The sequence below is a fragment of the Urtica dioica genome, chromosome 9 (genome assembly GCF_054948205.1).
Source record: "Urtica dioica subsp. dioica isolate 48M chromosome 9, U.dioica_male_clone48M_v1_H2, whole genome shotgun sequence".
Lineage (NCBI taxonomy): Eukaryota > Viridiplantae > Streptophyta > Magnoliopsida > Rosales > Urticaceae > Urtica > Urtica dioica.
This window is the reverse complement of record NC_142764.1, coordinates 6,824,854-6,880,815: the sequence shown is the minus strand read 5'-3', so window position 1 is coordinate 6,880,815 and position 55,962 is coordinate 6,824,854. Positions and strand designations below refer to the sequence as shown.

The window sequence follows — 55,962 nt, the reverse complement described above, 5'->3', positions numbered from 1 at the left end:
TTAAGGATTGAATTTCATTTCGTGGAATTTTATGTGAAAATTATAAATGGGCTTTTCTTATGTTGCCATGAACAAATAAAGAAACATCTAGAAGCATGTTCTAGAAGGTCCAAACCGTCCAACCCAAGAGAGAAAAAGAGAGTTTATTTTGTGCATTGATGTATGAAGATACTTGCTAAAAGGAAAAGAGGAAATAAATTTCCTATATGAGGAAACAATATAGGCGGCCAAGAGAGAAGCAAAGCAAATGAGGAAACAAATCCAAGTGCCTTGGTGGCATGTTGGACGTGCAAGGGTAGGAAAAGAGGAAACAAGTATTTGCTCATGAATATGTGATATTCAATGGAAAAGAGGAAACTACATTTTCAAGGCAAAACCTCCTCCTATAAATACCCCGCCTCATTCACAATTCACAACACACAATTTTAGAGATTGAGAGCTTCTCTCTCTAGCTTTGTTAGCCGCCCTCTCTCTCTCTAGATCTCTTCTTGTTCTTTTGTTTTGGCACCTAGGTATCCATTAGACCTAGCGTTTTGTTTTAGCTCTTTGGCTCCAAGACAAGTTCTTGAGTCATAGTGTTTAAAAGTGCCCACACACTTAATCCAACCAAAACTCTAAAGATTCTAGTGGTAGAAACTTTCGTGGTTACTCACAGGTTCAAGAAGACTAGTGGGAGGCGAGCTGAAAGGGGAGACGAGCGTTTCAACCTTCCTAAGGCTTCTCAACGTTCAAGCTCCATTCAAGGTTGGTACCGAGTGAAAACTCAAAGTAGTTTTAAAATTCTAAATTATACGCTCATGCACTTTGTCTAGGTGGTAAAAACGTTTTACGAGTTCTTAAAGAAATTTTTATATTCCGCCGCTTGTTAGAAGCGATAATCTTTTCTTAGACCCTAGATCTATTCCAACACGGTTTCCTACATTTTTGTCGGCTTCCTCTACGGTAAGCAGTTTCCTACCGGTACCGGTTTCCTTTTTTTGTCTGAATCCCCATCGGTTCCCACTCCGGTAAGCGGTTTCCCCTTAAAATTGAAGTCCCGGTACGGTAACGGTAACGGTAAGGCGATTCTTGATCAAGGTTTGGCTTTCCGAGGAACCGATCGGATTCCTGCTGGGATTCGCCGAACCGGAGCTCACATGGACGAAACATGAAGAAACAGCTGCCGTGTCGTGAACCCGGTAGGAATCCGGCCGTTTTTTGTGAATTCCGTCAACTTGACTGCACTTCCCCGGCAGATTTCATTCGTCACTGCCTTCGTTTGGCAAAAAATCGAGGTTTTCGAGAGGTACGAGTCTAGGGTTTCGGAGACTTGGGGATTTTTTCAATTTTTTCAAAAATTTGTGTCTTTCCTAGAATATGATGATGAATCGGTTAATTTGATGAGAAATTCATGATTATTTTCATGATTATGTTGAATTTAAATTAATTTGGTGATAATTGTGATGTTGATCATGTTTATGTTGAATTAAACTTAATTTGATGATGAATTGATGATTGTGATCATGTTTATGTTGAATTAAACTTAATTTGATGATGAATTGATGACTGTGATCATGTTTATGTTGAATTAAAATTAATTTGATGATGAATTATGGCGTTCGGTTCTTCATTCACGAGTGACGAGAGACACTTCACGTATAATTAATTACTAAGTAGTGTGTTTTATATTTTGTCGTACGTGTTGTAATCAAGATTTGACTTTATGTTACTTTCTGTTTAATTTTATCTTAGTTTGAACTTTGTGTTTTATATTTTGTCGTACGTGTTTTAATCAAGGTTTGATTTTACGGCACTTTATGTTAAATTTTATCTTGGTTTGAATTTTGTGTTTTATGTTTTATCGTACGTGTTTGTAATCTAAGTAATTTAGTTTTGCAAAATATGAAAAAGTGTTTATTATTACAAAATATTTGTCTAAATATCTCTAGATTTCTTATATTTTTTGTCGGTTTCCTTTACGGTAAGCGGTTTATCCCTAAAATTGAAGTCCCGGTACGATAACGGTAACGGTAAGACGATACTTGTTCTAGATCGAATTCAAATCATATGCCCTCTCCGCTGAGATGTCTCTCTTTTCTCTCAAATTTAATTATTAAACGTGAAAAAAATGACTGATGTTATGATGAAATTGGAGAGACACACACAAAAGTGACAAGGTCCGAGTTCTTCATCTGATTTTATTAAAGAAGAATAAAAAAATAATAGAAAGGAATATATGGGTCATTGACTCGTTAGATTCCTAAACCCCTCTCCTCTGTCACTCTCTAAAACCCTACGCTCTCTTTAACCTCCAACAATGGCGGAACCGACCGAGCTTACTCGCTGCATCGAATCATACGTCGACACTTCTCGCTCTGCTTCCGAACAGGTTCTTCATCCCAAATTTCCGTGAAATTATTATCTGTCCAAATATAAATATTATTGGCGATAATCTAAATTCCCCTTGCTAGGGGCGTCAGAGAAAGAACCTGGATTGATCTAATTTAGTGATTATCAATGGCGATTGAGAATTTGAACTCTTAACTGGGACTTGAAGTGCTTGCATTTCTTCCTCCAAATTTTTGTTTTTTTTATTATAAAGATTTAATTTCACAATTGAGTTATGTTCCGCAAATGTCAGAAACGAAGAAAGAAACGTGTATAGTTATCTGCTACATTAGGTCGTTGATACACAAGGCATTATTTTCTTCAGTACCAACACCAACTAGAATCATAAATAGTCTGGAGTCTGGTCTAAGCCTCTTACTTATAGCTCGTCATTAGATTTTTTATTTTTTTATTTTTTAAAGTTAACATTTAATATATTCAGGAACTTCTTCTCTCAAATGTGAAATTCATTTGTAATTGCAGGCTACAAGCTTTGAGTCTATCGCTTCTCTTGTAAAGAATGGCTTATTAACTATTGAAACGCTGGTAATTACAGTTGAACTCTTTCTCTCACTCTCTGGGTGGTCTACTTAATTTATGTTTATGATAAAAAGTTTTTTTTGGGTATTTAGGTCAGAGAGTTGGAAGTGTATCTTACTACGACAGATAATGTAATCCGTGCAAGAGGTATAAATCATTCATTTTTCTATCTTGTTGATATGATTCTATACTTTTTGGAAGTGGATTTGAAACTATCAGTTATTCAGCTGAAATTGTAGTTGCCCCATTTGATTCTGTATGCAGTTGAATTTTGAAGAACATTTATATTTCTATATACCCTTATTTTTGTGAATATTTGCGTAAGGTATACTTATATCATATCTATATTTTCGCTTGTTCTGTCATAAGAAGGAGAGTGCTTTATCTTCTTTAGGTACTCTTCTTCTTGCGGAATTGCTTACGAGTCTTGCATCGAAGCCTCTGGACACTGCGACGATTCATAGCTTAATCGGGTTCTTCACAGATAGGCTGGTAAGTTTGTGCTATGTGACCTGTCAGCCAAATATCCCTTTTGCTGAGCATGGGTTTTTCTGATTTTATCTTCTTCTTCTTTTTTTTTTTTTCTTTTTTTTTTTTTTTTTTTTTAAAAAAAAAAACAGTTTGTAGTGTTGTTGTGTAGCCCTGTTGAGTGAAAACTGTGGAAACTATTTGAATTATGGATCTTGACAAACTATTAAGATCTGCGTTTAATGACTGATTCTTTCTTTGAATTCTATCATAAGTGTAATGCAAATAATTTACCATGATATCAGGCAGATTGGAGGGCTTTACGCGGCGCTCTTGTTGGGTGTTTAGCGCTGCTGAAGAGAAAAGGCAATGTTGGTATGGTCTCTCCAAGTGATGCAAAAAATGTTGCAGTGTCTCACTTAAAGAACCTACAGGTCCAAGCTCTGGGCCAGCATGATAGGAAGGTAAATTATCAAGATTTGGAAACCATACAGATTAACAAATTAGAGGGAAAAAAATGTCACGTTTTTATTCATAGCCGTTGTCCATAAAGAAAGGAAAGATAAAAAAAAAAAAAATTAAAAAACAACGAGAAATCGTACTGAGCTTCACATTTTCTTCTTGCAGCTTTGTTTTGAGCTTTTGGAGTGCCTGTTGGAAAGATATCCTCGCGAAGTTACTTCTATGGTATTATTTTCTAACCCACCTTCTTAATAAGGTGTTAATTTATCCACGTTTTTATCAGTGTTAGCGATTGGAAATTGATTTACGACTTGGATTCACACACACACAACACACATGAATACAAAGATTTGATACTTGGCTATATTAGCTATTGGTTCTTTTAAATATTTTTTATATTCCTTTTTTCTTGTCCTAATCACTTATTTTTGGTGCTTTCAAGGATGCAGAGCTTTTATATGGCATATGTGATGCCTTTGATGAAGAGAAGGATCCTCATTGCTTGATGTTAGTATTCCGCATCATTTCGTCTCTGGTTCAACAATTTCCTAGTTCATCTGTGTCGCTTGCAAGTTTTTCTGGAAGCCTTTTCGAGACTTTGAGCTGTTACTTTCCAATTCATTTTACTCATGTAAGTAAACTGTTGCCTCTCTTATTTGTTTTCTTTTCCGAATAACTTTTTCTTGGTGTATTTTCTGTTCTCATTAGAAGCATGCTATGTTACATCATTTAGAACTTCTTGCTCTGCATTGAGTTCCTTCAATCATTTCAGTAATTTTCCATATGATCGTATATCAGCTCTGTTAAATGTATTATATCATCCGTTGACTTATGCTATGAGGTCTTTATTGGTTTCATGATCCAGAAAAAAGTAGAGGACACTGGTGTAACAAGAGAAGACCTATCAAGGGCACTAATGGTATGATGAAATTAACACCAAATTATGTTCTACAGTGTTTTGTAGTTTTGATTTGTTTGTGCAATATGTTTCACATCCTATGAGGTTTTGTGAAGATCATCTGCCAGGTGTACCATTAATCATTCAAACAAAATTTAATGTTGACTGTTTAGAAAGTTGAGTGAACATCGTAACTACAATGCACATAAGTAAGATGGAACATCACATTGTTTGACTTAATTTTCATAATAGAGCTCTAAGATCACAACAATTTTTTTTTTATTTTTTATTTTTATTTGTTTTATAGAAGAGTATCCCTATGTAGGAGGGCATTATTGGGTTCGTTATTATTATTGTAGTGGTGTTCGAGTCTTTTGGCGGTAACAAATGATTAGGTTCTCCCAAGTCAGAATACTTGCTACTACAATCTCGTCCACATGTTATGGCAACTGAACTGACTCACAGAATATGAAGTATTTGGCTTAAAACAGGAAAAAATTAGGGCACGGCCTGTACAAATAATGCAGCTACTACGTAAAGCTGAATTATAAAGTATAATATTCTGCAGATAGCGTTCTCTTCAACTCCTCTTTTCGAGCCACATGTTATTCCACTGCTTCTCGAAAAACTTTCTTCTTCACTGCAATCAGCAAAGGTTGGTGGAGGCTCTATGATCCATCTTGATCTTATAACTCAAGAAACATTACAGCATGGATTGTTACAAAACCAAATCTCGACTTTGTGTTTGCAGGTTGATTCTTTGAAGTATCTAAGCTATTGTTCTGTAAAATATGGAGCGTCTAGGATGGAGAAACACATTGATGCTATCTGGAGCTTATTAAAATCCGTGATAAGTGATTCATTAATAAAAGACCATGGTAATGTTCCTTCCGAGTCTCTACACGGTCTTGGTTTCCAGGAGAATGAGATTGGAGTAGAAGCTCTAGTGCTCCTGGAAACAATTGTGAAGGAAAATCACGATTCAGTTATTAGTTTGATCGTGGACGATGAAGATATAAGTACGGTATTTAACACCATAACAAGTTATGGAAGTTACAGAGAGTTGTCCAGTGAAGGAAAACAAAGGTTGCGCGTGATCAGTTGCATCCTATCTATAACTTCAAAGACTTCTGTGGCTTCTTGCAATAGAGTGCTCGATATATTCTTTCCCAGCTTGGTGAATATTCTGCTGCAGCCGATGAGTGATTTGTCCAAAGATTTAAACTTTGGTGCTTTATATCTCTGCACAGAACTTCTTGAAGCATGCATGGATTTGATTTTAGGGTCTCGGGAACTTTACCCTTCATCTGTTTTAGCCAGTGAGGCATTTTGTTCCATTCTTCATAACTCATGTGTCCCGTTAATTAACGCCCTTTGTTCAACCCTAGCAACGACTTCTAATCAGGCTCATGACGTGGATATCTACTTCAGAGGTAAATTCTTTAGTTTCTTCTTCATTCAAGCTGTGGTTTATATTTTAGCTTTAGTAACCACTGTGTAAGTGTTAAAACAGCACTGTTTTGCAGTCAAGAGCTTGCAGATTTTGGCTACGTTCCCCGAAGAGATTTTACCAATACCGGAGAATGTATTCAATAGCATTTTGAGCACATTCACGTCAATTATTATCGAAGATTTCAACCATACGTATTTGTGGAAGGTTTCCTTGAAGGCATTAGTACACATAGGCTCATTTGTGAGTGGGTGTACCGAGCCTGAGAAGGCACTAAGTTATTCTTCTATTGTCGTCGAGAAAATCAATTCCTCGGTGTCTGTTGATAGTGTTGCTTTGCCATTTCCTCTCAAACTTGAAGCGATGTGTGAAATCGGTGCAAGTGGGCGGAATTATATGCTGAAGATTGTTCAAGGGTTGGAAGGGACCATATTCGCCAAAATGTCTGATTTCTATGTACGTCAATTCTTTTTTCCTCATCATAAAAAACATAATCTTGACATTGGCACAATCTAGAAACTGCCCCTATAAAATGTTTGGAATGTTCTTAACATGAAAGTCGGGCTGTGCTCTTTCATTTTCCTGAGGAGATTTCAGGGAAAAAAAAGAAAAAAAAAAAGAATCTAAGTGCCACTTGAATTTGCAATCTGTTTGTCTAGGTCAATGGAAATACACTGAGTGCTGCAATGGCAGTACAACTTTTGCAATGCTTTTCCAATAAGGTTATCCCATGGTATGTACTTCATCCACTTTCCCTATTCGTACTTTACTTGTAGCTAAATCTTTCCACCCAACTGAACATTTATTTCTGATACTATTCATTTGTCTCATATTTTAATGGAATGTCTACCATATAGTCATAGCTTGCTGTTATGTAAATACGCAATCCCTTTGTTTGTATGGATCCAGGGCATGTGAAACTGAAGGTCTCGAGGAAATTCTGTTGCATTTTGCTACCAGCATATGGGACCATGTTCAGAGCTGGGTATCGAATGATGTTCAGGTCCAGGAAGAAGTGCGTTAATCTTGAACTTTCATATTCATTATATATTTTACTAGTCATGTTTGGTTTTGCTTCTACATCACTGGCAGTCGTAAAGTATTTTGAGTTTACATTTTCTTTATAGGGGCTCTTTGATGGAATTGTTAAAGTAATGAAGCTTACTGTTGGAAGTTGTTCAGTGGAAAACCAGAATACCATACTAAAGAAGGCATATCTTGTGCTTTCAACTAGTATTCCTCTTCCCATGAATTCCGTTCCTGCTCAACTTAACGGGTCACCGCTTAGTCGCCATATGGACATTGTTTCTGTAAGAGATGGATTAGTTCTCTCTCTATTTGTTTCGGTCGTAATCGCGGCAAAGCCAAAAGCAAATATTCCAAGTGCAAGAGAAACTACTCAATTGTTTCTGACAATGCTTCTAAAAGGTCACGTTCCATCGGCCCAGGCATTGGGTTCTATGATCAACAAATTTGATACGAAATCGTTCTTGGAAGAAGCAATAAACATAATATTCATGGAAAAATTATGGTGTTCCCACGGTACCCTGAAGAGCAACGACGATGAAAAGAGTCTTACTGATTTATGCCTTGGTTTCATAGACGATGTTCAGCTCCAGATCCACGCAATAGTTGGACTAGCGTGGGTCGGGAAAGGCTTGCTTCTGCGCGGTCACGAGAAAGTCAAAGACGTAATAATGATTCTTCTGGACTGCTTACTGCCAGCTGGCAGTCTTCATTCCTCAAACTTGAAGCGTGTCTTCGATCCGTCTGTTACAAAAGCTGCCGCAGATGCTTTTCATCTTCTTATGAGTGATTCCGAGTCCTGTTTGAATAGAAGGTTTCATGCTATAATAAGACCGCTGTATAAGCAGCGACTTTTCTCAGTGGTCATGCCGATTCTGCTGTCGTCAATAAAAGAATCAGATTCTGATTTCTCAAGGTACATGCTTTTCCTCAAACCTATCTTGCTATATTTTTAATGAACTGTTATTATGTTAGACAAACTGGTATCTCCTTGCTGATTAAATTGTCTATTTGCCTTCTGAGTTTATGATTACTTCGTCACTTGACACTCTGTTTTAATAAATTGTCCCAAGTTATCCTATAAGCATTGTATAATCACATTTGTTTGTGTTTTTAGTGAAGATTTATAATCACAAAATTCTATTATCAAAACAGATCTATGTTGTATCGAGCATCAGCGCACGTAATCTCAGATGCTCCTCTAATAGTTGCCCTCAATGAAGCAAAAAAGGTTTATCTCGGTGACACTCAACACTTGAAAACACCCAATTTATCATGTACCATTTATTTCTCTTTCTGATAAGCCATAAAAGTACGAAACAATTCTTGCAGGTAATATCGATACTTCTGGGAGGATTATCTATTTTCAGTCAGGATTTTTTGGACAAAGAAAACCTCTACAGTCTTTTGCTAGTCTTGTCCGGATTATTAACTGATGGTAAAGGTGAGGTTAAATTTTGTTTTCAGTTCACGTGCACTATGTGGAAATTAGTTATGGTCCTTTTATATCGTATAATCAGCATATTCTACAGTTCTAATTTTGACTACTGTTATAATGAGCACAATTGCTGTCGTTGTGTAATTGTATTTTAGAATTTTATTTTTATTTTTAAATTTAATTATGTTCCAACGAGCAGTATAAAAGTGAATCCAAGATAGGACACTCTGTAATTCATCGAGTCGGAACAGAAAATACATGATAATTACAAGCTTTCGAGAGACTTGTTATCTCCCGAAGGGTATCACTCAATATCTGAATATCTTATCACTTAACCCTTCTCCTATTATTATTTTTAGCATATAGCTGACTTAATTATTTAATGATTTCTATTCACAATAAATATATATATACACATATTTTATTTTCAGAAATAAATATATGGTGTATAAATGTACATAGTAATGGAAAATAAGCTAACTTCCAAAAATGTGGATGCAGGAAGGGAAGCTGTGATAGAAAATGCGCACTCAGTTATCAGCTGTCTCTCCGGACTCATTGACTATCCTCATATGATGGTATGGATATAATCACTGCTCACCAGCCCTAAAGTGTGCCTTCCGTATCAGTTAGATATAAGTTTATTATTAATAGCGTCACTAATGACCTCATGTTTGTTTTGTTTCTAAATAACTTAAGCTTGTTCGAGAAACGGCAATTCAATGTCTTGTTGCCATGTCGGAGTTGCCTCATTCAAGAATTTATCCCATGAGATCGAAGGTCAGTACAGATATATCATATATATGGTAACTACCTGTAGAACTATGCATACTTACGTAGAGAACTTATAATTTTTTTTTTCAGGTACTGAAGTCAGTATCAAAAGCTCTGGATGATCGAAAGAGGGCCGTTCGCCAGGAAGCTGTCAGATGTCGACAAGCATGGTCAGTGCTTCTTACTATACATATGTGTGTGTATATATATGTATATATAATGTTTGTCATACTGATGATTATATTTGCTTCCAAATTTGTCTACTCAGGGCATTCACTGCATCATGAAGTTGGCATTTTAGGCGTCTACATGAAAGATTATACGTTCAATGTTTTTAATTATTATTTGGCATTGTATGTAAGTATATATAAAAACAAAATCATGATATTAGGTTTGCATTAAAAACTTTTCTTTTCTTTTTTTCTGTATTCAATTATTAGAAATATTTTATAATTTTATTTTTTAATTACTAATTGAGTTACATCTCTCTTTTTAACCATTTTTCATCTGTACATTCGGGAATTGAACACATACTTTCAGTGTCATCCAAACTATACGTTTGACTGACATCTCGAGGAAGCATATTATAGTTTTAAATATATATTTTTGCCACTACTATTTTAGTGCTATATTTTCATTATAACCCTAGTGTTAGGTATTATAAATAATAGTCTTTTCAATATTTATCAGTCCAATTCTATAATCATATAAAGTAAAGGAAGAAGTGGTTGGAAGGATGATCATTTTGAAAAGTCGACGAAAATGAAGATGAAGGGACAAATTTGTAGCAAATTACAATTATAAGGTTTAAATATGATATGGTTAAAACTCCTAGCTTATGTTTGTTATTTTCCCTTGAAAGAAATACAATTATACACGTCTATTTATCATCTAGACAATTGAAGAGGAATTAAAATGATGTTCTTACTTTTCCTTCCACCACGCAATTGGTTATAAAATGAACTTTTTTTCTAAGTGTCCTATAAAATAAATAGGGGTAATTAGGCCAATAGCCTAATAATTCATCCTAATTTTAAAGAATAGTCAAAATTTCATTTTGTTAAAAAAAAATCCACCAGATTGAAGTAAATTAATTAACCGGTTGGATTAATCTAATTTACTTAAAAATATAGTCCATCAAACCAAAGTAAATTAAATTAACTTAAACAATTAATTAATTACTTCGATCCGATGAGCTATTTTTTTTAATAAAATAATTTTTTTGCTAGAAACTTAAACGAATCTAAAAAATTGACTAGTTACAACAAATTCTTCAATTAAATAATTAGATGAAATAGACGTTGTCAATCTTATCTTATTTTATTTTTCTTCAATCATTTAAAAGTAGTTTTTTTATGATTCATACATGACATTTTTAAGATATAAAATCGCTTTTCTTATTATTATTATTATTATTATTATTATTATTATTATTATTATTATTATTATTATTATCCAACACCAATAAGAATAATAACATTGTTAAAAATTATAATATATATATATATATATATATATATATATTAATTTTATATTATAAAATGTACTTCATAATTTACACATGTTTACCTTATATTTATTGTTGTCAGTCGTTTTCAGAAAACTCGGAACATCGAGAAGACACGCCGCTTAAGGGGCCGATGGTTAGACTAGAGGTCCTAAAGAGTGGCATCCTTCTTCCACGAGTCGACTGACAAGTCATCGTGTCGAAACTTATAGCTCCTCAAGTCAAGTCTTTCTCCTCGAGTTGAGTTTGCTCCTCGAGTCGAGTTTGCACCTCGAGTCGAATTTTGCGTCCACGAGTCGACTGACGAGCCCTCGTGTCGACCCTAATTTCTCGAGTAGAGTCTTACCCGTTTTGTGCGACTTGCGCGAAATCTCGAACTCCGAAAGCCCAACGGACCGGGTCGCCGAAGACCGCTAAGGCCCACAACGGCTAAGGCCCATATAAACGGCCCAAAAAGTACAAGACCATGCTCCCACATGGAGCATGGAGTGGCCATCGCGCGCTCCCTAAAAAAGAGCACGTGCTCGGCGACCGGCACGAGCGCACGTGGCGCGCCCTTCAAAAGGAGCGTGCGTGGCGTGCACAACACATGGCACGCCGCACCGGACAGGTTGCGCGCTTGCGGTGCGCTCTTTGAAGCCATGCACGCGCTCCTTTTCAAGGAGCGCGCATCCGGGACCTGCTCCCCGCTCCATGAGGTGCAGCCCTAGGGCCTCCTAGGCATCCTCATTCACTATAAATACCCCCTCTCATTGAGGGGGAGAGACACATTCATTCGTCTAAAAGATTACTCGCTCTCAGAGTTCTGAAATGCTGCTGGAGACGTTCTGAGCACAATTTTCTCTGATTGAGCGCTTGATCTAGAGCACAAACCTTGTCCGGAATACGCGTCCAACACACAAGACGCGTCCACGATTTTCTACTGAAAATCCCTTACGTGACCAACGCGCCCGGAATTGTCCACTGAGAATCTCATGCGTCTCCAAAAGAGAGAAAACACACATTCTCTCTCGGGTCACTCGATCCTAGAGTTCTGAGATGTTGCCGAGGACTCCTCCGTGCTCCGTCTCCTCTGTCGAGCACACCCTCCAGGCTCCGCGCCTCATACAGCGTTACATACGCCTTGAACTACATTCTGATTTGATCCCGCAACGCGGGTACGTAGGCAGCTCCCAAGAAGCACAGTCACACCCCACATTCACCCCATTCTCTCCTCAGAGAATACCTCGGATTGGAGGAAACCTCAATTCGAGACTTTCGAGTTCACACCTTGGCTCGGGTGCGGCCACTTGGTCCTACCTTGGGTCGAACCGCCCGAAGCTTTAAATCGTGGTTCATTTTCGTGCGACAACATATATATATATATACATACATACATACACACACACACACATATATATATATATATATATATATATATATATATATATATATATATATATATATAATTCCTCAAATGAATCAATGCCAACAATGACTCGTTAATATCCAATTTTAGTCTTATGTTTATAATTCCGCAAATGGAGCAATTTTATGGGACTCAACAGAAAACTTGTTCCTGTTATTTGTTATGTAAGATTTAACCCAAATATTTGTTTGAACACTTTGCGGACTCCGATTTTGTATTCTTTTCTTTGTTGGTAGCATAGCTCGGAGTTATCACTTCTCTTCATATGGTTGACACCTACATAAGCTTATTCATCTTCTTTTCTATCTCGTGGCGGCACTCAATTTATCTTGTCACAAGCTTGAATGTCATGTTCTCGACTTCTTGAATGTCACGTTCTTTAAAAACATTTTCTACATTCATCATTCCATACCTACATTTCAAGCGCTAAACAAACCACACACAAATGCTCTTTCTCACCGACGAAAAATTCTCTCTGTTTGTCATTTTAAGCATTTTATTTCATATTTGTGATCTCTCTGTCATCAATTCATAATTTCTAATTTCACTCTCATATATTATTTTTCTCTGGAATATCAAGTCTTTTAAATGAAATCCGGTTAATTATTGGTAATCGGTATAGTTTTGTTGTTCCTTTCAGTCTTATAAATTTTCGATTTCAGTTGACAAGTCCGTCAACTTGAAGATCATGCGTGCATGGTGTGATCCTCCTATCTTCCCAACGTTTTAATTGTCATTCTCTTCGTTTTTAGTCCTCAATTTTGTTTATTTAAATAATTTGTGTTCATAAATCAAGAGAATTTAGAAGCAACTCTATGTCGTTTGACCAATGTTTAAAAAGGCGGTTTGGAGGCGCGCCTTTCACCTTTTAGTGAGCATACCGCTTCAAGGCTTACGCCTGGGAGTATTTCTGGCGTTATGCGCCTCGGTCGAAAAAGGCGAGCGCCTTAGGCGGTCAAAACGCTATAGAATCGTCCTTTACCGCCTTTGAAATGAGAGTTTTTTTTTTTTTTTTAAATCTGGGCCAAAATAATCAGCCGGGCTTTTAATTCGGGCATTTTTAGGTTTTTTTAATGACAAATTGACAATTAACTATAAGTAATTAAAACAATCGGTATGTCAACCGTCTCTCACGCAAAACTCTCTGTCTCTCACGTTGATAAACTGCTCTCGTCCCTCAAACTTCTACCGACTCTCAAACTGGTCTCGTCCCTCTCTCACGCTGCTCTCGTCCCTCCCTCACGCTGCTCTCGTCCCTCCCTCACTGACTCGGTAAGTTTTCTAACTCACTCTTGGTTCGGTTTATAATGTAATCTATGCGTCACAAGTCACAACAATGTTTTTTTTTTATAGGAATGAAAGGTCGAAAGCCAAAAGACTTTTCTAACGACTATGTTACGGAGAAACTGGTCTTTGATGAACAGACCGGGGAAAAGAAAAATTAAACGTATCGCGTGGTATTTTCTGCGACAAGGTTATTAAGGGAAGCCTTACACGGGTGAAAGACCATCTCGCGGGAACGCATGCTAATATCAAAGCTTGCGAGAAGGTTCCCGATGATGTGAAGAAGAGATGTGCCGATAATCTCAACGGTAACAAAGTCTCGAAGGAGAACGCAGCAAGAAACCGAGAGGAGCAGATTGCAAACGGTTCATACTTTGGCTCTACTCAAGAGGCTGTTACTGGTTGTACTTCTACCGGGACCAATCGAGGTGTACGAGGACCAATGGACATATTTACGAGGACTGACGACAACGACGAGAATCATGCTAAAGATGTCCCTTTTGGTACAATAAAAGAGTATCGCAATAGAGTCTGCCTCGACATTGCGCGATTCATTTTCGAAAATGGGATTTCGTTCAACGTGGTAAGGAGTCCATCGTTTATTGGCATGATGCGTTCCGTTGGGAATTTCGGTCGAGGATTAAAGCTGCCTTCGATGTACGAGATAAGGACATGGTGTTTGGATGAGGAAGTGAATACAACAATGAAGATGGTGGAGGAAGTGAAGAGTACGTGGGCACAAACCGGTGTAACAATAATGTCAGACGGCTGGTCCGACATAAAACAAAGAGGTATCATCAACTTCCTTGTTAACAGTCCGCACGGTACAATGTTTTTGAAGTCCGTAGATGCATCGGCACACGTCAAAGATGCAAACTTTTTGTTCAAGATGCTTGACGAGGTTGTTGAAGAAGTCGGCGAAGAGATCGTGGTTCAGATTGTAACCGACAATGCTAGTGCTTATAAAGCCGCAGGGAGACTGTTGATGGAGAAAAGGAAGCGGCTTTATTGGACGCCATGCGCAGCTCATTGCATTGATTTGATGCTTGAGAAGATTGGAGACCTACCGCAACATCGAAATGCTTTAATTAAAGCAAAGAACGTAGCCAAGTTCATCTACAACCACAGTTGGGTGTTAAGCTTGATGAGGAAATTCACTGAAAAAGAGATCATTCGGCCAGCCGTCACAAGATTTGCAACTGCCTTTCTGACGTTGCAAAGGTTTAAAGAGTTGAGACAACCTTTAGAGGCAATGTTTGCTTCTGAGGAATGGGCTTCTAGTACATGGGCAAATAAACCCGAGGGGGAAAAAATGAAGAAAATCGTTGCTAGAGATGATGCTTTTTGGGGTGGCGTAAACTATGCTCTAAAGACCACCGGGCCTCTAGTTAAGGTGTTGAGGATGGTTGATGGAGAAAGAGCTCTGGCAATGGGATTCATTTACGATGGAATGGACAAGGCAAAGGAGGAGATATCGAAGGAATTTAATGGACAAGAGGCTGTCTACAAAGAAATATGGGATATCATCGATACAAAATGGGAGCGTCAACTACATCATGAGCTACATGCGGCGGCTTACTACTTGAACCAACAGCTTCATTACGGGCCTAACTTCCATGTTGACAAAGAAGTTAAGGTTGGTTTGTTTGAGTGCATGAATAGGATGATTCCCGATGATGCTTATATGAAAGCAAATGATCAACTTGAAGCTTTCCACCTCAAGCAAGGAATGTTTGGTATGAGGGCAGCACAAGCTTGCTACGAAACACGTTCACCCGGTATGTTTTTTAAATTTTATGTAACTATTGTCTGATTATGCATTGCTTATACTATTTAATTTTACATAAATGTAGATCGTTGGTGGGCTCAATTTGGTGATGATGCTCCCGAACTTCAAGCTTTCGCGATCAAAGTTCTTAGTCTCACTTGTTCCGCGTCAGGGTGTGAGCGGAATTGGAGCATCTTCAACCAAATTCACACTAAAAAGAGGAACCGGCTATCCACTACTAGGATGAACAAGCTTGCTTTCATCATGTTTAATAAGAAGTTAAAGGATCGCCACTTGAAGTTAACTTCTCGACAAAGCAGCAATGGTGAGGAATTTGATCCATTGGTGGTTGATGCCTTGGATTCCGATGATGAATGGTTAATGGAGGAGGCTGAAAATGAGGAACGGGCTGAACGCGAGAGTGGAGAAGCCACTACTTCTGGTTCTAAAAGAAAGAGGCCTAGTGAAAACGAAGGACAAAGAAAAAAGAGAGGTAACTATGATCACATAGCTAACGAACATTATTGATTTAATTGTTGCTCATATGTAAGTTCTAATGTGAATCAAATTGATTATGTATAGGCAAGGGGACAATGTTGTTTGATCACCTAGATGATGACGAGGACATGGAAGATGATGACGATTTTTCAGAAAACGAAGTGCTAGAAGACTATGATTTGTTTGATTAGTGTCGTCGAGTTTAATTTATATTTGAGTCTAAAACTCTTTTTTTTTAGTTTTTGTTTTAAAACTTATGAAAACTTGAAAATTACTATGAATTATATATATATTATATATTTTCTATATTATTTTTGAGGCTTACGCCTCGTACCGCCTAAAGGCTTACCGCCTCCGCCTAGAAATGGATTTCGCCTAAATTCCCACCTCCGCCTATTTAAACTTTGTGTTTGACTGGAGAAAAACTTTTTTTTTTTTTTTTTTTTAATAAAGCTTTGTTTTATTGCATCTTTTGGGGTTAAGAGCATAACTATGATGTGTTATGCGTGAACTTAATTTCATTATTATAGTCACTTCTAAGTATTCAATGGATTGTTTGTGTCTGTGATTTTGTTTCTTTATTTTGCTACATGTTTGTGATTTATCAGATTAGTTCAATCACCCAAATATTATTTTGGTAAAATGATTATTGTATTGTGAGAAGGAAGTTATAAATATTTGATACTGCCCCATAATATTTGTAAAAAGTTTTTTGCATTATGATGTGTCAGGTCTATTCCTATTTTTCACATAATGATGAAGATTTTAAATTGAGTATTCTTGGTGCGAAAATACGAATTCTCTCTTATTTAAAAAGTCGTATGCGCCAATGCGTAAATATACAAGGATATAAGATGTTATTATACTAATTATATATACGTCAATACAATAGAAGCTTGATATAGAAAATTGGTCAAGATTCTAGAGTAGTACAAAAATTCAATGAGCAAATAAACAGAAATTAGGGACATTATGCTACTGCTTATTGTACACCAGCAGAAGCCACAACATGCTGAGCACGTGCAAGTCTTCCTAGTGTGTGTATATATATTAGCTCGAGTGATGTAATGCCAAGGTGGCTAAGAGTTTTTAGCAAATTGAATCTCGGCTATTTTATTTTCACCGATTTTGTACTGGGGCAAATCAATTAAACAAACCGTATTCTTTCCTTCTCCGGTTCGTCTTCTTTATCTTCATGTATCAGAGATTTCTCCAGTTCGTCTTCATTATCTTTATTTATCAGAGACTAGGTCTTATATCACGGTATCAAATCTCCTTTCTCTGTATTTGGAAACACTCCTCACCGGCGTGAATAAGAACTTCCTCATCTTGCCTCATGCGCCGACGATCAAACTTATTCATGATAATTTATTGCAACAGATTCGTCAAGTTCTTGCAGAGGTCAGATTCCACAAACAGCATAGACATCTCACTAGACAACCAAAAGCGTCCGAGTGTATGAATCTGACCAATAGAAGGGGGCGGATCAATCAAGCTTACATTGTTTGTAAACAACATGATCAACTTCTCATGTCCTGGCTTCTTTCCTCGCAATTGAAAATCTTCCACTGTGAAACTAGATCTCGTATGAAACGACTTCGTGGTGATCCAAGTTCCGTGAAGAAAAGCTCATTGTCGATGAACGAATTGCTTCTGAAAACTACAAAGATTGTGAGTCTTCTCTTAGCTCTGTATGTGAAGTTCTCTCACTTGACAGTCTGATTGGTGCGATCTTCGTCGGACTTGGACCAGAGAACAATTCTCTTCTAGGCTTGGTTGAAACTAGTGCTGAAATCGATGGTCTCCTTGCTCGGGAGTCCGGGATCCACACGAGTCCTCCGGAGTGACTAAGAAAGTCTAATGGGTTGATTGAGTTCTCAGAAAATTGCCTGAGAATTTGTGGTCTTGCACTTGGGCAACATAGGGACATGTTGTGAATCATAATTACCTGGGCCTGAGAACTGGTTGAAGGATATGATATATCAAAGCAATGAAAGCACTCAAGAGAAAGATGACAAGTTGACACTGAGGTCTTGAGTTGTTGTTCCAGCCACCATGACCACTGCGAAAAACCATAATTTCCTCTCTAGGGTAGAAATTCAAAGGCGGTTGAGACAGTAGGATTCAGATTTTGTTGATTGTTCTGTTTCAGTGTCTGGTTGTTCACGACTGTGAAATTCGCAGATTGAGGTGAACTTGCAGAATGAAGATTGAGGTCAAGATACACTCGTCAATTTCTAATACTAAAACTTCAATAAGCAACTATAAAAATGTTGCCATTTAAACTGATCTAAGCAAAATAAATCTCAGAAGAGCAATTTAGCCGCAAGAACGATGCTACAGGACTTCCTAAAAAAATAAGACATTAACCGTCACGTCCAGAGATAGATGTCCTGAGTGAGAGAGGATAAAAAGTCACTTTTTTTTTTTCTCCCTCACTAGACTACTAAACATATAGACATTCAAGCGATGAGATTGTTAAATTTTTCCTTTGTCTCCAACAAAAAGCCAGAAAAGTTTTAGGCGCAAGAGTACCAATGAAATTCCTCAAGTCAACATAGCGTGCTAATAGTATAATAAGCAGATGAAATGAAGAAATCACTTGCTCTTTTTGGGTTCTTTGAGATATTTATGGACGAGACCTTCAACATCTCTCCAAAAGAGACCCTCCACCAAAATCCCATCCTTGGTGAACCTGTAACAGCCGAACCAATGAACCCATTAAACACCACCAAGACAATAAATCCCAAACGAGAGAGAGAGAGAGAGAGAGAGAGAGAGAGAGAGAGAGAGAGAGAGAGAGACCACTTAGTGACACTCTTGGTCAACTCCACTGGTTCATTGGCAGAGATAGATTTGGGGTCCGCACTGGCTATGGTAAGAGTGTACATATCGGAGAATCTGGGAAGCTTGGAAGAGACCTCCAAACCAGTGCTGGTAAATGAACCCTAAAAGCAAACAGAGTGTAATTGCTTTTGCTTTAAAACGAAAAAAATACAAAAACTGGAAAAATCAGGATAAATTTTTGGTTGAATGAACAGAAGAGAGTAACCTCGGGTGGATAAGTAAAGAGGATGGCGTTTTTCTCTTTGGTGTAGATAATGAGCTGCAAAATCCCGTTGAACACAATATACGTGAAAGAATTACACGGTCAAGGTCACACATCCAAATTGAAATCAATCAAACAACCAATCAGTCAATGAATTCAATCAAAGGATATAAAACGATGCATCCGATTAGAAAATCGCGGTTCTCCGGGAACTTCTTGTTGTAGAACTGAGCCAAGAGCGCGATGGCGATTATGACGCTCCCGAGAAGAAGCCTGACATTGCTCAGCCTCACGTCTTCAGCGTAGCCACGACCGGTCACGATCTGCCAAACATCCGATCCGAGAGTCAGATCCAAATCCGATCCCCAATACCATAACGCAATCGCTCACTCACCTCTGATACCGTCTCGTCCAGAAGATGCTTGATCGAGTGGTGGTCCAGAAGATTCGCCTTCTTCGGGCTCTTGTTCTTCTTCTCCTCCATTTCCACACACACAATCCTCTGGTATTTTGGGGAAGAAGAAAACGTAGAAGAAGACGACGAGAGAGAGAGAGAGTGTTTTAAGATTTTATGAATTTATGAAATATATTGTCCTTGTTTTTTCAACCTCATTGTCTTTATCATACGGCATCGTTTTAGTGATATAAATTTTATTTTGCCCCTTGAAAAGATATGGTAGAGTTTCATACTGCTCCCTGGTCAAATATAAATGGAGAAGTGGTAGCTAGCTTGGTCTAGCGGTAATCCCACACACACCTCGACGGAGAGGTCATGGGTTCAAGCCCCCATGGGATGCAGAAATGCATGCCCCCTAGGATTTATTTTAATAAGTACGTAATCTTGATCAGTAGTATCACCTACTATGTAATCTTGGCCGATAGTGTCACCTGCGCTTTGCATTGCTAATATATCATGTAATCCTGGTCGATAGTGCCTCTACTAAAAAAAAAATATATAAATGGAGAAGTACTCCTTTGATTATCAATTTTGACCATGCATTTTTTTTTAAACTTTAATCTACCTAAGTTGCTTAAGGGACTCAATTCTAAATCCAGTATTCGAGATCGAAACATTTTGTTCGGTACACAATTCGCATCGAAAATCATAAATTAAATTAGCGTATCATATTGATAATAATTAGTTTTTATACATAATTTTGGGATATATATAGTTTATATTAGGAAAAATGATATGAAATAGCCAATTAAAGTATGCCTTTTGCAAAATAGCCATAGTTTCATTAGGTATAGCAAACTAGCCAATTGAGTGTACTACGACTTTTAATCCTGCCTCGATTAATTTTAATCCAGCCTTCATAAAACTTACATTCTATCTTTATAGTTCGTTGGGATTAAATTTAAGAGAAAATGGCGGCAAAACTACCTAAAGTTTTTCTCTGGATACACTTAAATACTCAATCTTTTTTTTCGACGGGTAAAATACCTAATGTCAAAGTTTGGTATCGCCGTTACTACCTAATTAAAAAGAATGGCTAGATTTAACGGCTGAAACAAAATGAATTATAATAAATACCAAAGTTCGAGCCCGCCGAGCCCTTCCTGCTTCCGAAGAGCCTTCTCGGGGCCGACGAACTCCGAGGCGTCCAATCCGCCGCCCCAGGCGTCGCTGAAGCCCTCGAAAGTCTCGCCGAGAGTGGCTTTCTCGCCGCCGTAATCGATCCCGCCGTACTCTCCCTCGAACCTTCGACGGCGATTCGTGTCGACTGAGTCGCCTCGGTCGGCGGGAGAGTCGTGACCTCCAGCGTCGCGAGAGCCATTGTCAAGTCCGTCGCAGAAGGGTCTCGGGTCTTCTTGAACCCCCCGACGAGCTCCGCAGGCTGGTTGAGCTTGTCGCTCGCGACGAACAGGTCTTTCTCGGCCTCGATCTCCTCGATCTTCTCCTCCTTCTCCGCGGCGGAGGAAGAAGATTCTCCGTCCCCGGAAGAAGAGGGCGGAGCCACTGCGACGGCGACCTCGTCGCCGGCGGCAATGGTCTCGGCGGGCAATTCGAACCCGGCGTTGGAGAAAACCTCGACGCACGTCAGGTGTTCGACGGAATTCCCCTCGGCGTTGGCGATCCAACTCTCAGAATATGAGAAGTCACAATATGAAGTCACAATATGAATTTACTCATTTGTATTTATTATAATTCATTTTGTTTCAGCCGTTAAATCTAGCCATTTTTTTAATTAGGTAGTAACCGCGATACCAAACTTTGACATTGGGTATTTTACCCGTCGAAAAAAAAGATTGAGTATTTAAGTGTATCCAGAGAAAAATTTTAGGTAGTTTCGCCGCCATTTTCTCTAAATTTAATCCAACTTAGATTAATCTTACTTTGATTAATTTGCTTATAGTTGACAAACTATGGCTATTTTGCAAAAACTTAAGTTCTATTTGGCTATATAACCGCTTGACCCTTTATATTATTACAGTTTTCTATTACATAAAAAATGTTCAAATATAACTATTTGTTATTGCAAACCGAAATTATTAAAAGTGTTGTAATAAGATGGTTGTTCAATTATTGAGTAAACAATTTGTTGAACAACTGATTTTTTTGGTCGGATACAAAAAGCAATAAAAGACACACGGAATTAGTAATCATGTTCGGTGATAAAACACTTACTCAGAGTGACTGATACATCCGGTGGTGAAAAACAATCCACTATCTCAATAATCAAATGTACATGATTGAGGTTTGACGATTCACTCTCAAACACCTCTTTTCTTTGACTTTTTCAATGGATTGACAATCTATGCTCCTCTGATATCAGAGACTCTCTCTTTCACTCAATCCTCTCCCGAAGATTGACAAGCACGTCAATGAAAAATACGCACTCACAAACTCTACACAAATAAAGCACAGCAGTAGCAAACACTTTGAAACTGTTGTCGATGAAGATCTAGGTTACAATCGCGTGAATTGACCAAACAGGAAAATGAATGATCGAAATAAACCCTAGGTGAGTTTTATCCGATCGATTCATAATCTTCCGCGAAATTTCGATAAGTCAGAATATAATAAAATATTCGATACTTATCTATCCATAAAAGTCGGAACTAAAAGATAAATTAGTTTTATTCGCGCGAGAGGAACGTAGCTGAAGTAACCCGGGTCTTTAACTCGCTTGAACAACTTCTTGCTGTTGGAATCGATCTAGGGTTTGAGAAAATAATTAACGCTTCGGTAAGCGGCGGAATTTTAAAAATTTTCTTTTACAAGTAAAACAGTTTTTACTAACCTAGACAAGTACAAGTACATGTAATTAAAAACCAATATGAGCTAGAAGTTTACTAACCTTTCTTGAAGCTTGAACTTTGAAGAAGCTTGTGGAAAGTTTGCAACGCTCGTCTCCCCTCGCAGCACGTCTCTCTTTCTTTCCTCGGCACCTCGAGCAACCACGAAAGTTTCTATCACTAAATCACTCGAAAAGAAGGAATCAGTGAGTGGGCACTTTTAAACACTACGACTTAAGAACGAGTCTCGAAGTCGCAGAGCTAAACACTAGGTCGAGTGAGGACCTAGGTGCCAAAGCAAGAAAAATCGAAAATAAACTAGAGAGGGAGAGAGAGGATTTTCGGCCACAAGTTCTAGAGAGAGAGTCTCTCAAATCTCTTAAACTTGGATGAATGAAATGTGAGGAAATGAGGCTTCTATTTATAGGAGAGGTCTCACCTTCAATAAGGTAGTTTCCTCTTCTATGGAATATCACATATTCATGAGCCAAATTCCTCTCTTTCCTATTGAGACACTCGGCCAAGCTAGGGCTTCTAGAAGCCTTTATTTGTTTCCTATTTTGTTCAAGGCTTGCCTTTTCTCTCAACATGGCCGATCCTTTATGCATCCCATATGCAAAATCTGTTTCCTCTTTTTCTTTTGGCAAGTATCTAAATACATTTATGCACAAAATCAACTCTTTCTCTTGGGTATTTTGGGCGCCCAACTCTCATCTAGAAGGAGCTTCTAGAAGCTTCTTCATTTGTTCATGACAACATGAGAAAAGCCCATTAAGAATTTTCAATAAAATTCTTATGAAATGAAATTAATTCACAAGGCCCAATAATCAAGTTATGGCCGAGTGACATTAAGTCATCAAATGAACTTGTCAAAAAATTTATTGACATTCATTTCATCCTTTGTCTCAAAAGACAAAAATACCCTTTTAACTATTTTCGTTCTTGTTTTGACTTAGCTTCCAGTTTAACTATTCCTATCGATGTGATTCGTGACAGTGACCTCATGGACCCAAATGAACAAAGCTTGAGCTAAACACTTGGACTCAAAAGTTCACAAACCTTTTCCAAGTTTAGCTTAATGCCAACTGACTCCACTAAAGAGCTGACACTGAAAATCTCTCGGTTCAAATGAATTTATTTTCTACTCAAGAATTCGACCTAATTATGATGAGCGGATCCACTGAATATTATCTATGTTTACCCTTCATGAATGTCATCAGCTAGTCGGGATTTACTAAATTACCATTTTACCCTTCTAGTTGTTATTTCCTCAACTCCTTTGTCGCTTGTGAATAAGTTAGAAACAATGTATTGACGAGGAGCTAACAAGTCACATTGTTTCATCCAAAAGAGTCAGGACTCAATTTGGACACTGGCCAGTTCATTTATTCACACTCCAAGGAACAAAGCATGAGGTGACATACATTGCATTTCAGCAATCTTGTACATGAATTCCATATCTATGAGAACTTCACGAAGTTACTCATGACAGACTCACAACTTAGTACTTCACCAATAGGCCTTGTTCGGAATCACATAGTGAGTCCGAACTTTGACTTTCTCAAATGAGAATACTAAGGTGTGAAATGGCATGTCTCATTTCAGGATTAAGGTAAGCATGATGCAATTCATACATAGTGACTTCGAGACATAAGAGGTTAAATGGTTTGTTCTTATATTGTCTCTAGAAGTGCACTGGTCAATTCAGTACCTTCGGAAGATACCTAGAAGAACTATAGAGTCCCCAACTCTCAATGCCTCATAACCAGACATCATAGATTCTTCTAACAATCATACTGAGGTCAATAGTCCTTTGACCCTAAGATTGCGAATATATCGTTTTAAGCAAACTACGAAGAGTTTGTTCATGCAAATCTACATTTGTCTCTTCGTAAGTTGTTAAGTTTGTTTATGGACTAAAAGACTAAGGTTTTATCATAAAGCTTCAGACAAGGAAGATTGAATGAACGTTTCAACTTTTTATTAATGAATAAGCAATTACAAGCAAGAGTCTTCGTAAGACTATATTACATCAAATGTACACAAATAGACACTACTACTCTTCTTGTGGGCACCATTGACAACAAACTCTCACTTGACTCAAAGAAGATGTGAGTAGTCCTACATGCCTAATCCCTTTCGAAGTTGATCGAAGACCATGTTTGCTAGGGCCTTGGTGAATAGATCTGCCAGAGATCTAATTCACCTCCACGTCTCCGCGTTGCGTGATCTCTCGAATCAAATGGTATTTCCTCTCAATATGTTTAGAGCGCTTACGGCTTCTAGGTTCCTTTGAGTTAGCGACAGCCCCACTATTATCACAATAAAGGGTCATGGGCTCGTCGACGTTTGGAACAACTTCCAAATACTTAAGGAATTTTCTAAGCCATACAGCCTCTTTGGATGCTTCACAAGCAGCCACATATTCTGCTTCCATTGTGGAGTCAGCAATGCAAGATTGCTTAATACTTCTCCACACAACAGCTCCACCATTAAGGATGAACACAGATCCCGAAGTGGATTTCCTGGAATCCTTATCCGCTTGAAAATCGGAGTCGGTATATCCCGTCATAGTCAGGTCAGTACCTGAGTATGTAAGCATCAAGTTCCTAGTTCTTCGAAGATACTTAAGAACATGCTTAACAGCAATCCAGTGCTCGGGTCCAGGGTTGGATTGGAAACGGCTAACTACGCCAACGGCGAAACAGATGTCAGGTCTAGTGCAAAGCATAGCATACATGAGGCTTCCTACGGCAGAGGCGTAAGGAATTTTCCTCATGTCTTCAATCTCTTGTGCAGTCTTGGGAGACTGGTCCTTAGAGAGTGAAACTCCATGCCTAAAGGGTGTTTGGCCCTTCTTGGAGTCTTGCATCGAGAAGCGATCCATTACCTTATCAATATAAGATGCTTGAGAGAGCGACAGGGTCCGGTTTTTCCTATCTCGAAAGATTTGGATCCCCAGAATGTACGCGGCTTCTCCTAGATCCTTCATATCGAATTGCTTTGCTAGCCAGACCTTAACCTCAGATAACTTACCCACGTCATTACCAATGAGAAGTATATCATCGACATATAGTACCAGAAACACAACTTTACCTTCGTGTATTAACTTGTAAACACAAGGCTCATCTATTGACTGTTCAAAGCCAAAGCTCTTTACAGTTTCATCGAATCTAATATTCCATGACCTAGATGCTTGCTTTAGTCCATAAATGGATTTAAGCAACTCGCAAACCTTGGTCTCTTGACCTTTATCCACGAAACCGTCTGGTTGAGCCATGTAAATGCGCTCGTCAAGATTGCCATTCAGAAAGGCTGTCATGACATCCATTTGCCAGATCTCATAGTCGAGAGCTGCAGCTATGGACAAGAGTATGCGGATGGATTTAAGCATCGCGACTGGCGAGAAGGTTTCTTCATAGTCAATCCCTTCTTGTTGGGTATAACCCTTCGCCACAAGTCGTGCTTTGAACGTCTCAACGTTCCCATCAGGACCCCTTTTCTTCTTGTATATCCACTTACACCCTACGGGTTTAATCCCTTCAGGAAGGTCTACAAGTTTCCAGACATTGTTGACATACATCGAGTGCATTTCAACTTTCATGGCGTCAAGCCAAAGGTTTGATTCAGAACAAGCCATCGCTTGGCTATAGGAAACAGGGTCATCCATGTCGGAGACGGCTACAAGAGAGTCTCCATAAGACATGTACCTGTCAGGCTGTTGAACAGCCCTCCCACTACGTCTAAGTACTACTTGACGAGATTCTGATGAGTTAGGTTGTGTTTCAGTTGGGGTAAGAACAGTTCTTACAGATGAGGTAGAAGCTTCCTCACCCAACTTTTCTTCAAGCACAATTTTGCTTCTAGGTTTCGCATCCTTCATAAAGTCCTCCTCAAGGAAACGAGCATTCGTGCTAACAAAAGTCTTATCGTCCTCGGGACTATAGAAAGTAAAACCTTTGGTTTCCTTCGGATATCCTACAAACAGGCACAATTCTGACCTACTAGCCAACTTGCTAGTCTTTTGCCTCAGCACGTGTGCAGGGCAACCCCAAATTCGGATGCGGCCAAGATTCACTTTACGGCCAGTCCATCGTTCATAAGGAGTACCAGGAACCGTTTTAGACGGAACTTGGTTCAGAATGTAAGCGGCTGTTTCGATGGCATATCCCCAAAAGGAAAGCGGGAGTGATGAGTAACTCATCATTGATCTAACCATCTCCATAAGAGTTCGATTTCTTCTCTCTGACACTCCATTTTGTTGAGGTGTGCCAGGTGCGGTAAGCTGAGAAGCGATACCTTCTTCTTTAAGAAAGTCATCGAACTCTCCAGACATATACTCACCTCCTCGATCAGATCGAAGAGTTTTGATCACTTTGCCAGTTTGCTTTTCCACTAAAGCCCTAAAGACCTTAAATACGTTAAAGGTCTCGGATTTGTGTTTAAGCAAATAGACAAACCCATATCTTGAGTAATCATCAGTGAAGGTAACGAAGTATTCGTATCCTTCACGTGCCTGTTGGTTGAGCGGACCACATACATCAGAATGTATTAGTTCCAGCAACTCAGTGGCTCTTCGACCCTTATCGGAGAAAGGTCGCTTAGTCATTTTTCCTTCTATGCAGGATTCACAAGTAGGTAGTGAACCTATTGCAGAGGCTTGGAGTGGACCATCCCTCACAAGTCTCTTAATCCTATCTAGACTGATATGACCAAGTCTCAAGTGCCAGAGGTATGTTGATTTTGTTAGATCGGAGGATTCAGAAAGTTTGATCCTCTTTGGCTCCCTAATTTGATCATTATCTATTTCGGTGTCTAAAAGAGAAGGTTTAGTGGGATAGATGTAGAAAAGAGCATTCTTCATACATGCATCAGTGACAAAAGAATTATCAGGAAACGAAATACGAATTCCATTCTTAATGAACTTTAAACAATAATCTTGCTCACGAAGACGAGCAACGGATATTAAGTTCTTCCCAAAGGTAGGAACAAAATAAACATTATTCAAGTTTAAAGTGCGGTCTTCAAAAGACAGCGTCACGGATCCCACAGCCTTCGCGGACACCAGGCCCATCACCCCATTTGAAACAGAACTCGCCTTCCTCTAAGCTTTTGGTTTTCTTGAAACCATTCAAGGAACAACAAATATGGTTAGTAGCAGCGGAGTCAAGAATCCACGTTGATACATTATCAGCTACTAAGCATGCTTCGGTAACTAGTACAATACTATGTTCCTTTGCTTTGAGATAGACAGGACGGTTCTTTTTATCGGCTTTGTAAGGTCTGTTCTTAGTTCCAGAGGCGGAGGCTTTTTGCTTAGTAGCATGTGCCTCTCCTTGATTCCTCTTTCTCTTAGTGAGACCTACAGCAGTGTGAAGTTCCTTCATAAGCTTGGTAACAGTGTACTCTAGCTTGTTTATGAAGTAGTTCATCTTGGAGGTATCAAGAGATGCGGGGAGAGTTTCTAAGATCATATCTATGATATTCTTCCCATCAACCTCAGATCCTAGGATTTCCATTTTATTCAGAAAACTAATGATCAGTATCATGAAGTCTCCAACAGGAGTCCTAGCCTGCATATGACAGTTCATAAACTGTCGGACTGCTTGTAGCCTTGTTTGACGCCTTTGCCCTCCAAACATCTCAACGAGATTGTAGAGCATGTCAGTGGCAGTCTCGATGTCACGATGTTGCTCTTTCAGCATATTGTTCATAGATGCCAAGATATAGCACCTCACAATCTCATCGGATCGAAGCCTGGCCGCTAAGGCGTCATTGTCCTCTTGAGTTGAATCATCATTCGTCAGAGGAGGACACGGGGTGGTGAGTACCCATTTGTGCTTGTTAACGGTAGGTATTATGTCGAGGTTACGTTTCAAATCTACGTAGTTTTCGTTTTCGAGTTTGTTCGAGGAAAGGATGAATGAGAGCTGTTTGCGAGACATGTTGCTTATTTAAGTTGAAACAAGTTTATGATTAGTCTTTGGTTTAGGATTTAAGTTTTATTAAGACTTTTATAAAATCCAAAGGTGTTATAAACCAAACGATAATTTACTCCCTCAAGAGAAGGCCGCAAAAAATCTCCTTTTATAAGTAAATGACACATCATTAATGCTTAGCCAAGATGTCAATACATCATCTTTGACTAGCCACCTTGTAAATTGGTTTGATCACTCACATCCCTTCGCAGAGCCTCAAGGGAAGATTACTAGGGATTGAGCCTAAGTGTGTAACCAACCACTTAGTCCAAAAGATCAGCTTTGAAAAACAATCCCCCAAGGGGAGGCCTTGTCATCATTGCATCACTCTCGGACGTAGCTCATTGAGCAATGATCGAAGCAATAACGCCTTGGAGTACTCACATTTAAGTGAGGGTAGCAAGAGCGGCTCTTAGTCCCACGTTATTGCATCTTTCATTAGTGTTGGGGATCGTGGGTTACAAACAACGAATATAACCCTCCCACTTAGTTTTTGGAGTTGGTTCATCGACTCTTATAAGTTCGGAAACAGATTTCCTAGTTAGAGAGCGACAGAGCGGACAACTAGAAGAGAATCCTAGATCGACATGTTCAGAGCAGTATTAGTGCATAAAGGCACAAGGTACATACTCGATTTTTTCCTATTTTCTATTTCGGGAAAGTGCGTGAGGGAAGTGTGAACTTCAACTCACTCGAACACTTGAAAGTTTGAGATTACACATCTTTTTATTTTTCGGCTTGTCTACAAGGAGACCTCCCACTCAAATTTTCAAGAGCATATAGATTTTGAACATATGTGATATAGATATAGTTTTGAAAACATTTTGAAAATTTATTTGATTTGGATGACAAAATATTTTCAAGTTTGAAAGTGAAAACGGTTTTTCAAAATTCAAACTAGTTTTGTAAAAATTCAATTTCAATTAAACTTTCAAAAATCAAAACATTTTAATCTTACACATCATGTTTATAATCATATGAAAAACATTTTTGCTCAAGAAAATTTTCTCATTAGAGTTCTATAACTCATGGTAGTGGGGTTTGAAAATCCGGATTTCTAAAAAACTGGAGTTTCAGACAGCCGCGCACCTCGGAGTAAAATCGCCATATCTGGCGGCTCCGATGTCCTTTTGAGCCGAAACCGGTGGCATTGGACAGAGGACAGAAAGAGCTTTAATTTGATTCAAGAATCATTAAATTTCGATTTCTGAGCAGAGAGTTATGCCACTTTTAATGCGGGTTTACTCCAGCTCGAAGAAAAAGAAATAAATTAAAGCTTGGTCCTATTTAGGTGCGAAAAGAATCAAGTGTAACGGAACGTTTTAAGATGTTGTTTAAAGCTTTTATTTGTGTTTTATTAGCAGGGTAATAACATAGAATAAAAGAAATAACAACAAACATAAAACGAATACGGTAAATAAAAGAAACTAGAAAGACAAAGTAACTAGTCACAAAATTTACCGAAATTTCTCAAACCTTTAAAACACGTTTTTCAATATAAAAAATTAAAAACTTTTAGAACTGATTCTAATGTGTTTTAAAAACATCCCAAACTCATAGAAAATCAACATGCTTTTTAATTTAAAGACATGAGCAATAAATTAAAAAAAATCTAAGATAACAATTCTAACTTGTCACAAAATTAGTAAACTTTCGAAAACGATTTTCAAGCTCATAATTTTAAAAACATGTACATGCTAATCTTTGACCATAGCTCTGATACCATTTGTTGGAATCGATCTAGGGTTTGAGAAAATAATTAACGCTTCGGTTAGCGGCGAAATTTTAAAAATTTTCTTTTACAAGTAAAACAGTTTTTACTAACCTAGACAAGTGCAAGTACATGTAATTAAAAACCAATATGAGCTAGAAGTTTACTAACCTTTCTTGAAGCTTGAACTTTGAAGAAGCTTGTGGAAAGTTTGCAACGCTCGTCTCCCCTCGCAGCACGTCTCTCTTTCTTTCCTCGGCACCTCGAGCAACCACGAAAGTTTCTATCACTAAATCACTCGAAAAGAAGGAATCAGTGAGTGGGCACTTTTAAACACTACGACTTAAGAACGAGTCTCGAAGTCGCAGAGCTAAACACTAGTTCGAGTGAGGACCTAGGTGCCAAAGCAAGAAAAATCGAAAATAAACTAGAGAGAGAGAGAGGATTTTCGGCCACAAGTTCTAGAGAGAGAGTCTCTCAAATCTCTTAAACTTGGATTAATGAAATGTGAGGAAATGAGGCTCCTATTTATAGGAGAGGTCTCACCTTCAATAAGGTAGTTTCCTCTTCTATGGAATATCACATATTCATGAGCCAAATTCCTCTCTTTCCTATTGAGACACTCGGCCAAGCTAGGGCTTCTAGAAGCCTTTATTTGTTTCCTATTTTGTTCAAGGCTTGCCTTTTCTCTCAACATGGCCGATCCTTTATGCATCCCATATGCAAAATTTGTTTCCTCTTTTTCTTTTGGCAAGTATCTAAATACATTTATGCACAAAATCAACTCTTTCTCTTGGGTATTTTGGGCGCCCAACTCTCATCTAGAAGGAGCTTCTAGAAGCTTCTTCATTTGTTCATGACAACATGAGAAAAGCCCATTAAGAATTTTCAATAAAATTCTTATGAAATGAAATTAATTCACAAGGCCCAATAATCAAGTTATGGCCGAGTGACATTAAGTCATCAAATGAACTTGTCAAAAAATTTATTGACATTCATTTCATCCTTTGTCTCAAAAGACAAAAATACCCTTTTAACTATTTTCGTTCTTGTTTTGACTTAGCTTCCAGTTTAACTATTCCTATCGATGTGATTCGTGACAGTGACCTCATGGACCCAAATGAACAAAGCTTGAGCTAAACACTTGGACTCAAAAGTTCACAAACCTTTTCCAAGTTTAGCTTAATGCCAACTGACTCCACTAAAGAGCTGACACTGAAAATCTCTCGGTTCAAATGAATTTATTTTCTACTCAAGAATTCGACCTAATTATGATGAGCGGATCCACTGAATATTATCTATGTTTACCCTTCATGAATGTCATCAGCTAGTCGGGATTTACTAAATTACCATTTTACCCTTCTAGTTGTTATTTCCTCAACTCCTTTGTCGCTTGTGAATAAGTTAGAAACAATGTATTGACGAGGAGCTAACAAGTCACATTGTTTCATCCAAAAGAGTCAGGACTCAATTTGGACACTGGCCAGTTCATTTATTCACACTCCAAGGAACAAAGCATGAGGTGACATACATTGCATTTCAGCAATCTTGTACATGAATTCCATATCTATGAGAACTTCACGAAGTTACTCATGACAGACTCACAACTTAGTACTTCACCAATAGGCCTTGTTCGGAATCACATAGTGAGTCCGAACTTTGACTTTCTCAAATGAGAATACTAAGGTGTGAAATGGCATGTCTCATTTCAGGATTAAGGTAAGCATGATGCAATTCATACATAGTGACTTCGAGACATAAGAGGTTAAATGGTTTGTTCTTATATTGTCTCTAGAAGTGCACTGGTCAATTCAGTACCTTCGGAAGATACCTAGAAGAACTATAGAGTCCCCAACTCTCAATGCCTCATAACCAGACATCATAGATTCTTCTAACAATCATACTGAGGTCAATAGTCCTTTGACCCTAAGATTGCGAATATATCGTTTTAAGCAAACTACGAAGAGTTTGTTCATGCAAATCTACATTTGTCTCTTCGTAAGTTGTTAAGTTTGTTTATGGACTAAAAGACTAAGGTTTTATCATAAAGCTTCAGACAAGGAAGATTGAATGAACGTTTCAACTTTTTATTAATGAATAAGCAATTACAAGCAAGAGTCTTCGTAAGACTATATTACATCAAATGTACACAAATAGACACTACTACTCTTCTTGTGGGCACCATTGACAACAAACTCCCACTTGACTCAAAGAAGATGTGAGTAGTCCTACATGCCTAATCCCTTTCGAAGTTGATCGAAGACCATGTTTGCTAGGGCCTTGGTGAATAGATCTGCCAGAGATCTAATTCACCTCCACGTCTCCGCGTTGCGCGATCTCTCGAATCAAATGGTATTTCCTCTCAATATGTTTAGAGCGCTTACGGCTTCTAGGTTCCTTTGAGTTAGCGACAGCCCCACTATTATCACAATAAAGGGTCATGGGCTCGTCGACGTTTGGAACAACTTCCAAATACTTAAGGAATTTTCTAAGCCATACAGCCTCTTTGGATGCTTCACAAGCAGCCACATATTCTGCTTCCATTGTGGAGTCAGCAATGCAAGATTGCTTAATACTTCTCCACACAACAGCTCCACCATTAAGGATGAACACAGATCCCGAAGTGGATTTCCTGGAATCCTTATCCGCTTGAAAATCGGAGTCGGTATATCCCGTCATAGTCAGGTCAGTACCTGAGTATGTAAGCATCAAGTTCCTAGTTCTTCGAAGATACTTAAGAACATGCTTAACAGCAATCCAGTGCTCGGGTCCAGGGTTGGATTGGAAACGGCTAACTACGCCAACGGCGAAACAGATGTCAGGTCTAGTGCAAAGCATAGCATACATGAGGCTTCCTACGGCAGAGGCGTAAGGAATTTTCCTCATGTCTTCAATCTCTTGTGCAGTCTTGGGAGACTGGTCCTTAGAGAGTGAAACTCCATGCCTAAAGGGTGTTTGGCCCTTCTTGGAGTCTTGCATCGAGAAGCGATCCATTACCTTATCAATATAAGATGCTTGAGAGAGCGACAGGGTCCGGTTTTTCCTATCTCGAAAGATTTGGATCCCCAGAATGTACGCGGCTTCTCCTAGATCCTTCATATCGAATTGCTTTGCTAGCCAGACCTTAACCTCAGATAACTTACCCACGTCATTACCAATGAGAAGTATATCATCGACATATAGTACCAGAAACACAACTTTACCTTCGTGTATTAACTTGTAAACACAAGGCTCATCTATTGACTGTTCAAAGCCAAAGCTCTTTACAGTTTCATCGAATCTAATATTCCATGACCTAGATGCTTGCTTTAGTCCATAAATGGATTTAAGCAACTCGCAAACCTTGGTCTCTTGACCTTTATCCACGAAACCGTCTGGTTGAGCCATGTAAATGCGCTCGTCAAGATTGCCATTCAGAAAGGCTGTCATGACATCCATTTGCCAGATCTCATAGTCGAGAGCTGCAGCTATGGACAAGAGTATGCGGATGGATTTAAGCATCGCGACTGGCGAGAAGGTTTCTTCATAGTCAATCCCTTCTTGTTGGGTATAACCCTTCGCCACAAGTCGTGCTTTGAACGTCTCAACGTTCCCATCAGGACCCCTTTTCTTCTTGTATATCCACTTACACCCTACGGGTTTAATCCCTTCAGGAAGGTCTACAAGTTTCCAGACATTGTTGACATACATCGAGTGCATTTCAACTTTCATGGCGTCAAGCCAAAGGTTTGATTCAGAACAAGCCATCGCTTGGCTATAGGAAACAGGGTCATCCATGTCGGAGACGGCTACAAGAGAGTCTCCATAAGACATGTACCTGTCAGGCTGTTGAACAGCCCTCCCACTACGTCTAAGTACTACTTGACGAGATTCTGATGAGTTAGGTTGTGTTTCAGTTGGGGTAAGAACAGTTCTTACAGATGAGGTAGAAGCTTCCTCACCCAACTTTTCTTCAAGCACAATTTTGCTTCTAGGTTTCGCATCCTTCATAAAGTCCTCCTCAAGGAAACGAGCATTCGTGCTAACAAAAGTCTTATCGTCCTCGGGACTATAGAAAGTAAAACCTTTGGTTTCCTTCGGATATCCTACAAACAGGCACAATTCTGACCTACTAGCCAACTTGCTAGTCTTTTGCCTCAGCACGTGTGCAGGGCAACCCCAAATTCGGATGCGGCCAAGATTCACTTTACGGCCAGTCCATCGTTCATAAGGAGTACCAGGAACCGTTTTAGACGGAACTTGGTTCAGAATGTAAGCGGCTGTTTCGATGGCATATCCCCAAAAGGAAAGCGGGAGTGATGAGTAACTCATCATTGATCTAACCATCTCCATAAGAGTTCGATTTCTTCTCTCTGACACTCCATTTTGTTGAGGTGTGCCAGGTGCGGTAAGCTGAGAAGCGATACCTTCTTCTTTAAGAAAGTCATCGAACTCTCCAGACATATACTCACCTCCTCGATCAGATCGAAGAGTTTTGATCACTTTGCCAGTTTGCTTTTCCACTAAAGCCCTAAAGACCTTAAATACGTTAAAGGTCTCGGATTTGTGTTTAAGCAAATAGACAAACCCATATCTTGAGTAATCATCAGTGAAGGTAACGAAGTATTCGTATCCTTCACGTGCCTGTTGGTTGAGCGGACCACATACATCAGAATGTATTAGTTCCAGCAACTCAGTGGCTCTTCGACCCTTATCGGAGAAAGGTCGCTTAGTCATTTTTCCTTCTATGCAGGATTCACAAGTAGGTAGTGAACCTATTGCAGAGGCTTGGAGTGGACCATCCCTCACAAGTCTCTTAATCCTATCTAGACTGATATGACCAAGTCTCAAGTGCCAGAGGTATGTTGATTTTGTTAGATCGGAGGATTCAGAAAGTTTGATCCTCTTTGGCTCCGTAATTTGATCATTATCTATTTCGGTGTCTAAAAGAGAAGGTTTAGTGGGATAGATGTAGAAAAGAGCATTCTTCATACATGCATCAGTGACAAAAGAATTATCAGGAAACGAAATACGAATTCCATTCTTAATGAACTTTAAACAATAATCTTGCTCACGAAGACGAGCAACGGATATTAAGTTCTTCCCAAAGGTAGGAACAAAATAAACATTATTCAAGTTTAAAGTGCGGTCTTCAAAAGACAGCGTCACGGATCCCACAGCCTTCGCGGACACCAGGCTCCCATCACCCCATTTGAAACAGAACTCGCCTTCCTCTAAGCTTTTGGTTTTCTTGAAACCATTCAAGGAACAACAAATATGGTTAGTAGCAGCGGAGTCAAGAATCCACGTTGATACATTATCAGCTACTAAGCATGCTTCGGTAACTAGTACAATACTATGTTCCTTTGCTTTGAGATAGACAGGACGGTTCTTTTTATCGGCTTTGTAAGGTCTGTTCTTAGTTCCAGAGGCGGAGGCTTTTTGCTTAGTAGCATGTGCCTCTCCTTGATTCCTCTTTCTCTTAGTGAGACCTACAGCAGTGTGAAGTTCCTTCATAAGCTTGGTAACAGTGTACTCTAGCTTGTTTATGAAGTAGTTCATCTTGGAGGTATCAAGAGATGCGGGGAGAGTTTCTAAGATCATATCTATGATATTCTTCCCATCAACCTCAGATCCTAGGATTTCCATTTTATTTAGAAAACTAATGATCAGTATCATGAAGTCTCCAACAGGAGTCCTAGCCTGCATATGACAGTTCATAAACTGTCGGACTGCTTGTAGCCTTGTTTGACGCCTTTGCCCTCCAAACATCTCAACGAGATTGTAGAGCATGTCAGTGGCAGTCTCGATGTCACGATGTTGCTCTTTCAGCATATTGTTCATAGATGCCAAGATATAGCACCTCACAATCTCATCGGATCGAAGCCTGGCCGCTAAGGCGTCATTGTCCTCTTGAGTTGAATCATCATTCGTCAGAGGAGGACACGGGGTGGTGAGTACCCATTTGTGCTTGTTAACGGTAGGTATTATGTCGAGGTTACGTTTCAAATCTACGTAGTTTTCGTTTTCGAGTTTGTTCGAGGAAAGGATGAACGAGAGCTGTTTGCGAGACATGTTGCTTATTTAAGTTGAAACAAGTTTATGATTAGTCTTTGGTTTAGGATTTAAGTTTTATTAAGACTTTTATAAAATCCAAAGGTGTTATAAACCAAACGATAATTTACTCCCTCAAGAGAAGGCCGCAAAAAATCTCCTTTTATAAGTAAATGACACATCATTAATGCTTAGCCAAGATGTCAATACATCATCTTTGACTAGCCACCTTGTAAATTGGTTTGATCACTCACATCCCTTCGCAGAGCCTCAAGGGAAGATTACTAGGGATTGAGCCTAAGTGTGTAACCAACCACTTAGTCCAAAAGATCAGCTTTGAAAAACAATCCCCCAAGGGGAGGCCTTGTCATCATTGCATCACTCTCGGACGTAGCTCATTGAGCAATGATCGAAGCAATAACGCCTTGGAGTACTCACATTTAAGTGAGGGTAGCAAGAGCGGCTCTTAGTCCCACGTTATTGCATCTTTCATTAGTGTTGGGGATCGTGGGTTACAAACAACGAATATAACCCTCCCACTTAGTTTTTGGAGTTGGTTCATCGACTCTTATAAGTTCGGAAACAGATTTCCTAGTTAGAGAGCGACAGAGCGGACAACTAGAAGAGAATCCTAGATCGACATGTTCAGAGCAGTATTAGTGCATAAAGGCACAAGGTACATACTCGATCTTTTCCTATTTTCTATTTCGGGAAAGTGCGTGAGGGAAGTGTGAACTTCAACTCACTCGAACACTTGAAAGTTTGAGATTACACATCTTTTTATTTTTCGGCTTGTCTACAAGGAGACCTCCCACTCAAATTTTCAAGAGCATATAGATTTTGAACATATGTGATATAGATATAGTTTTGAAAACATTTTGAAAATTTATTTGATTTGGATGACAAAATATTTTCAAGTTTGAAAGTGAAAACGGTTTTTCAAAATTCAAACTAGTTTTGTAAAAATTCAATTTCAATTAAACTTTCAAAAATCAAAACATTTTAATCTTACACATCATGTTTATAATCATATGAAAAACATTTTTGCACAAGAAAATTTTCTCATTAGAGTTCTATAACTCATGGTAGTGGGGTTTGAAAATCCGGATTTCTAAAAAACTGGAGTTTCAGACAGCCGCGCACCTCGGAGTAAAATCGCCATATCTGGCGGCTCCGATGTCCTTTTCAGCCGAAATTGGTGGCATTGGACAGAGGACAGACAGAGCTTTAATTTGATTCAAGAATCATTAAATTTCGATTTCTGAGCAGAGAGTTATGCCACTTTTAATGCGGGTTTACTCCAGCTCGAAGAAAAAGAAATAAATTAAAGCTTGGTCCTATTTAGGTGCGAAAAGAATCAAGTGTAACGGAACGTTTTAAGATGTTGTTTAAAGCTTTTATTTGTGTTTTATTAGCAGGGTAATAACATAGAATAAAAGAAATAACAACAAACATAAAACGAATACGGTAAATAAAAGAAACTAGAAAGACAAAGTAACTAGTCACAAAATTTACCGAAATTTCTCAAACCTTTAAAACACGTTTTTCAATATAAAAAATTAAAAACTTTTAGAACTGATTCTAATGTGTTTTAAAAACATCCCAAACTCATAGAAAATCAACATGCTTTTTAATTTAAAGACATGAGCAATAAATTAAAAAAAATCTAAGATAACAATTCTAACTTGTCACAAAATTAGTAAACTTTCGAAAACGATTTTCAAGCTCATAATTTTAAAAACATGTACATGCTAATCTTTGACCATAGCTCTGATACCATTTGTTGGAATCGATCTAGGGTTTGAGAAAATAATTAACGCTTCGGTTAGCGGCGAAATTTTAAAATTTTTCTTTTACAAGTAAAACAGTTTTTACTAACCTAGACAAGTGCAAGTACATGTAATTAAAAACCAATATGAGCTAGAAGTTTACTAACCTTTCTTGAAGCTTGAACTTTGAAGAAGCTTGTGGAAAGTTTGCAACGCTCGTCTCCCCTCGCAGCACGTCTCTCTTTCTTTCCTCGGCACCTCGAGCAACCACGAAAGTTTCTATCACTAAATCACTCGAAAAGAAGGAATCAGTGAGTGGGCACTTTTAAACACTACGACTTAAGAACGAGTCTCGAAGTCGCAGAGCTAAACACTAGTTCGAGTGAGGACCTAGGTGCCAAAGCAAGAAAAATCGAAAATAAACTAGAGAGAGAGAGAGGATTTTCGGCCACAAGTTCTAGAGAGAGAGTCTCTCAAATCTCTTAAACTTGGATTAATGAAATGTGAGGAAATGAGGCTCCTATTTATAGGAGAGGTCTCACCTTCAATAAGGTAGTTTCCTCTTCTATGGAATATCACATATTCATGAGCCAAATTCCTCTCTTTCCTATTGAGACACTCGGCCAAGCTAGGGCTTCTAGAAGCCTTTATTTGTTTCCTATTTTGTTCAAGGCTTGCCTTTTCTCTCAACATGGCCGATCCTTTATGCATCCCATATGCAAAATTTGTTTCCTCTTTTTCTTTTGGCAAGTATCTAAATACATTTATGCACAAAATCAACTCTTTCTCTTGGGTATTTTGGGCGCCCAACTCTCATCTAGAAGGAGCTTCTAGAAGCTTCTTCATTTGTTCATGACAACATGAGAAAAGCCCATTAAGAATTTTCAATAAAATTCTTATGAAATGAAATTAATTCACAAGGCCCAATAATCAAGTTATGGCCGAGTGACATTAAGTCATCAAATGAACTTGTCAAAAAAATTATTGACATTCATTTCATCCTTTGTCTCAAAAGACAAAAATACCCTTTTAACTATTTTCGTTCTTGTTTTGACTTAGCTTCCAGTTTAACTATTCCTATCGATGTGATTCGTGACAGTGACCTCATGGACCCAAATGAACAAAGCTTGAGCTAAACACTTGGACTCAAAAGTTCACAAACCTTTTCCAAGTTTAGCTTAATGCCAACTGACTCCACTAAAGAGCTGACACTGAAAATCTCTCGGTTCAAATGAATTTATTTTCTACTCAAGAATTCGACCTAATTATGATGAGCGGATCCACTGAATATTATCTATGTTTACCCTTCATGAATGTCATCAGCTAGTCGGGATTTACTAAATTACCATTTTACCCTTCTAGTTGTTATTTCCTCAACTCCTTTGTCGCTTGTGAATAAGTTAGAAACAATGTATTGACGAGGAGCTAACAAGTCACATTGTTTCATCCAAAAGAGTCAGGACTCAATTTGGACACTGGCCAGTTCATTTATTCACACTCCAAGGAACAAAGCATGAGGTGACATACATTGCATTTCAGCAATCTTGTACATGAATTCCATATCTATGAGAACTTCACGAAGTTACTCATGATAGACTCACAACTTAGTACTTCACCAATAGGCCTTGTTCGGAATCACATAGTGAGTCCGAACTTTGACTTTCTCAAATGAGAATACTAAGGTGTGAAATGGCATGTCTCATTTCAGGATTAAGGTAAGCATGATGCAATTCATACATAGTGACTTCGAGACATAAGAGGTTAAATGGTTTGTTCTTATATTGTCTCTAGAAGTGCACTGGTCAATTCAGTACCTTCGGAAGATACCTAGAAGAACTATAGAGTCCCCAACTCTCAATGCCTCATAACCAGACATCATAGATTCTTCTAACAATCATACTGAGGTCAATAGTCCTTTGACCCTAAGATTGCGAATATATCGTTTTAAGCAAACTACGAAGAGTTTGTTCATGCAAATCTACATTTGTCTCTTCGTAAGTTGTTAAGTTTGTTTATGGACTAAAAGACTAAGGTTTTATCATAAAGCTTCAGACAAGGAAGATTGAATGAACGTTTCAACTTTTTATTAATGAATAAGCAATTACAAGCAAGAGTCTTCGTAAGACTATATTACATCAAATGTACACAAATAGACACTACTACTCTTCTTGTGGGCACCATTGACAACACTTGCAGCTTTGACTTTAACAACTGCTACAATTTGTTTTGCCTAACTAAATCATGCCACAAATGATCCAACAATCTGTCCATTGATATTTTTGGCAAAACAAACAAATACACTGCGCATAGTGTTTCTAGCAAGTATTTATAAGCATTAAAGCATGTCTATTAAGTTCAAGCAAAATGAAGTAAAGCATTGTTTAACTAGATATTACAACTTCAAAAGAAATAAACACTCGGCCAAAATGCTCCCTCTTTTAGCCACAAAAGGGCAAACCAAGGAAATGATAATGTCTAGGCTGAGAGTAAAACATATCGAAGGTACTGAAAAGAAAGAATAGTAAAAAAAGAAAAATACATCAATCTTCACGTAGCGAGATCTTCATGTTCTTCTTCTTCAACTTCAGCAGGGTCTTCGTCTACCGGATACTTCAAGTCACGTAGGAGCAGGGTAACATGAATTCTGAAGGTAGTAATCATCTTGATTTCAACAGTCTTGAAGTTGATCTCCGCTTCAAGTTGCCTGATGATCCTCTCTCTCATGGAAGCATAGTTGGATGAGGATATACCTACACTGAAAAAAGATGGCGGAGCATATTCTTGAACATATGGATCGATGTGCTCTCCCCCAATGTCATTCTTATATTTCTCTGTGAATAGTTTGGGATCAGCATTAACACGCTTGAGTTCTCCAGAAAGAGCATCAAAATCGCTCTTTAACTCTGGGCACTTCTTGAGTACCAACTCACAAATGAGATAAAGAAACCCAATAGGGTAATTCAATTTCTCCGATGTGGCATGAGCAGCAATCTGATTAAATATAATAAGCCAAATATCCCCAAGGGCTTTGTTGCCCACAGCATATAAGAACTGGCCCAAAGTTTTGCCAATAGTTCCTCTGTGATGAGTGGGAAACCCATTTTGATGGCCATATTAGAGAATATTTGGTCGTCAGATCTGTGGATGGCATGTGCAAATTGTTAGGAATATTGCCCACTAGAAAGTGATGATTACTAAATAAGATAAGAAGTTACTTTATTAGCATCATATGATTAGTGGGTTGAGGTCTGATAACATTCAGAATCAATAACAACTATCATCCATAGTCTCCATATCAAACTGGCATGCTGGGCATCCGAGATCGGGCAGTGAACTAAAACTTGGTCGATAACTGATATGTGCCTGGAAAGCCTTATCTAAAGTCATATATGAGGAACACAAGTGAAGGTTGATCACTTAGTGGGAGCATTCCACACTTGTGGTAAGTGTACGACCCGGACAGACCTTGATTGTAGATGTGTCGTGCACACTTCCGAAGTTGGCTTACGTTCGGTTGAATCTTTTGCTGGGGAAGCAACGATGCTTAGGGCTTATATGTAACGAGAAAGGTATAACTGAACAAATTGACCTATCTCGATACGGACAGAACCTGGAGGGTCATGATCACGTATTGACTAAATCAGTGGACACTCGTCACGATGAGTAAACATAATTCTAGTATTAAAGGAGAGTGCAGTCTTAGCTTACGCGGTGAAGTATTGACTAAGATTAGACAATCGATCGAAAAAGAGAAATGATTATTTCGTCTTTTTGATCGGATTTGTTAAGCTTCAACTACTATGTCCATCGTCCCCGATACGGCTTCGATAAAGGCGGATAAGAACGTTAATATAATAGTATGTATTATTATTATAATCTCACTTGCTGTAATAGTGATTGACAGCATTAATTCTAAAAAGGGTATTTTGAGAATTAAATAAATATTTATGGCAATGTTGTTTATTTGTTGCTAGATCAAGTAAATAAACTTATTATTTATTGTTGGACAAGTAAATAAGTGTTTAATGAGCTTAAATCTATTGGGCCTTGAAAAAGCAAAAAATCGCCTACCCCTACGGTGTTGGCCGTTTTTTGCAATGGTATGGTAATCAGTATTTTTTTCTGTTCCTAAAATATAGGAGAATAAATAGGAGATATATTTTCCTATATTCTCTCCTACTCTTTAGGCTAAATATTAGGAGGATATTTTGGAGAAAATCTAGGAGAATATATTTTCCTAGATTTTCTCAACAGCAAAATATTTTATACTGTTGTATAAAATAAAATCATAGATACTGATCTGACGGATGAGAGAAAAAATAGGATTCACTTGTTGAGATCCAATGGCTAAAGATTTAATCCACTAGTGTGAACACAATAAAAGAAAATAATATCTTTTAGAATATTCTGGAATATTCTATAAAGATACCTTTTAAACTGCTATAAATATAGGGCTGATGTGAAGCGAAATTTAACAGAAATAGCCAAGGAATTTCGTGGCCTCTCTCTCTCCTTGAGTTGGCCAACTTTTCCTCATCTTCCTTCCCTCGGAATTGCTTCAATTCTATTCTTAGAAATAAGAGAGAAAGATCGGAAGCACCCCGTTTCCAGATCTAGTGAGATATAATGATGCCCACTCTTTTGTCTTATCTTCGTCGGAGATTACGTTTCGGAACACTTTTGTGTCATCACATCGAGTCCTTGAAGGAGGAGTTCCAGATCTGATCGTGTGGAGGCTTGTACGTTTAAGACGAAGACGGATTGTGAAAGCTTTCAGTTCGTGAGCCTAAAACTATAAGTTTTCTTAAACTCGTCTTTTATATGATATGGTTGCTTGATGAAGTTTCTTATGATTAATTAATTAAGTAATCTAGATCTTGTTTAATAACCATGTTAATAATTAGCTCTTGTTAGCGTAATTATTCTCTTCCGCATTTAATTGGTTATTTAAGGTGCATTAATCACCAGTAAGTGGTATAAGAGCTAGTTGATTACTTAATTAATCGATTCGTTCTAGTAATTAATTTTAATATGGTTTTTATGAATTTATATTATGATATTTATTCATTCAATTCAGTATGATATGATATGTGAATTGAGATTCGTGGTTGATTGTAGATTTTTGATTCTCGCTTTTCTAGAATTGTTGTTAAACCCGAAATTCAAAGGGTATAGGACTTTTGTAATTTTATTTAAAATACCTGCTGTAATCCGATCGTTGTGAAATTCGGAGGGCTGACTACCCACTACGAGATGAGATGACGGTCCGAAGCATAACCCCATCGGAGTTCCAAAGATCTACCTTTGACGAAGAAGACGAATTTTGTGACATCCTTGTCCCAAAATTCATGTCACAAAATTCCACCTACCCATTAGATAGGAGTCTCGGATTTTTTGCACCCTTGGCTCTTGATCCGAGCTAACTTGTTGAGCCCTACCTTGGCAAGTGGGCTCAAGGATTCGACCGGGTCAAAGCATGTTAGCCCGGTTGGGCCTAAAAGGCCCAAACCGATTTTTTATAAAAAAAATTAATTTTTTTGATGTTTTATTTAAATTAATTATATGGGTTGGGCGCTAATAAATTTTATTTAAAACATGAAAAATAAATGATCAAGGACATCGATTTATTTTTCAAAGGCCAATTGTATTGGGCCTAAATCATTAAATTATTTTTTTGATAACTATGAAAAATAAATAATCTTTGACATTGATTTATTTTTCACTTGAGACATATAATGTGCTCAACATGAATCCATGAACTAATGTGATTGAGTTCATCAAGTTAGATATATAAGAATCAATTAGGATACGATCAATCCGAATCAAAACTATATATGCTTTGTCATGTTTGTTTAATTAATTGCTTTGCCATGTATGATATATCTTGAAAAATTGTTTTGTGGGTTATCATAGGCTTTCATTTATTATATGTAACTTATCTAATATGATTAGGATAGTTTTTAATAAATGAGTTGAACGGATCAGAGAAGCTTTGTCACCAAGCCGATAAGTGGCTAAGCTTGGGGGTTAATAAAAGACTATGTCTTCCCTCATCGCTGGAAGCATTTTCTGTGAAGGAATGCTATTAGAATAATCAAGACTAGATGTCACGATACTCATAATCACTAAGCTATATCGAAACTTAATTGTTTTTAAGGGTAGCTTAGAAACACTCGAGTTTTTAATATGATTAGATAATTCGAGTGGATCACCTAGATGAAAGTGAATGCTAGGAGATAAAAAAAAATAATAATACTGAAAGTATATTGAGTCGTAGATCTCCAACATTGTCACAACACCGTGAGGATGAAAGATCCCTGCTTGATCGACGGTCTTTTAGACATGGTGATCTGCTCCTAAGGACAGGCTTTTATGATTCCAATAACAAGGTTATGTCTCTAGCGATAGGTGGGGGAGTTGAGTTCGGTGTGTACTGGCTAAGTCAGTGTGTTTGGGTGATACTTTTTCTGCTGAAATGTTGGGTTGACTCATGCGTGAATCCAACCGGTGGTTGCTCATGTGGTCAAAGATTCCTAATTAATTGGTAATTAGTGAACATAGTTATGATGTGTCATGAGCCACGATTGTTCACTAGGTGCACTCCGTTACGCCACTGTAGTGGGACGGACTGTGGCTATTGGTGGATTACCGTGGAATATAAAAACTGGGTTCTTTTCTTTAGTATTTTATCCCGTGCTTAGTTGTATTATGTTTTTATTTTCCTAAATCTTATTGATAGCTTGTTTCTTTTCATATTGCTAATATATATATGCTTTTATATTTTAGTAGTCATGTCGAACCCTATTATGGCCCTGTTGTCGAAAGATGTCCTGACTGGTGAGAACTTCCCGAAATGGAAGTCTAACCTGAATATTGTGCTGGTGAGTGAAAGCATTCGCTTTATCCTCACTGAAGAGAGACCTCCTTTTCCGACATCAAATTCATCCCGCTCACAGAAGGATGATTTTGACAGGTGGACTGTGGGTAGCAACAAAGCCATAGCCTACATGCTAGCGAGTATATCTGATGTGTTGCGAACAAAGTTGGAAGGTAAGGAGACCGCTGTGGAGATCTTTGACTCGCTGCATGAAATGTTTGGGATGCAGAGCGAGCAAGCCCGTATTGAACTCACCCGTAAGTGCACTAGCACTAGGATGATTGCGGTAACTCATGTGAGGGATCATGTCATGAAAATGTCTAATTACTTCACAGAAGCTGAACTCCATGGGGCTTTGATGGATGAAGTCACTCAGGTGGGAATTATCCCGAATTCCCTTTCGAGTGATTTCATACAGTTCATGTCGAACTATATCATGAATAAGTTGACGTATGGACTTCCTCAGCTATTGAATGAGTTACAGACTTTCGAGTCTATCACTCGTCAAGGAAAGAACAAAGGATCAGCTCTATATGCTGACGAAAGTTCTTTGCCGAAATCCAAGAAGAACATGTCTTCTGGAGTTGGGTCATCAAAGGCACGTCCTAGTACTTCGAAGGTGAAAGCTCCTACTAACAAGGAAATGAGAAACTTCAAGAAAAGTGGAAAAGGAAAAGAGAAGAAGCGTGAAATGGTGGACAAATGCCACCACTGTAACACTGAAGGTCACTGGAAGAGGAACTGTCCTTTATACAAAGCCGAGCTTGAAAAGAACAAGAAGAATGCTGGTAATGTACCAAAAAATTCATGATACCTAAAATTGTTTTTAAGGATAATTATTCATGAGCATACTTCTATTCTCGTTGCAGAATAGATCCAGAGGAACACGATGATGTTGGTGAGCTTGCTGAACAATGTCGAATTCAAGTCCGAATCATTGAGAAGCTCATGCTCTAGCTCAAGATCTAAAATTTCCCGCTAGTTTTATTACTTTCATTTTTGGATTTATTTTTGAACATAAGAGTTGTGTCACAAATAATCCGAGGTTTTCTGGACTGTAGTCTTTTATGACTATTCCAGATAGGATGAATCTTTTCTTTCTTTATGTTTTATTACATTATTTATGAACATATGAATGTGTCATTAAATATTTCTCTACTCATTTATGAATTGCCTTAAATTGCCTTTATGATATTTGAATATGCATAAATGCTTAAGCCTTATTTAAATATAGAATATGAAGGACCGTGTTTCCGTTCATTAACTATATAGGTGCACAATATTATATTATTCGAGTTAATAATCTCTGTTAGAATTTTAATTAGCTTTTATTGCTTTATTAAAATCGCTATTATAAATGTGTTATGAAATAATAAGAACTATTTAGAACTCTGGTATGTCTTAATAATTATCTCATATCGACAAATGATTTGTGTGATTAAGAAATAATAAGATAACACAACTTTAAAATTAGTGTTGATGATACATTGATTGAGTGGGAGGATCTTTATAAGAACCTAGACACTCTAGTTCAATAACTAAGTGGGAGCTTCCTTAAATGGAACCTAGTCACTAGAATTGATTAAGTGGGAGCATCCTTTATTGGATCCTAGTCACTAGAATCATATTATTGAGTGGGAGCATCCTTTTAAAGGATTCTAGCCACGGCTGTTCATTGAATTTAATGGGAGCATCTTTATAAGAATCTCGCCGTTATTGAACAATATAATGAAAGCAATGTCCTTCACAGGACTGTTACCATAATTTATGATGGAATCCTTTAATATGGATTAATATTGCTATCATGACAATAATATGAATGGAAGTGTAATTAATTATTGACTTACCATAAATAATCAATTAATAAGTGGAAGCATCTTTAATTAGAATCTTGCCGCTATTGAACGAATTTAAAATAGCTTAATCCTTCACAGGATTTTATGCGTCGTTTATGATGAGATTCTTAAATGAATCTAATAAGCTATTAAATCGTACAATAAATGGAAGTATGCATTACTTGCCATTAAGTAGAAAGCATCCATTAATGGATCCTTGTCTTTAATCATCAACAAAATCTTTCATTAAATGAAAGTATTGATCTTTAATAATGAAGATCAAGCTAACTTGTTTTAAGTCAATAAACCCTTATTTAGTAGATCAACCTATCAAGCTATTAGCTTGAAGGATTTGAGACATCTATAAATTGAACAATGAATGTTTTCGAACAAGCGGATTGGTACTTAAGGGATTGAACCCTTTGAGAAGAGACATTGGCAACGATGTTGCTCTTCTCTCTGATACCATGAACCAGTTCATTTGGGATCTTATTTAAAATAAGATGAACTGTCCTTTGAGGAACATGTTCTGTTGACTTTGGATCTAAGTAGTTAGATACTACTGAACCTTTTATTAAAAGGTAGATCTTTAAAAATGAACAAATAATCATGATGACTCTTGGATTTTTGTTATAATCGATATTCTTGGAATGATCGATATGTGTTATTGTTATACACGTGTCATTGAGAAAGTTATTACCGTTGTGTAATAGACTTAATGATGACACGATTGACTGAGCTAAAATAATTTTTGAAACTTGAGGTTTTGAAACGACAAGCTCGTTCCATAAATGTCTCAAACATACTTATTGTGATAAGGTATGAGCTCAAAGTTGAGGGTAAGGACATTGTCAATAAGTGGACTATAAATTAGCCCTTTTGACAACGTCAAATTTCCGAGAATACTAACAGGTGTTTTAAAATACTGTAATATTCTGGAAATAGTGAGATACTTAATTATTTAATTGTAAATCCTTAAAGTCATGTATATTGAATATGACTTGACCAACAAGGATGCACAATAAATAACTAAGTAATGGAAGAAGTCAATAAAGTTCTTATTGAAACATATTTAATCACACTATGGTTAGTGGTGATGAGATCCGAGCATGCAACGGTGCAAATTGTTGAAGGCACCAATAGATGTACGCCAACGAATATGGTAACTTCGTATCTTTAGATATGAAGTTTGGTGTATAGTTTGAAACATGCAATGTGTTAGAATGTTCTAAAGTAAATTGAATTACTAAGAACAAAATGACTTGACCTTAAGAGGTAAGTCAAGAATACTTGCATGTTAGCGTGGACTGTGGATATATATTTGGGATATAAGTCGAATCGATGTAACTTATGGAGTATGATAAAATTGAGAATCCATTGGAATCTCAATCCTGGGTCAAAACTTCTGAAACTATCTTTACGATGGCTACGAATAAATTGGCTCATGGTAACTTATCTTCTCTGGTCAAAGTGGGAGATTGTTAGGAATATTGCCCACTAGAAGGTGATGATTACTAAATAAGATCAGAAGTTACTTTATTAGCATCATATGATTAGTGGGTTAAGGTCTGATAACATTCATAATCAATAACAACTATCATCCATAGTCTCCGTATCAAACTGAATCGCATGCTGGGCATCCAAGATCGGGCGGTGAACTAAAACTTGGTCGATGACTGATATGTGCCTGGAAAGCCTTATCTAAAGTCATATATGAGGAACACAAGTGAAGGTTGATCACTTAGTGGGAGCATTCCGCACTTGTGGTAAGTGTACGACCCGGACAGACCTTGACTGTAGATGTGTCGTTTAAGGACCGTTACGACACACTAGCCAGGGTCTCAAATGATGGTCACAGTGACGCTTGATCTTAATCCTGAAGTAATCATGGACTTCTAGGTTGTGTTACCGGGTTCTTTGATTCATCATGTTAAAGGCCAATGAAGGTTGAATAAATGAATGTTTTGGGAACTCGGGACATGATCGTAGAAGGGAAGTGTTTTACAGATACGGAATCCAACCTTCCTGAAAGAAGGTTAATGTTCTCTCACCAAAGGGTTGATTCCAGAACCGATTGATTGTGCACACTTTCGAAGTTGGCTTACGTTCGGTTGAATCTTTCACTAGGGAAGCAACGATGCTTAGGGCTTATATGTAACGAGAAAGATATAACGGAACAAATTGACCTATCTCGATACGGACAGAACCTGGAGGGTCATGATCACGTGCTGACTAAATCAGTGGACACTCGTCACGATGAGTAAACATAATTCTAGTATTAAAGGAGAGTGCAGTCTTAGCTTACACGGTTGAGTATTGACTAAGATTAGACAAATTGATCGAAAAAGAGAAAGGACTATTTCGTCTTTTTGATCGGATTTGTTAAGCTTCAACTACTAGGTCCATCGTCCCCGATTCGGTTTCGATAAAAGCGGATAAGAACGTTAATATAATAGTATGTACTATTATTGTAATCTCACTTACTGTAATAGTGATTGACAACATTAATTCCAAAAAGGGTATTTTGGGAATTAAATAAATATTTATGGCAATGTTGTTTATTTGTTGCTAGATCAAGTAAATAAACTTATTATTTATTGTTGGACTGGTAAATAAGTGTTTAATGGGCTTAAATCTATTGAGCATTGAAAAAGCAAAAAATAACCTACCCCTACGGTGTTGGACGTTTTTTGCAATGGTATGGTAACCAGTATTTTTTCTGTTTTTTCTGTTCCTAAAATATAGGAGAATAAATAGGAGATATATTTTCCTATATTCTCTCCTACTATTTAGGCTAAATATTAGGAGGATATTTTGGAGAAAATCTAGGAGAATATATTTTCCTAGATTTTCTCAACAGCAAAATATTTTATACTGTTGTATAACATAAAATCCTAGATACTGATCTGACGGATGAGAGAAAAAATAGGATTCACTTGTTGAGATCCAATGGCTAAAGATTTAATCCACTAGTGTGAACACAATAAAAGGAAATAATATCTTTTAGAATATTCTGGAATATTCTATAAAGATACCTTTTAAACTGCTATAAATATAGGGCTGATGTGAAGCGAAATTTAACAGAAATAGCCAAGGAATTTCGTGGCCTCTCTCTCTCCTTGAGTTGGCCGACTTTTCCTCATCTTCCTTCCCTCGGAATTGCTTCAATTCTATTCTTAGAAATAAGAGAGAAAGATCGGAAACACCCCGTTTCCAGATCTAGTGAGATATAACGAAGCCCACTCTTTTATCTTATCTTCCTCGGAGATTACGTTTCGGAAGACTTTGGTGTCATCACATCGAGTCCTTGAAGGAGGAGTTCCAGATCTGATCTTTTGGAGGCTTGTACGTTCAAGACGAAGAAGGATTGTGAAAGCTTTCAGTTCGTGAGCCTAAAACTATAAGTTTTCTTAAACTCGTCTTTTATATGATATGGTAGCTTGATGAAGTTTCTTATGATTAATTAATTAAGTAATCTAGATCTTGCTTAATAACTATGTTAATAATTAGCTCTTGTTAGCGTAATTATTCTTTTCCGCATTTAATTGGTTATTTAAGGTGCATTAATCACCAACACAAATCAGCCCATTTAGTTCTCTCTTTTTCTGTGAGGCATCTAGTAACTTTGTTTAAATCAGTTTCTTTTGCAACAACACCTCGCACAACAAAGCCATAATACTCACTGCTCATATCAGGTGTAATTGACATCTTTTTTCCCCTAATTTTTAACACTCCAAAGTTTTGGCTTGATGGCTTCCCAAAATTTTCATTCAAATTTGCAATAGCTTCTCTAACTATCTGAATAGCTCTTTAATGGGATAGACTGTGGAGAAATTGTTTACCTCCTTCGGGAAAGACACGATATAAGGAACCGTGTATTTCTCTTCATCTAGTAGCATCTCATTGATTACTGATCTTTTTACCGTCAAATCCCATTTATTGGCGTGAGCCTGGGATACAAACCACACACTCATCTTGTGAACACTGTGTGCAGATGACACTTTCACTTTCTTCTTAGCATGACTTCTTTTCTTCTAAACACGAGTAGGCATAAGTTCACAAGCTGGAGCAGGTGCTTGATCAACAACAGGGGGGTTGAGACTTGCAACTTTTTCTTCTTCTTTGGTGCCACAACTTTTTTCTTCCCGGTAGAGTAATTTTTCTTCCTTCTAATCGGTTCATCATCACTCTCAGTGGCTTCTTCATCTTCTGATACTCTAGCCGTCTCATCACTCTCTGAATCGTCATCACTAGTAGCCTTCTTTTTGGATGAGGTCTTCTTCTTTGTCAAATCAGCAATATTTAGCTTCTCTCCATAGTTGTGATCTCTATTGGGATCAACTATGTACCGAGTCCTAGACAGGGCCTCTTCTGACACATGCTTTGTCTGATCATCATCACTAACACTGGACTGAACCACGGGTACTGGCTCAAGCACAATTTTAAGAGAATAAGCTCCAACAGTGGCCTGAGCCACATTGACTAGCACAGACTCGGGGACAACATCTTCAACATAGGTCTCTTCTTCAGCAAGAGGGACCTTTACATAACATTTTGAGGACCATCTTCTTTGGAGGTGAGCTTGTATTGGTGGTTCTCTTCCTCAATTTCTTCATCATTGTCTTCAAGGGTATTCTACAGACTCGGGGACGATGTATATTTATCGCCGCGGCGAGGTATTCTACAATGGATAAGACATCCGTTGTAGAACTATCTCGCCCCGGTGAGAAATATCTAGGTCCAATTCTCGTCGCGGCGATGTATATTTTGAGGTAGTTGTCTTCTAGCTCTCTTTTTACCGATACCGCTAGAACTAATAATAGCGGACGACATGAAATCTAAGAAACACAATTCCAACATGAGACCAAACAAAAATGATATCTCAATCCCAACTAAATATTAAATGCAAACTCAATTCCAACTAAATATCAAACAAATATGGTGTTTCAACCTAAATTATATCAATCCATACTCTCAATTCCAAACAAACACTTATTTTCAACCAAAATTATACGTAGTTCTTAACCAAAAACTAACCCGGAGTGTAGACGAGGAGCACGGAGGCGTGGAAGAAAGAGAGAGTCGGAGTTGTAGCCGGAGATGCCTGGGCTTGTTTGCGTTTGACATGGTGGTGGATTTTGTGGGTTTGGGGTTGTGGGTTTTTTTGGTTTGCGGTTTGGGTTTTGTGGGTTTGTGGGGGCGGAGAAGAATAGTGAGGGCGGAGAGAGAGTGAGAGCGGAGAAGAAGAGTGAGGGCGAAGAGAGAAAAGTGATGGCGGAGAGAGAAATAGAAGTGAAGGCGGAGAGAGAGTGGGGGCGAAGAAGAAGAGTGAGGGCGGAGAAGAGAGAGAGAGAGAGAGAGAGAGAGAGAGAGAGAGAGAGAGAGAGAGAGAGGGGTGTAGAAGAAGAATGAAGAAGAAAAATTGGTTAAGTCTAAAATTCATGCGAGTTTTTTGAAAAAATAATAAAATTTAGGTTTCAAAACGCTTAGAGTAAGCGTTGTAGAACTCTCGCTGCGGCGAAGGCTATTTCTCGCCATGGTGAGACTGCTGAAAAGTAAACCCAGAATTGTCTCGCCGCGGCGAGAGATAGCCTTTGTTGCGGCACGAATATCTTCTAAAAAAAGAGCTCTCTGGAACTCTTCTCGCCGCGACACGAATTCTTCTTCGCCGCGGCGAGAATGTCCTACAACGGATATCCTATCCATTGTAGAAGGTTCTTGCCGTGGTGAGATTCATTAAATATCACTAATCCCACAACGCTTAGATTATCCGTTGTAGAAAGTTCTTGTCGCAGCGAGAAAAACACGTCACCACAACAAGGCTTCTACAACGGATAGTCTAAGCGTTGTGGGAGATCTGAAATATGGTGAAATCTTACAACACTTATAATAAGTGTTGTAGAAACACTAAGCTTCTACAACACTTATAGTAAGTGTTGTAGAAACACTAAGCTTCTACAACGCTTAGCCATAAGCATTGTAGAAACACCAAGCTTCTACAACGGTTAGCCATAAGCGTTGTAGAAACACTAAACTTCTACAACGCTTAGCCATAAGCGTTGTAGAAGCACCCAGTTTCCACAACACTTATTTTAAGTGTTGTAGAATATCTAGTTTCCACAACACTTAACCGTAAGCATTGTAGAATATGGGTTGTAGAATCCAACATTTATAGAAGTGTACTAGTATTACTCGGATCTTCCATGAGAAATTGGCGAGAACCTTATATATTTGTGTTTAGCTCTGATACCATATAAGCAGATATAAGATGGAGTAGTAATCTTCTTTATCATTGAAATTGGAATTTATAGAGTACAAAGATGATAACTAAACCCCACAAACGTAGTTTTTGCTAACTTAATAACTACTAGATAATATATAATATTCCTATTTAATAAATATTGATATTCGGGAACTAATATCACTAATATTCAGGAATTACAACTAACATATGTACTTGTGTGATTGACGGAGAATTAATTTAATATATCTCGACATATAATTTTGTCAATTAATTTTATCAACGGTAACAAGAACAATAGTCAATCTAATTATCGATAACAAGAACAATAATTAATCTCATAGTTCATTTTATTAAGAGTAACAATAACAATAGTAAGTCTAATTAACAGTAATAATAACAATAGTTAATAGCAGTTAATCTTATTAACTATAACAAAATAAATAGTCAATCTTATTATCGATAGCAAGAACAATAGTCAATCTCATAGTCAGTCTTATTAAGAGTAACAAGAACAATAATCAATCGCATAGTTAATCTTATTAACGGTAACAAAAAAAATAATTAATCTAATTAATGGTAACAAGCACGTAGTAAATCTTATTAACGACAACAAGAACAATAATAAATCTTATTATTGGTAATAAGAACAATATTTAATCTTATTAACGGTAATAAGAACAATAGTCAATATAATTATCGATAATAAGAACAATAGTTAATCTTATTAACAATTACAAGAACAAAATTAAATCTTATTAATGTAACAAGAATAATAATTAAGCTGACAATTAATCTTATTAACAGTAAAAAAAACAATAGTCAATCTTATTATCGGTAGCAAGCACAATAATTAATACCATAGTTAATCTTAATAATTATAACAATTACGACAATCAATCTCATAATTAATCTTATTAACAGAACCAGAACAATAGTAAATCTAATTAATAATAACAAGAACATAGATAATCTCATTAACGATAACAAAGACAACAGTAAATCTTATTAGTGGTAACGAGAAGAATAGTTAATCTCACAGTTACTATTTTAAATTTCAAAGTTGATAATATTAACTTTCACAATTAATGATTTTATCAAATAATTTTTATTTTTCACACTTAATCAAAATAACTGTCAATGTAAATAATATTAACGGTTAATGATTTTACACTTAAAATTATTTTACACCTAAAACACGCACACACAAAAGCAAACGAACAAAGAAATACAACCTCATCGTAAGACCTTCACCACCACCAAACGACCTCTCTGCAAAAATCCGAAGACATACCGATAGAAGCGCCAATGATCAAGCTTCACCAGCGCCTGATTGGGACCGGTAGAGCTTCCCGAAGACATCGAGACCCGTGAAAAAGGCGATGAAACAAAGGCTTATCACGAGCACGACGGTCAGCAAGATCTTTAGTCCTAGAGCTTCGTCGATGTAGAACCTAGAAATTTCCCGTCGGGACCCGATTCGTGCCGTTCGAGGACGAGCTTGCCACACTGCTACTGCCGAGCTTCCGATGATGAATCTTTGCCATCACGGCCGCCAATCCATGGGGAGTAACGAGGTATAGGCGCGAGGTCGAGTAAGATTGAGAAACACCTCTCACTATTGTTGTTCGCTGAGAGAGAGAATTGTAGAAAAAAATTCAAGTTGTGCAATGATGGACTCGGATGATTCATATCTTGGATGTTATCTCCAAAGTGAATCGTATATCCGCCACACAATCAATCTCATAAGTTGAAAAGGTTCTTGCAATGGCGATGGAAGATCTGAGTAGATCTCCGATCTTGGAAGCTGAGCGGGCTTCCTTGGTGGCGATGGTGGATTAAAAGCCAGAATCGGAAGTTGAGTTGGCTTCTGTGGCATCGATGGTGGATTTGTAGTCGATCCCTGATTGCCACGACTTCAAAGCCCAGGCAAGCGAACCCATGACCTCATCCGATGCCTCGATCGGCAGAGGAACCAGCCAAGAATCTCCAGGACATCCTAGAACCTCTTCACGAGAAGCGAGGAAATGGACAAATTAAATCTTGAATTAGAATTACATGGCTTGAGTTGTATAACATTTGATTCGAGGAACACAGAACAAAGGAAATTAAAGATCACTAGTGCTACTGCGAGAGTCAGCTCCGAGAACAACTCTTGCATCGTGGGTGACTTTGATCATGTGTTGGGAATATGTATCCCTATAACCGTACGGAATATAAATAATTACGTTACTCGAGCTAATGAATTAAACGATTATATTAACGATCTAGATTTGGTAATTGTATACTACAGATTCTTTGCATGAGTTCTTCACGATCTAATTCTGAGCTCCAAGTACTCGTTCTTCAAGTTCTGTGGATTCAGATCTTCTTTCTTGTTTATGAAACTCTAGCAACGACGATAGGAACTTCATCATTTAGATCTCCAATGATGATACCGTAATCTTCCGAGTCGTAATCTCCGTATGAACAAGAAAAAAGTGTGTGCACACTCATTATCTCACAGCGATCATTGAACTAGGGGATTGGGTCGTGTCGTGTTCTTGAGATTGGAATCACGAGTTCCAAGGGAGAGGGAGATAGAGAAATTCTGATCCTCAAAGAGAGAAAGAGAGGGGGCGGAAATTTGCTCTTGTTTGAGTTATATTTGGTGCTTTCTCATGCTCCTATTTATAGTGGTATAAAAATATATCTAAGAAATGAATATTGTTTCCTTAATTCTTCTATTCATTCCATTTTATATATGGTTAATTATGACCATAATTCCTACTTTCTATCTCAACCATCAGATCAAAATATAGGTATTGATGTTTCCTTATTTCTTTCCATAATATAAGGAAATCATTTATGTGAGATTAATAAGGACAATATCTTATTTCTTTATTTAATGGTGGGAGAATATATCATCCATTATTACTCTCTCTCTCTCTCTCTCTCTCTCTCTCTCTCTCTCTCTCTCTCTCTCTCTCTTCATTATTTAGTTACTTAATTTTCTTTTCACAAATCTAGCAACTAATTAAAGAGAGGATATTGGGTAATTACTACCCAAAGTAGGCGCCCAATATAGCTAGTATTGGGCCTAGGAATTTTGAATTTTACAGTGTCAAATAGTCCCGACTTAAAATTCAATTTAATTAATTAATTACTTGATCCAACAATAATTAATTAATTCCACAATAAATAATAAATTCGACAAAAATAATTTTCCGAATAAATGCTGCTAGAGAATTTACAGCTATGAGATTGTAATCAAGAAATCTTATTATTGCTAAAGAGTTCTTATTCATCTTTATCAGAGCCGACTCGGGGACTATGGACCTAGTAACAGAAGCTCCCACAAA

At 37.8% G+C, this 55,962-nt stretch overlaps 4 protein-coding genes across 4 annotated transcripts; 3 read left to right on the top strand and 1 right to left on the bottom strand.

The window, feature by feature from the left end:
- Positions 1-2,196: 2,196 nt before the first annotated feature.
- Positions 2,197-10,015, top strand: MET18 (ARM repeat superfamily protein). Its single transcript, XM_089626864.1, has 20 exons — positions 2,197-2,368; positions 2,851-2,913; positions 3,000-3,054; positions 3,302-3,399; positions 3,681-3,839; positions 4,003-4,062; positions 4,280-4,468; positions 4,703-4,756; positions 5,304-5,390; positions 5,487-6,168; positions 6,262-6,641; positions 6,845-6,918; positions 7,095-7,200; positions 7,313-8,127; positions 8,367-8,442; positions 8,544-8,655; positions 9,151-9,227; positions 9,349-9,429; positions 9,514-9,593; positions 9,692-10,015. The coding sequence occupies exons 1-20, from the start codon at positions 2,297-2,299 to the stop codon at positions 9,708-9,710; spliced, it is 3,339 nt and encodes a 1,112-aa protein (XP_089482990.1). The 5' UTR covers positions 2,197-2,296; the 3' UTR covers positions 9,711-10,015.
- A 3,439-nt stretch (positions 10,016-13,454) lies between these two features.
- Positions 13,455-17,735, top strand: LOC149384741 (uncharacterized). Its single transcript, XM_089626148.1, has 5 exons — positions 13,455-13,610; positions 13,813-15,400; positions 15,476-15,883; positions 15,973-16,049; positions 17,502-17,735. The coding sequence occupies exons 1-5, from the start codon at positions 13,455-13,457 to the stop codon at positions 17,733-17,735; spliced, it is 2,463 nt and encodes an 820-aa protein (XP_089482274.1).
- Positions 17,736-18,206: 471 nt separating this feature from the next.
- LOC149384740 (Microsomal signal peptidase 25 kDa subunit (SPC25)) lies at positions 18,207-19,544 on the bottom strand. The gene is made up of 5 exons (XM_089626672.1): positions 19,332-19,544; positions 19,109-19,260; positions 18,941-19,022; positions 18,694-18,836; positions 18,207-18,583 (listed from the first exon to the last, which is right to left on the bottom strand). Exons 1-5 carry the CDS (start codon positions 19,419-19,421, stop codon positions 18,487-18,489), a joined length of 564 nt encoding a protein of 187 aa, XP_089482798.1. The 5' UTR covers positions 19,422-19,544; the 3' UTR covers positions 18,207-18,486.
- A 24,930-nt stretch (positions 19,545-44,474) lies between these two features.
- LOC149384739 (uncharacterized) lies at positions 44,475-45,502 on the top strand. The gene is made up of 2 exons (XM_089626147.1): positions 44,475-44,761; positions 45,415-45,502. Exons 1-2 carry the CDS (start codon positions 44,475-44,477, stop codon positions 45,500-45,502), a joined length of 375 nt encoding a protein of 124 aa, XP_089482273.1.
- Positions 45,503-55,962: the final 10,460 nt, after the last annotated feature.

Coding starts and splice junctions, on each gene's coding strand:
- LOC149384739 (XM_089626147.1), top strand. CDS start 44,475: ATGGCCCTGTTGTCGAAAGATGTCCTGACTGGTGAGAACTTCCCGAAA. Junction 44,762..45,414: donor TTTGACTCGCTGCATGAAAT/GTTTGGGATGCA, acceptor TTCTCGTTGCAG/AATAGATCCAGAGGAACACG.
- LOC149384741 (XM_089626148.1), top strand. CDS start 13,455: ATGTCAACCGTCTCTCACGCAAAACTCTCTGTCTCTCACGTTGATAAA. Junction 15,401..15,475: donor CTACGAAACACGTTCACCCG/GTATGTTTTTTA, acceptor ACATAAATGTAG/ATCGTTGGTGGGCTCAATTT. Junction 16,050..17,501: donor ACGATTTTTCAGAAAACGAA/GTGCTAGAAGAC, acceptor TGGTGATCCAAG/TTCCGTGAAGAAAAGCTCAT.
- LOC149384740 (XM_089626672.1), bottom strand. CDS start 19,421: ATGGAGGAGAAGAAGAACAAGAGCCCGAAGAAGGCGAATCTTCTGGAC. Junction 19,261..19,331: donor TGGACGAGACGGTATCAGAG/GTGAGTGAGCGA, acceptor GATGTTTGGCAG/ATCGTGACCGGTCGTGGCTA. Junction 18,837..18,940: donor TCTTTACTTATCCACCCGAG/GTTACTCTCTTC, acceptor GTTTGCTTTTAG/GGTTCATTTACCAGCACTGG.
- MET18 (XM_089626864.1), top strand. CDS start 2,297: ATGGCGGAACCGACCGAGCTTACTCGCTGCATCGAATCATACGTCGAC. Junction 7,201..7,312: donor ATGTTCAGGTCCAGGAAGAA/GTGCGTTAATCT, acceptor TTTTCTTTATAG/GGGCTCTTTGATGGAATTGT. Junction 8,656..9,150: donor ATTATTAACTGATGGTAAAG/GTGAGGTTAAAT, acceptor ATGTGGATGCAG/GAAGGGAAGCTGTGATAGAA.